Source organism: Podarcis melisellensis (genome assembly GCF_964234715.1).
Source record: "Podarcis melisellensis genome assembly, chromosome: 10".
Taxonomy (NCBI): domain Eukaryota; kingdom Metazoa; phylum Chordata; class Lepidosauria; order Squamata; family Lacertidae; genus Podarcis; species Podarcis melisellensis.
The window spans coordinates 40,471,453-40,543,541 of record NC_138542.1 but is presented as its reverse complement, the minus strand read 5'-3'; the positions used below and the strand labels follow the sequence as shown (position 1 = coordinate 40,543,541).

General features: G+C 42.4%; 1 protein-coding gene across 1 annotated transcript; it reads right to left on the bottom strand.

Annotated features, from left to right (window-relative positions):
• Positions 1 to 29,749: 29,749 nt before the first annotated feature.
• Positions 29,750 to 66,696, bottom strand: CRADD (CARD and death domain containing adaptor protein). The gene is made up of 3 exons (XM_081927564.1): positions 66,174 to 66,696; positions 63,858 to 64,156; positions 29,750 to 32,788 (listed from the first exon to the last, which is right to left on the bottom strand). Exons 2-3 carry the CDS (start codon positions 64,153 to 64,155, stop codon positions 32,487 to 32,489), a joined length of 600 nt encoding a protein of 199 aa, XP_081783690.1. The 5' UTR covers position 64,156; positions 66,174 to 66,696; the 3' UTR covers positions 29,750 to 32,486.
• Between the last annotated feature and the right edge of the window lie 5,393 nt (positions 66,697 to 72,089).

Genomic DNA, 72,089 nt, shown 5'->3' with positions numbered 1-72,089 from the left:
GCATAAATTCCTAATATCAAAACTTTTTCTCCTTGGGATTGTATTTCAATTGCCAAGATTCTCCCTTGCTCATCTTTGAACAAAAATTTCGGTGCTAGGTTCTCCTTTACGTAGATCACCAGGCCTCTCTTTTTTACTTTGTCTGAGGAAACAAATTCTTGGCCTAGTCTTTTGTTAATTAGTACTTTCCTGTGGAGCCTAGTCACGTGCGTTTCTTGCAAGCAAATTACATCCAAATTTTCCTTTTTCAAAATATGAAAAATCCTTTTTCGTTTTTCCGGGGAATTTGCGCCGTTAATATTCCAACTGTACAGCTGCAGAGACATCCTGTATCAATCTGTTGTTGCTCTCTATGGGGTGTCCTCCTTTTTATCCGGGTCCGAGGGAGATGGTATTGGTTCCAATCCAGGCTGTGGAGGAGGCCAAGGAACTGCTATTCCCTTCTGAAGATCCTCTCCGTGATCGTGCAGGAACTTCTGGTTGTCCTCTTTTGTCTTGATTCTAACCTTCTTTCCTTTGTATTTAAAAGATAGGCCTTGTGGGAACTCCCACCTATAGGGTATTCCGTTGCCCCTCAAAAGTCTAGCTAGGTCAGTATAGATGGCCCTGAGATCCAGTAATTGTTTTGGTATATCCTTATAAATCTCTGCTCTTCTATCCTGGATCTCAAGTGATTTATTAAAGTGAAGGTCAAGTATTTTGTCTCTCTCCTGTTTGGTCCTTAGGATAATCAAGCAGTCTCTTGGTCTGTCCTTCCTGGTGACACTTCCCAATCTAAATGCCGTTGTTATTTTGAAGTCTTCGTCCTCCTTTATTCCCCAGAATTTAGAAAATTCTGCTGTCAAGAAACCAGTCAAATCTTCCTTTTCAAGCTCTGGGATAGAGCGTAATCTTAAATTATTTTCCCGGTTTCTCAGTTCCACCATAGACAGGTAGGCCTGCTGGTCACTGATGTGCTTATGTAGTGGCCTTACCTCTCCTTTCAATTCATCCACTTTTTGAATTGCTTGATCAGCTTTTTCGTTTGCAGCTTCGGCCAATTTCCGATTCTCAGAAGTAGCGTCTTTTAAATTCCCAATTGCTTGTGAGTGCTGTACCACTTGTTCAGATAGCTTTGTAATGGAGGATGTGGCTAAATCAATTTTTGCTGTTTGGTCATCAACCTTCTTATTTAAAATTGCAAATTGTTGTAGCATTTCCTTCAGAAGTACATCAGATCCACCTACAGCCATATCCTCTATTGCTGGTTGTTCAGCTTCCTTTAGTTCAGCTGTTATTGAAGGTTCAGTTCCCTTCAATTCAGCTACTGTTGGAGGTTCAGTTCCCTTCAGTACAGCAGGAACTGATGATCTACGTGACTGGGAAGTCAAAGTTGTTTGCACAAGCTGGCCTTTTGCTGCTTTCGCTTTTGCAGATCTTGTTTTCGGTTGGCCACTCATTCCCCACCTGTCTATGAGTCAAGGTCAAGCTGTCCAATGTTCCATGGGAAGGACAGACCTCAATGTAGATAACCACCGCGGAGAGACAAAACAAAGTTAGTTCCCAAGAAGTTGTAAATCCCAGTCTCCACCAGAGGGAGAACAGTTAGAGGGAGTACAATTGGAGTTCAGGAGAGAAGGAAAAAAGTTATGGTCTCCATTAAAGATCCTGCAGCTAAATAGTTGACCAATAGTCCTTAAAACATTTTTTCCACCAGCAGAGCCCTTCCAAAGTTGCCAGAAATGTCACCTCCCAAGGCGCAGGATACAGTTACTTAGTTATATAGTCCAGAGTTGCCTCTATGTATCTATCTCAATTTTATAAATTGTATCCGCAAAAGACATTCTTTTCCCCTGCCGTCCCGAGGCTGGGTTTTAAACTTTAAAGTCCCCAAAGGAGAAGGTTCCACACTGTAGAGTAAATTAATTAAGAAGAAAAAAAAAACTTGCCTTTCATTTCAATCCTCAGTTCTGTCAGACGCATAATACTTCCACTTTTAAAATCCTTTTCTACTGCTTCCAGCCTGTCGGTTCCTTTGCCTTTGATCTGTAAGCTTTGCCGGGAGACGGACTTCCTCTTTTTCGTCTCCCGCTTTCAGCCGAATTTCAAAATTTATAAATCCAAAATAGAGTAACACTTACTCACGAGTAGATAATTTAGAATCCAATGGTTGAAGAAGAAAGGTCGGCGCTCATCGGCAGCAGCCGCGCGGCTTCGCTCCCGCAGAAAGAGCGATGAACTCTCAGCACCGCTTCCCCTCTGCGCTTCCGGAACCCCTTACGGGGTCCCTTCTTCGTTTCGGGGGTCGCTCCAGGTGCCCGCTGAGTCCCACGGCCACGAGCTCACTCTGCTCGTGGTTTTTCTCAATGGATCGTCGCTGAGCCGTAGCAGACGATCCTTTTCTGCGGAGCCCCTCCTTAGAGACTAAAGAGGACCGCCATTGCCATTTCGCGCCGCCTCCGGAAGTGCCTCCTGGAGCCTCTAAAGCAGCTGTGACTATCCAGATATTGATGAACTCCGACTCCCATCATCCCAGACCATTGGCCATGCAGGCTGGAGCTGATGGGACTTGGAGTCCATCAACATCTGGGGAGCCAGAGCCCTGCTCTAGGGATATTCAATATATGATGTGACATCGTCACTCTGTGAGTTCCATGTTCTTCCCCTCACTGACTGCCATGTGTGGAGGCAGGGAATCTTAACAGGAGCTGTATATTATGTCATGTGTTGAGTATTCCTAGATGTTATCAGGGAGCAGGAGATTTGAAGCTGCTGTTTTCGAGGCAGCCAATGCTTCTGCTGTACTCACAACAACATCTTTTACAGCCTAATTTCTCTTATTAAAAATCTACACATTTTCAAGCACACAAATGTCCTTCCGAGGTGAGCGTGCTGAGCATAATTAATCCTGGCCTGGTAGATGTTTTAAAATGAAGTAGCATTGTAGTATTACAGAGTCTATTGGTTGCTTTCCCTGTTACGGAAGCGTACTTTTCACATGATGTGGAAACTACTACTTGAATAAAGGATTTTAAAACATTGCTTGAGAATTTATTTATGCCTCCGTAGAAGATTGTCTTAAATCAAACTGCATGTGTATTACAGGAACACATCTTTCTGAGGTACGTATTAGCTTGAGACTTTCTGCTCTTCTTTGCTTTTTCCTTGTTTCATTTTCCCTCCGTGTGGTGAGCAGATAACATGACTCACTCACCACAAGCAGATGTTGCCACTTTTTCACATCACACCAACATTTAAGGTGGTGTGTGGCTGTATGCAAAGCTAGCCTGGTCTGCATGTGGTCGTGAATGAACCCTACATTGTCTTAGGGCAAAGAACAGGACAGGCCCTCTTCAGAATTGACAGATGCATAAACTAGCCAGTTTCCTTTTTCCATTATATATAGTATGGGGAGAAGGTAATTCCACGGAATAGCTTTTTTTAATTGAACCCCTATAATATTATTCTAGTTTTAGCCATGAATATTTCAGTGAACAGTATATGAGTAAGCAGTAATAAATTGTGCATTTGGAAATGCTGTTAGATTAGACTCTCACTTCGGATGCCTTTTACCAACACTGTATAGCAAGGTAGGGAACCTAAGGCCCAGAGACCAGGTGTGGCCCTTCAGACCTCTCTGTGTGGCCCTTCAAACACACCCTTGGCCACACCCCTCACTGGCCATGCTTCGTGACCTGAGCTCTTTTGCCTGGGTGCAACGCACTGTTGTTAGTTGGTTGTTGCTGTTGTTGTTAAATGATTATGTACCCTTTACTAGAAGGTCCCACTTATGGCTCCTACTTGCCTAGTTGGACGATAACAGAGGGGTGTGAAAACTAGTGCAAAGGGGTAATTCCATAGTGACCAGTGTAAGCTTTACCAAAAAAAAATTGTGTTTTATATAATTCTGATTAACATTAAACTGTTTGTTAACTGCCTTGTTTTCCCCTCTAAAAAAAATCAAGAAGTATGCCGCAGGTAGTTTAAATGCTGTATTTTTTATTGTGCTTTTGTAAGATGTGACCAATGCAGCAGTCTTGCAACTGTAAGAATTTATCTGCAACTCGGGCATTTTCTCCACCGGTACAAATCATTCCCTCACGCTGCAATCTGTGGCAATATATATAAAGAGCTGAAGTCTCATGGGCAAATGTCAGTCTTATGGTAATATTTGTTGGAAACTCCATTTAAAAAATGGTTTTCTAGTGTATGACCTGTGACCAACGTAATGTGAAAACTCACATGCCACCAAAGCAAGACCGTATGCAATGTCCACAAGAATTTACACTTAGCTGTGGCAACACCCTAATTATATATTTTTTTAACCCATCATCTATCATTTGCATAGAAGACAAATGTCACAGAAGTCCTCCTTTCAAAAAGGGGGATTTCATACTAATGAATATCATATTGCATCACAGGGCTAACAAATCTTCCTTTCAATTTCCCAGTTATTCTCAACAACAAAGTTGCCAACTGACAGCAATACTTCAGTGGTCGTTTCTGCCTCTGCACTTGATTTCAGTACAATCTCATTCCCCAGAGGGACATTATTCCCTATGTTTGTGGTGTTTATTTTGAATTATGTTAACATAAATTGGCACTATGTGTTCAAGGCTGCTTTCAGCCACTGACAGACAGGGTCGTACTGTTCCCTGAGGCAAGACAAGAGGCCTTCAGCTCCTGAGGTAAATTCTAGAATCTCTCGATCAGGGGTGGGAACCTCTGCTCTGGGGGGCTGATCTTGGCCTGCCAGGCCTCCCCATCTGGCCCATGGGGATGTATCTGCTTCTTTCAGCATTGACAAGGAGTGACAGTTTTCCCGCTCTCCCACAGACTTGAATGGGAAAGGGAAATAAAGTGCAACCCTAACCATGTCTCCTTAGAACTAAGTCCAATTGAATTCAATGGGGCTTACTCCCAGGTAAGTGTATTTGGAATCGCAGGTCACACCAGTTCATGCTGGAGCAATGAAGGGACTTTCTATGTGATGCACCCATGACTATACTTTGAGAGCGTCTGGATGCCCTCAAGGCACCCCATTCCCCCTGCTCCTCTGGCAGAATAGCTGTGTAAGCGGAACATTATACTGGCATGCCTGGGGCATAAGCTGTGTCCCACCAGCAAACTCGTTCTCCATTGGTGGAGGCTCCTCATCCAGCCATATGGAAAGTATAGGACAGCATCCTTTATAATACTAAATAAATAAGCAAGTAAATGGGGGGGGGGTTTAGAATTAGCCCAGGTAAGTAATAAACTACTTGGGAAATGCTATGTGTCAATGTAAACTTATTTTTACTGAATGGAGGACTGGGTGTGGTTTTTTTAAAGATATCATTTCAGAATTTAATGCAGTGGTCTCATCACATATAAACCTTTTGTACACCCAGTATGCATTGTAGGCTGCTCTGGCTTTTGGGGGGGGGAAACCTAAGAAGGAAGTCAGTTGTCATACAATTTAGATAAACAGGCTATTCTGCAGGCAGTCTATTTTCTTGAAGAGCAACCACCACTTTGAAAAGCTAAATATTCTATCAACAAAGAAGGTGACAGGTGGGCAGTCTGGGGGTTTTTCCACACTGTAATTACTGTATCCCCTTTCAACTTCAGTCCTTCCCCCCATCTCAGTTAAAATTATCAGGAAAGTTTCAGGACAATTTATGAAAGCATGTAGGGAAATATATTTCTGCTGATGTTAGGAAAGAATAGAGGGTAAACTTGTTGAAATTAATTGGTCTTAACTAAGAAAACATATCTGTGTCTTGTTCTTAAACTCAGATTCAAATAAGCATGACTGAGTCAGTTTATGATTTAAAATTGTATTATTTTTCGATTTTTGTGCTTGCCTTCAGACGATTAAATATTATTTCAGGTTCACATAGTGTAATATTCTTTTTCAAAAACAAAAACCTGAAGCCACTAGCTTCCAGTGAATGTCCTCTCTTTTCAGTTCTAAGAAGTCTATGAAATAGCTGGACCTGTTCAAAATAATGAGATTTGGCAACTTTAAGCTAGTAGAAAGCCGGACAAAGGTACACAAATTTGGGAATGTATCCATCTCACAAAGTGCTGTTCAAAAGAGCAAAGCAAGAACACTTTAAAGCTCTGTCTCGTCAGATGACTACAAGGTCCTAAAATATGTACAATGTGGTTTTGCTGTTTCTAAAATATGCTGAAAAGAGGTTCACAGACAAGCGCTTATTTAAAATGGTCTGCATAGTTTTTCCTCCTCTCCTTCCTGCTCAAAAGTGTCCAGTTTAAGCCTCCCTTTCTGTCTTACCTGGAAGACCCTGTTTTCACACTTTTAACCAAGTAAAATATAGACACGGCTCGTCTGTTCCCTTGGGAAAATAGATTTGTTCCAGGATTTGTCTTTCCAAGCCCAAAAATCAGGGTTGGCCAGTGTGATGCCCTCCAGATGTTGGATTGCAGTTTCCACCATCTCTGACCATTGGCCAAGCTGGTTGAGGCAGATGTGAGGGCACCATATTGACTACTATGGAACCAAAAATGTTTAGTGCTGTCTGTGCCAGAGCTATATTGTTACCCATAGTTAGATTTCAGTTCTATCCAGGACCAGCACTTTGTCAGGATTTTATTTGCAGCCAATGAGCACCTGCTGCAAGATGCACTTCCAAAATACCTTTGTGTCAACCTGGAACAGAATTGAGAGAGGCAGAAGAAGTAGGTCCGGGAGAGACCAGGAAGGTGGACAGAAAGGAAGGCTGGCACCCAGACCCAAGACTTCCTCAAAACACTTGTATGCCTAATTAAGATTTCTGATCTTTCATCTTCTGTTATGCACACATTTGGTGTGACAAGCATATAAAACATGTTTTCTGGACTGCGAAAAACATCTGAGTCCAGAGAGTCAGTGAGATCTCATTACAGTGGTCCTCCTAGGTGTGGAATTCTAGATAGAGCATCAATGTTAATACTCCAGACTTCATTTATAACGTATAATGAAATGGAAATTCATAATGAACTCTTCCTTTATAACCAGATTTCATCCTTCTTCCCATGGAGAACCCAAAACTCTACGTGTCCATTAGAACTACAAGATACAGTTGTACCTCAAGAGAGTTGCCAGAGGCAAGACATTGTGACCTTTTACACCTGCAGTGTATCAAACATCCCATTGCCAAAGAAGCCAATAAAACCGGTCCTACTATTAGGCCAAGTGAATTAGCTGTCATGAAATGGCAGCAAATTGTTCATCTATCTAATTTATTATTAATCTTTAGTGCCAGGGAGGAGGAGAGTCCTGTGTAGGTTTTTTTTTTTTTTGCTTCAGGTAAGAAACAAAACCCCTTTGATTAGTCTTGAGGTGCTATGGACCTTGACTTTGAGAAGTGAGAGGAAGGGTGTGCAATGGCCAAAAGAATGCCTTGAAGCTCCTTGGTCACAGCCGATGGTTGGTGGAAATGCCTTATGGTCACATATGTTATATGGTGTCACTCTGTATTTGGGCATCTAAAGGTAAAGGGACCCCTGACCATTAGGTCCAGTCGTGGCCGACTCTGGGGTTGCAGCGCTCATCTGGCTTTATTGGCCGAGGGAGCCGGCGTACAGCTTCAGGGTCATGTTATATCTTAACACTAAGTGGAAGCACTGTTTTAGCTGTTGCTGGCACTGAAACTTATAAACAAGAGTCAGAGTTCTGGTTAGAACTCTCAAATTACCTAGAAATGGTCAACATACAATTTGAACAATAGTGTGTATTCAATCACAGATGCCAAAGAAGTTGGTAGGCTTGGCAGCATCTCCCTTTGCTCAAATAACTATTGTACAAGGCTTTTCTTCTCAAATTCAAAGCAATTTCATTGCATGTTGATACCATGTTTAGAGCCTGTGTTTTAGCTTCAAAGTATAATTCAAATCAATGCAAACAAAATATTCCACCATAGGCACTAATACAGTCAAACAACCTCCAAGTAGCTTTTGCTACAGAGAGACCAATTAAAGTGTGCAAGTTTTACAGCTGACCCAAATAAATGGTTAGTATTTCACATAAATTGTATCATGGAAAGAAGTAATTTATGATGCCTTCTGCAGTTTATTTAGAGAGTAACGCCTATTACAGAAAACGAAAGATGTTACAAATTTTCAGGCCTATTTTTGTGAAGCAACACGAATACTGTCTCTATAGAAACATGAAACCCCACAGCAAAATTCCTGGAAACTGAAGATCCGACTGCATCTTAGCTTCTGGACTCAAGCCGGTGTTACACAAAATAATAAGTATACTGTTCATTAATTATACATGGTGCTTTTGCCAAGAGCGCAGTGAGAAACCCTCTGTGCCAACATGCAGTTGTTTAGTAAAATAAGTATTTTAATTACCAAATCTATGCTTCATCATAGTTTGAAGCTAATGACCTTGGATTTCTGCACAAGGACCTACTTAAGCAATTGTATACAGGACAAATAATTGAAAGTGCCCAAAGCAGCCACATAAACATCAGTGGATTAATCAAATTCGAGTGACTACAATTACGTTGGAAAAAGGAAAAAGAAAATTATGCATCAAATTCAACCAGCAAAGAATCCTCATTTTAAATATATATTGTGGCACCATGGTTTGAACTAATTTTCTGTATGGAAGCCACTCAAGCTATTGAAGTTTTCATACCATGACAATTCAGGCAGACATGTGCCTACCTCAGATTTATTTATTTTCCTATATTAATACAAGGGCAGATAAATAAGTGGGATCTGCAACAAAATCTTGCAGTATGGAGTTCTACTGTTCAGGATGCTAGTCGCCCCATTCCATTCCCCCTCAACCCACCCCAGTTTTCTGTCATCTCCTGTCTCTGCACAACAGACAGTTAGTATTCTGTGGACCAGTGGCGTAGCGTGGGGGGTGCAGGGGGGGGCCGGCCGCACCGGGCGCAACATCTGGGGGTTAGGGTTAGGGGGCGCAAATCCACAGGTTAGGGGGCGCAAATCCATTGGTTAGGGAGCGCAAATTACTTGCCTTGCCCCGGGTGCTGACAACCCACGCTACGCCACTGCTGTGGACACAGCAGTCTGTGGACATATTCAGTCCTCCTAGGGCTCTTTTGGGAGGAGGTTCTCTCTAAAGGTCACCCCTCCCACTTGCAGAATTTGTACTTCTGCAAACTTTAAGGTTCTCTTGATGCCTTCCTATTACGAATGGATTATGTCGTTCCAGCTATGTAAGGACCATTCACTGTTTTTAGTATAGAGGGAATGGCTTGGTGTGTTTTTTATATAGACTGGTGGTTTGTTTTGTAGTTTAGCCAATGAACTATTTTATAGCTGGATAATACATTCACACACAGACACATTGATTTACAAAGCAATTTCAATTCTGAATTCAGTTTTCCCATTCATCTATCTCAACATAGTTGAAATCTTGCTTCTTTTGATATTGCATATTTTATGCTGAGTTCCTTTGAATAGTATTGGCTCTAGCAAGTATACTGGAGCTGGGGTGTGTGTGTGTGTGTGTGTAGGACAACAAAATCCTCATTACACAGAGGCAGCAGACAATAACTTATAGCCCAGATTTAAAAGCCTCAGTACTGTATTTAATGGGTATTCCCTTGGCACTGGAAATCTTCCCATTATGTTTGTAATCTGGTTGTGTATTCTGATCTGGATTCATTCTCCCGTCCCCAAAGCAAGAGGAGCCCCATAGAAATCAGTAATTAAATTTTCCACAGGGAGACAAAAGTGGCCTCTGGAACAATTCAGAGAGGCTGTTGAAGGGGCAATTACATGCTAATCCTCCACCCCGATCAACAGGAAGTAATAAAAATGGGCTGAAACTATAAAGAGGAAGTGTTTAATATAAAGCACCCTGAAGGCCTTAATACAGCTTTCTCACTCCAGCCTGCATAGGTTGAAGCTGCAAGTGCATTTTATTTCAAAAACATTTGCCACATAGCAGGTCTGGAAATACACAGGAGGGGGGGAAGCACCAAGCAGCCAGTGCCATCTGGATGCTCTGTAAAAGGGAAACAAACAACCATAGAGTTGCAAGACGTCTTGCAGGCCACCTACTCCAACCTTCTGCTCAGTGCATGAAATCTATAGCTACAGCAAACCCCAACATTGGCCTGTCTGGTCCCAGCTTGGAATGAGCAAAAGATGGCAATTCCAGAAAAATATACTGTATATAACATAGAAGCAACCCCGGATGGCCAGCAGTTTCCTGGACATTGGACTCAAACAGAGAGAGCCAGTCAGCTCAAGTAGGCTAGTAGCACATGGTGAAGAGGTGCTGAATCAGGGCAGTGTCAAGGCTCTGAAGACCAGCAAGCAGGGAATGCTAGAGCCTTTGAACCAGAGAGCCGTAAGCCAGAATCCCCAGACACTGCAGTCCTGAAGCTGGAAACTATCAGGGTGCAGGGGTGGTGTCCTCACTCCCAGCATTCTCACACTCCGCTGAGCCTGCTTGCTACTACAGGGAGTGTGCCCAGTAAAAGTCAGTGCTGTAATATGGAGTTATTACAGGCAATGGCCCTGTAAGGCATTCCATTTCGCAGCGAGGAGGCGGAGTCTGCAAGGGGTAATCAGGCCCAAATGAGAACTTAACATTATGCACTTGGTGGAACAAGCTGCCTGATCCCTGGGACCTGTCCAGGGTTCTGAAGAACCTGTCTCAGAGCGACTTTGTTTCTTGATTTCATCTTCTTGCCCCTTGAAGGACTCAACCTTCCCAACACCGGACAGAGTGCTTTTGAGCATGTATAGAATGCCCTCCCTCTCAGCGGAGGGTTGTCATTCCAAATTGTCCAAACTGAGCCATCCCAGTTCATAAGAACATAAGAAAAGCCCACTGGATTAGGCGAATGACCCATTTAGTCTCATATCCTGTTCTCACAGTGGCCAACAAGATGCCTGTGGGATTCTGAAGGCATTTTATTCAGCCACCGTTCCCATATCATTTAATGCATGAAAAAGGTAAAGGTAAAGGACCCCTGGATGGTTAAGTCCAATCAAAGGCGACTATGGGGTTGCGGTGCTCACCTCGCTTTCAGGCCAAGGGAGCCGATGTTTGTCCACAGACAGCTTTCCGGGTCATGTGGCCAGCATGACTGAACTGCTTCTGGCACAACAGAACACCATGACGGAAACCAGAGCGCACGGAAACACTGTTTACCTTCCCACTGCAGCGGTACCTATTTATGTACTTGAACTGGCATGCTTTCAAACTGCTAGGTTGGCAGGAGCTGGGACAGAAAAACAGGAGCTCACCCTGTTGTGGGGATTCGAACTGCTGACCTTCCGATTGGCAACCCCAAGAAGCTCAGTGCTTTAGACCACAGTGCCACCTGCATGATTAACCAATGGGCAATGAATATGCAGGCTCATGGGAACAGAGGAACCTGTCTTCTTTGTTGAGCCAGGTCATTTGCTCATCTAGCTCAGTATTGTCTACAACAAGGGTTGGCAAACTAAGGCCTGGGGGCTGGATACAGCCCCCCGCGGCTCGTAAATCCAGCCTGCGGACCCTGCTGCCTGCTCGGTCAGTCCCTGCGCACTGCAGACACCTCGCTGCGCGGGGACTGATTTCCACGAAGCTGGCATGGCTCTGGGTGGGCAGCAATGCTGGTGCAGCTTTGGATTGGCTGCAGGAAGCTCCAGCAGCCAATCTGAAGTGCAGATGCCTCTGGGCGGGCGGCGATGCTGGCATAGCTTCGGATTGGCTGCAGGAAGCCACAGGCAGATCTGGGCAGGCAGTGATGCTGGTGTGGCTTTGGATTGGCTGCAGGAAGTTCCTGCAGCCAATCTGAAGCCTCGCCGCCCACAGTTGAGGTAAACCCGGCGCAGCCATGGGCAGGCGGCAGGTCTGGGCTGCACCATGGGCATTGTGATGGGCGTGTCGTGGGGCTTCAGCCAGAGCTTGGCATGCCTGCTGGTCCCATGCCTGGCACCTGGCCTGGTGCTGCTGCTGCTAGTGCGTTTGGCAGCCACACTGGAGCAGCTGGAGGGCGAGCTGTGCGCCGCCTGCCCAGCACTCCACTTGCGAAGCCTGCCCGCTAACCTGGCCTCCATGATGGGCCAATGAAGCAGCTGCTGCTTGTCAACAACGCCGGTGAGTGGGCAGCGCTGTGATGTGCTCATGAGCGTGTGCAGAGTGCATTCCTCCTCCAGGTCTGGAGGCAGCTGCGGGACCGGCCTGCAGGGTATTTATATTTTTCAAAATATAGTCCGGCCCCCCACAGGGTCTGAGGGACAGTGGATCAGCGCCCTGATGAAAAAGTTTGCTGACCCCAGTCTACAATGACTGGCAACAGCTCTTCAGGGTTTCCTGATGGGGATCTTTCCCAGCTCTACCTGAACCTGAAAGAGATTGAATTTGGGGCCTTCTGTATAGCACGTGTTCTGTTGCTGAGCTATACCCCCTCATCAGTGAAATATTTTCAAATTTATGTGAGGTTTTACCAAATCCAAGCCATGCAATGAATCTGGATACCTTATCGCTACTAAAGATCCTACTGATCTGTGGAGATTTTTGCATCTTTTGCATTTAACTGGAATGGAGCCCTCTTGGAGAGCATCCATGTCGAGTGGATGAAAAAGCTTTTCATCCCAAAGAGCAGCAAATTGCTTGAACTTGCTCCAAATAACACAATTTGGGAAGCCTCTCAGAATTACGAGACTCCTGTTTCAGCCAGTAGCTAATTGTACCAAATTATATCTTTATAGTAATTGGCATAGATATTGTTTTAGGAGAAACAGACAGGGAAAGAAAGAAGAGGGGAAAACCGAGCAAGATAAGTGGCCTTTGCTGTACAAACTAAGGCTGTGCACTGGATTTGACCAAGTCCTGAGCAAAATGGGGTATATTTGGAGGGCCTTGGGTGAGAAGGGTATACACAACCATGGATTGCTGCAAGTCAGGTTGGATTGGCCCAGGGCAATCTGTGATTTCAGGAGGCAGAACATCAGGGAGGAAGATCTAAAAACCTGGATAAGTACCTCCCCAAGGAGAACATTCCACAGCAAGTTACAGTTTCTGAACCCTCTTCAAAGGCAACTTGGTATTTATTGCACCACAGTATTCTAATATGGTGGTTTCCAGGGCATGGATCCCTGAGGCCAAGCAATCTCTGTCCAGGTACAGTCATCGTTGGGGTGCCAGCCTAAGCTGGTAGAAAATGCACCATGCCATGGAGAGGTGTTGCAAAGATGGATTGCTGAGCATTCTCAGACTGCAAACTTGTTTCTTCAGCCCCATCCAGAACTGGGTGAACCCTACTCATCTGAACAACTCAACCACCAAAAGAACCTCCATCTTGTCTTGACTGAGCTTCAGTTTACTGGCAAATTTCCAGATCACATAGCATTGTAAACGAGAAATCAGACAGCTCACATTTGACAAAAGCAGTAAACACGTGTTCATCTATATGACTTAATATGCATTTTGATAACTGAAATATATTCCTTTCAAAGTCTAATGCACACAGATGGTCTATTTTGCCTATAGGAAGTAGCAATCCAAAGAATAAACAGAAATGATTCAATGTTTCAAAATTGCCCATATACTTCAGTGTTATACCACCTGAGGTTTTCACTCATATTGAAAGAAATGTAAGTCCACACATAACAGCCCAATGCCTTTGTTTTGCTTTCTTCCTTGTCTAAGAAACACACAAGGTAACCTCTGGCTGACATGTTGAACACAAAGAGTTATTTTTGGACATTCCTCTCTGTACTTACGCATCCAGCAGAGGCAGTTTGAAGAATATTTGGGAAGCCAAGCAAAAGATTAAGATGTAAACTCTGATTGCTTTTGCTTTGTGTATTCAATTCATTTCACATCATGCTGACAAGACATTCAAAGAAGCAGCTCTATGCCATCCAGCAAGCACTGTGCATTATTCCCCCTTTGCACTAAGGGCTCCTTCAATGACCTGTTTATTCAGCCTTCGTTCTGATTTGCTTGCACAAAGCTTAGGTGGAGGTTAGATTTTATGTCTGGTCTTTATTGAGCATTTGTTCTGCTTGCAGAGAGGTTATTCAACAACAAGCATTCAACCTGATTTGCTTGTGGAGTGTTCATAGTCTTCCCAACAGTCATTTGTTCCTCCCATACTTTTCAATGCAACTCACCGAATGTGTGTTGTTGCTAGTTAGATCTGTTAAACAATACTGGCAGCAGTATTATAGTTTTACAGTGCAAACCCACACATGTCCCCTCAGAAGTAAGTCCCAGTGCCTTCAGCAGGGCTCACTCCTAGGGAAGTGGGCACAGCCTCATAGGCTAAGCCTTGTAATTTTTACCACCTGAGGACATTTGAGTTTGCAACTAAATTAATTCAGGATATGCAGGCCAAGTATAATGCTACTAGTCTTTTGCTTATGAAGCCATAATAGCAGCCATCTGGTAAAATACCAATAAAGAAATAATTACAGCTAAATTTATTTTATCCTTAGGGCTTTTCTAATTATAAAATATGCTAGAAGCTCAATTAAAAAACATAGCTGGCTCCTGTGGGCTGGCCTTGTGTTCCCGCACAAGGTTCTTTAACATTAGCATTTTAAGTCATCTGTGGCATAGAAATTTCCCATCAGATCTGGCTTTTGCAAGTTTGTGCAGCCCATGAGCGTAGGCAAAGAAGTTCTTCTTTTCTGAAAATAGAAACCATATTAACTCGCATCCACAATCCATGCTCAGGTTGGATATATGTGAAAATAAAACCATATATCTTAAAGACGCCGTGGTCTCCACTGACCTTTGTTCCAAGGAAACTGAACTCTGGACTAGCACTGGAACCCCTGAAATCTACTGCTGGTCAGAGATTGGAGTGGCATGTAGCAGGGGGATCACGCACAGAGACACACTGATAGGGAAGAATCAGAACTGCAGTACAGAGTGACTCTTCTGTTCTGGTATAGTATATTTCTGTGCCCCTGCCCCAACACACTGTGTGCTCACTGTATGACTCAATTGAGTGGTGCATTTAGGATAGAACGTTAGGGCAGAATGGGCAGGTTCCCCCTCACCAAATGCAGCAAGGCTGGTTACCATGTTTTGAAGTAAGTCATACACATAACCATCTAAATACAGATAGGTAGCCGTGTTGGTCTGCCATAGTCAAAACAAAAAAAATTCCTTCCAGTAGCACCTTAAAGACCAACTAAGTTAGTTCTTGGTATGAGCTTTCGTGTGCATGAGTGTGTATCTGAAGAAGTGTGCATGCACACGAAAGCTCATACCAAGAACTAACTTAGTTGGTCTTTAAGGTGCTACTGGAAGGAATTTTTTTTGTTATAACCATCTAAAGACACCCACACCCCCACACCCCCATCCATGATATCCAGAAAATTATCTAACGGCACTACCTGCTACACTTGCTCTTTAAAGACAAAGACAGCAAAATAAATAGTGGAAGTGAAGTTCTGTTGAAAGCTTGTCTAAAAATACACGGTTTTAAATTCCAGCAGTGGAACATGCCTAGAAGCACTATTGCTGTAAATAGCACAAATAATTCACTTACTGTGTGCTGACTGGAAACTGTTTTGTAAGAAATTTGATCTAACTCAGAACTAATGCCTACTATTCTTTTTCAGATCAATAAGATAATTTATTACTATGTTTATTATTATCATCACACTAAAACATGGGCATCCTTAAACAATAAAAAAAAGCTTTGCAATACAAACTGTGCACACACAAAAATGCCAGCAACATACTTGTGATACTTCTATTTCAAAAGGAACTGGTGTTCATAAAGCAAAGCAATGATGTGGATATTGTTATATTGCTCAAAACAACGTGAGCATATTGCTCAAAACAAGGTGAGCAGTGCTCAACTAGGTTTCGTTTCCTTTGGAATAAGTCACTGGAGACTAATGGTGTTTAATAATATTTGATTTAGCTATAAATATACACGTTGAACAAGCATAAGTGGAGAGCTAGCTTAAACACTCCTCCAGACAACCAGGTGAAGACAACCTCCAGGTGAAGAGGAAAAAGCCCCACCCATTTGTCCTATGGCATGGAGCATAGTCGTGTGTGGGAGCCGCCTACACACATTGATGAACAAGTGAAGCTGCCTTATAATGTGTCAGGCTATTTGAGAAGTGGAGAGAGTGTAACAATCAGGGCAGGCCTTTGTGTCACAAGTCCAGTAGCGTGGGTTGTCAGCACCCGGGGCAAGGCAAGTAATTTGTGCCCCCTAACCCGTGGATTTGCGCCCCCTAACCCTAACCCTCAGATGTTGCACCCGGTGCGGCCAGTCCCCCCTGCACCCCCCACGCTATGCCACTGGTCCAGGGTCTCATGCAGAAGAAGGAGCAGGAGACACCACAAACGCAGCAGGACTGGCTTAACACATTTTTTTGGAAGAAGTCAAGTACATATACACATTACTGTGTGTTCAGGAGGAAGGCAACACGTAAGACCATTTGAAGTGATACAGATTATTCCATCCTCCCCTCCCCAAGAGTCGAAATTTACTAAGTGCACTTCTGGTAACAATATTTTATCATGAATATATAATAGGAACTTGAATCAAGCGAGAGCCAAGGACAGAGATGGCTGCAATGTTATGATCAGGAGAGCCATTTGCACAGCACTGTCAGTAAGAGACTGCCCCAGTGTCTACTAGGTACTAGGTATTATTTGATCGGGGCTACTAGGTACTAGGTATTATTTGATCTAGGTATTATTTGATCGGGGCTGCCATTTACATGTGAAAAGCAAGATGGGAGAAAGAGGCAAAAAGATTCAAAGAGATGGAGTGTATTATAAAATAAGTCCAAAGCCTGAAGTGTTTTGCCTATTTGGTTGTTCAACATGCTGCTCTTCTGTTCCATATGCAATCTGAAAACCACCACTTTTACCACTCATCCAGGCAGCTGCTTGTGAAATATTTCAAGGACTGTGTATGATCATAGAGTTGGAAGGGGCCGTGAGGGTCATCTAGTCCCTGCAATGCAGGAATCTCAGCCAGAGCATCGATAACAGATGGCCATCCATGATGGTATAATTGTTCTGGAAGTCAGGTGTAGTTTTTATTAAAACTCATATTTTGGCTTTTTTTTAAAAAGTCGAATGAAAAATTCAGGTGTAGAAAATGAATAATTGCTGTGACAAACTCCTATCCAGCTATCATTTGTCTGTAACAGGAGCCAGATTTTCTATCAAAAGACCACTGTTAAAAATACTCACCAACTCCATATAGTCTGTTGTCTGTCGGTGTAAAATTATTTTGATAAATGAAATCCGAAACGCTCTGGGAAATGGAAAGCTCACAACCCTACCCTTCTCAGGAACTATTCAAACGTTCTGCTTTCCAAATATCTGAGTATCTTCCTCCAACTTTAGAATGCTTACTGGGAAGTAATATTATATGAAAAACATGTCCACGTGACTTTTCAATTATTCAATTAAGACTGGAATAAGTCTTCGTTGGAGATCGTGGGCTTGCATCCCTTGCTAAGCTTGAGAGCCAGCAAACAAATCATTTTTATTTAATGTGCCCTTATTTCATTCATTCACGGAATGAAGTCCAACAAAGTCCCCCCTTTTTTTTGGCTTACCCTTATCCAGGTGCCGGCGCCCAACCAGAGCTGCAGGGTTCATGCTGTAGGCTGTAGATGCCACCTGTCTAAGCAGACATCCTAAGAACCTGCAGCAGAAAAGCTAGGAGTCAACAAAAGGTGTCAAACCCCTAGTTCAAATCTGATCAGCTTGACATATCTATTAAGTTCTTTTTTGTGTCCGTTGTATCAGTTTTCAGATTCCCAGGTAGTGGTTTTTTTTTTTTTTATGGGCAAGAAGCTCAAAAGCACAATGAAAAATCCCACAAGGACTTTCCTGTTTACGTCAGCTGAATATGTTTGTAAAGCTGCCATCCTCTCCAAAAGTCTACAAAACCCACAAGCACACCAAAGCACCCACCAAATCTGCAGGTGTCTACATTTGCCAACTACATTATTTTTCTGAAGAGAAACCAAATCAATAAAAAATCAATATGGATGGAGTAGGAAGATGATAGTGAACTGAGGAGGAGCTGATAGTGAGCTGTCGGGGCATTTATCTGCCATCTACTGCCAAATAAATGTCTGCTGTCCAATGTCAGCAATTAATTGGTTTCTAATTACTTCCACCAAGTTTAGTTTCCCCAGATGGTAAGGTTTTACATTTGTTCTCAGCCCAGACCACACAATGATATCAACAGTGGTACTAAATCGTAGTGAGGAGTTTAACAGAACCTGATGTTTGTATCCAATGCATTGATCATTTGCAACCCTGCTGACTGAACCTCTCTTAACATTTCATATTTAAAACTCTGTTTTCAAGTGTCTGAGTTGTTGTGAGTGTGTATGATTGTATTTGCAAGTACTGTATGTGAATGTGCACATTTGGGCATGATGCAGCCATCTGTTTAGCAAGTTTTCTGTTTAGTCTTTATTGTTCTGCTTGATTTCTATATTGTGTGTGTGTGGTGTTCTGCTCTAAGCAGCTCTAAGAATTCCACTGAAAGGCAACCTAGACTCAGTTACCTCAAAATCATTTGCATTGAACTCAGCTGAATAGACATGTATTAGATTGCACTGCAAAAATAGTTTAAAATCTACTACCTTTTCTATATATAGCCAAATGCTAAAATACACTACTTCTCTAAATTCATTTAGAATGAGAGAGCAGCACCCTCGTCCTCCAGACCTTGGTAAAGGAAACGTTCCTTTCTTTTGTCCTATCTCCATGACAAACCCCCCTCGATAATAAACAATAAATAATTGCAGCGCAGCAAATATACATGGAAGTATGAAATTTCTGAATCCTGAAACAGCAGCTATGAAAGGCAGACTTCTCTCCATCTAAGTATAGTGCTCAATCCAGTCCAGGATTTCTGTACATCTCTGTTGGCCTGAAGCCATTTTTCTTGAGTGCATTGCCAAGAAAGCAGTTGAGAAGCTTGGCAGGGCTATTCCTGGAAATGTTCAATAGGTCATCTTCTGGAAAAGAGTGTTGACTGATAGAGCTGAACAGATCTTGTTCCTTGTTCTGCACAATATGCACAACCTTCAGTACAGCTCATTTCCTTAGATTCTGCCATATCACAACCTCAAACAAATGACGACCAGCAGAATTTGGCCTGTGCCAATCCGCGTTTCTTAAGTCCTATTTCCTTTCTGGCTGCAGAACTACGACTGCATTGCTGCCATCAATACTCAGACATTTAGGTGAATAATACCTCATAGAGCAGATCATAAACACATCAATCTGCAATTAGGTTCTATCAACAATGTTAAGGTTAGTTGCTAGAGTGTAAATCACTGTGAAGAAAGAAAGAAAGAAAGAAAGAAAGAAAGAAAGAAAGAAAGAAAGAAAGAACTGCAAGCACTCATAAACGATAATACTTCAGAGCAACAATGATGATTCAGTTTATTAACCAGTGGCAGGTTCTCTGTTCCTTCCCATGTGGAATGGATGTGTCACTGTCTCCACCGCTCCCAAAGGACTGTAAATGTTATGTTCGGGCATATACTTCTGACATTCTTCACACTGACTCTGAAGGAGATAGATATATAGATAGATGATAGATATAGATGATAGATAGATAGATAGATAGATGATAGATAGATAGATAGATAGATAGATAGATAGATGATAGATAGATAGATAGATAGATAGATAGATAGATAGATAGATAGAGATAGATAGATGATAGATAAGATATAGATGCCATTTCTCAGAAACCACGAGAGGATTTTTTTCTGCCATTAAAGACAACAGCTTGTATATCAGAATGAATAAGTAGATAAATAAGCTTTGTATCTTAGTTGGTCACATCTGTGAGACAGATTACTTTTCATGCATAGGATTGCACTCTGAGTGATGGCTTGCATTTGCGGCACAGTAACACCATCGTCATTATTTTAACATTTGCATAGCACCTTCAAATGTTCAGAGTGTTTCACGTAGATTATCTTCTTGTATTCCTTACAACCACTAGCATTATTATAAGTCAGAATTATTATATCCCGTGTTACATCCAGCAGGAATGTCTCTTATGCAAGCAGCACTAAATGACATGGGAATTATCAAAGAGCTGAAGAAACAAAACAAAACAGCTTTCCATGCTCTTTCTGCATCCAGATTTACAGGAGAAATGCCTTCTGCAGAAATTAACTCTCCATGCATACCAAATAATACTTTTGACTAAATGTTTTGATTTTACAAAAGAGTCTTCTAAAGAGTGAAGATAAAAAAGCAATAGTGATTTAAAAAATAATAATCAGTGGCATCAGTTGCAGCTGATGCTTATTGGACCTGGTGGGGTGGAAGTCAGGGAGACCAACAGAAGGTGGAGCCAGAGCCAACTAATTCTAGTTTCCCTCTGCTGAGTTCTACCAGGGCAATACAAGGAGGCAGCTGACAGCAGCTCAACCCCCTGGACTGGTGAAAGTAGGCATCTACTCTAATGGACCTATCTCCACTGAGTGCGGTTGATCAAGCTTGGATAGCTCATTTGGTTAGAGGGTGGTGCTGATGATGCCAAGGTTGCAGGTTTGATCCTCATAAAGGACAACTCTATATTCCTGCATTGCAGGGGGTTGGACTAGATCCTCAGGGTCCCTTCCAATTCTATGATTCTATGATAGAATACATTAATTACAGATTTAAAAAATGGTACCCCAGGGGTCACATGGGTAAAACTCTGTATTTGTTAGCATGGGTCAAGAGTACCCTGCTTACTAAGACCTATGTGTGGTTTTATGATGTGAGCTCAATAGGAACTTTAGGGGTAATTGATGGGGGGAATGTTGTTAGGATATTGATGTTCCGTTCCACCTAAACAGATGTGTGGACCTGCTGTATGTCACATGTCAGTTTACATTCCAGCACAGCTTGCTGGGAACTTTCGTTTGTGTATTGTTTTTGCTTTGTTCTTTCTGCTGCTTGGACACTAAGGGGAGCAGACATGTTTTTTCTTTGTCCTGATGCTGAATAAAATGCTTGTAAATATGCTTACATATGCCTCTGTCTACTCTTACATTGCAAAGGGTTCTTACCTCTGCTGGATTGTGTGCTCAGTCTCTAAAGGTTTCTGAGGCTTGAGTCACAGTTTTGATGCTGTTACGAGAACCGGAGTTTGCCCGGCTGCCAGCCGGTGGGCTGCAGCCGGCTGGGGGCTGCCAATTGCCCCCGTCTCCCAGGACGCATCCCATGGAGGAACATCCCTGTGGGCTGTGGTACTGACCCTCCATGGCTGTTATTATTACAGGTACGGGGGAGAGGCATGTTAAATGCATTCATGTATTAAACAGCACATGTGCTCTGCTCCTAAGAGACTCAACTGGCTCTTTGTTAAGTTAGGTGTATTTATAACTCACCCTTCATTTCAATGGATTCCAAGGGGCAAGGCTGCATCATTATAAAATTCAACCAGAACAGCCAAATCCTTCAAACAGGATAAACAGTAAACAATTAGCGCAGTGAAAACAACAACAGGGGACTGACAAACTATTACAAACTGTGGGAAGCTTGGTTGTGGAGCAGCTGTGGCAGGGTTTAACTTGCTGCCCACTTTCTCCTTGTCTTCTGCAATGACTGGTCATACAGCTGAGTTGCTGTGGGCAAATATGTTACACTGCTGATGTAGCTGTGTCTCTACCTGCCCCACACCTGACATCTCTTGTGACTTCAGGTATGGGGGCAGGTAGGCATAGTTCAGAGAAAACAACCTCATGGGCCAAACTGAGACTAGTGCAGGAACAAAACTGCATGGACTGGAGGTTCTCCACCCTTTTAAATCAAGGTCTGATTTAAAAGCCAAGTACTTGCAATGGTTTTCCCAGTACCAGTACCCCAGTACCCAATATGGAAGTGAGAGCAGGACCATAAAGAAGGCTGATCGCTGAAGAATTGATGCTTTTGAATTATGGTGCTGGAGGAGACTCTTGAGAGTCCCATGGACTGCAAGAATATCAAACCTATCCATTCTGAAGGAAATCAGCCCTGACTGCTCACTGGAAGGACAGATCATGAAGCTGAGGCTCCAATACTTTGGCCACCTCATGAGAAGAGAAGACTCCCTGGAAAAGACCCTGCTGGTGGGAAAGATTGAGGGCACAAAGAGAAGGGGACGACAGAGGACGAGATGGTTGGACAGTGTTCTCGAAGCTACCAACTTGAGTTTGACCAAACTGCGGGAGGCAGTGGAAGACAGGAGTGCCTGGCGTGCTCTGGTCCATGGGGTCCTGAAGAGTCAGACACAACTAAATGACTAAACAACAATAACACCACTTTACAATGGCTTTGATCATAATCATATTTTCTCCCTTTGTTGTCCCTTTACTGACAAAATGTAAACGGTAAGCACCTTAGGGCAAGGATTTGTATTGTTACTTATGTTAAAAGTATAATTTAGACTGGGAGAATAACGAACAGCAAGGAGAAAATTTGCAGCAGACACTAACACCGTTGCTACTATCAGCATTGACGTGGTTGGGTATATGCTGGTTGTGACTTGTGAAAATTTGTTGCTGTTTTGCAGTTGACCAGAATAAAGTTGAATATACAAGGCTGGGTTAATAATTCCTTTAACGTTTCCTCCCTTTCCTTTCCTTCTTAGCATCACCTGATGTTTAACCACCAGTGTTGGTGCATTACATACTGCAGCAGCTGGCATCTTGAAGCAGTTTGGAAAGAGCCTTCTTATGTAGGCTTTATCTGCATCTCCGTTTGGTTTGTGCAGCTGGTGGGTGAGATTCCAGTGCTTGTTGCATGCAGTGCCCAAAGAAACAAACACTGACGCACACAGTGCACCAAAATATTCAGGCAATGGCCTGACATTCTAAGAATACAAACAAGAGGGAACAGATGCCTGAGACTGCCAGCACAGTTGCTTCCCTGTTATACGCAATGACATTTTATGAGGAAGTTATCAAAACAGTACTGAGAAAATGAAAAGCGAATGTTAATTTAAGAGAAGACTTGTTTAAATTCTTTCGGTGTTCTGTTTGTACTCTATAGACTTGGCCACCTCTTGAGATATTGTCACCAAACTTGGCCCAAGGATTCTGGAGGTGGGAGGTAGTGGGTTTCATCCATGTTGCTTCAGAGACCATATTGCTGATAGCTCCCAACTTACAGCTCAGTTGGTAGAGCATGAGGCCATTAATCTTAGGATCATGGGTTTGGAGGCTTGACTAGATGGTCCTTGTGGTCCCTCCCAGCTCTATGATTCTATTATTCTACCCTGGCAGTGTAAAAAAAAAGGAAAGGAAAGGAGGTTATATGTTACCATAATAAAGAAGCATAGCGCCAGCCATATATTTGTTTATTGAAATATTTATATTCCTCACTTTGTACCACCAATGGGACCCCAACACACAGAAAATCCCAGCACAGAGAAAAAGGATGTTGAATCAGCATGACAAATTATATTTGAAACAGGTTTGTGGGTAGAGAGAAAACGAAAGAGCTACACTCATCGTTTCTGTAACTTTCAGTCACTAAGGCTGGTTTGCCACAAAAAGAAGAAATAATTATGCTATATCTTGAAAGGGAAAATAAACCAGAAATGTAACAGATATGCTGTGGTAACATTATGCAACCCAGAGATGAACCGACTGTGTTTCCTGTGCTTCCCCTCATTTAAGAGCAAAAGCCTAAAAGCAATGTTTAAAAGGATTTTTGAAATGTTCATCGTGGTATGGGAGAGACGGAGCATTATAAAGGGTCTTGTGCAATTTGACAACTCTAAAAAGGTAAAGGACGCCTGACAGTTAAATCCAGTCATACATAAAGTCTTGTTAAACTTTGAGATGCAAAGAGAAGCATTTTAGGGTTTAGACAAATGCACCTTACCAATGGAGGACATTCCATAAGTGGGGGAATTTTACCAAGAAGATCCTGTTATGTGCGAACCAGATCACTGTGAAGAATACACACCTATATTTTTGCTAGAAGAGAGCTTAATGGACCCAGATGGACACCTTCCAAAAATAGGAAAGAGAAGGACCCACTTGTTGTTATATGCGGATGACGTGGCCATCATCTCACGTTCCAGACCGGGTTTGAAATATCTGCTGAGGAAGTTTTCTGATTACTGTTTTGGAAATGGTTTATCCATTACCGTATCTTTTGCTCTATAGGACACTTTTTCCCTCCTAAAATGCAAGGGAAAATGTGTGTGCGTCCTATGGAGCGAATGCAGGGGGGAGGCAGGCGGGAAAAGCCCCCAAGAGCCGCACACAAGCTCCGTGTGTTCTTGCGGGCTTTTCCCCAGGAGGGAGAAGGGACTGACTAGCCGCATCAGTCCCTTCTCCCACCTCGTAGAAAAGCCCACAGGAGTCAGGCACCCTTTAAAGAGCGCACGGCTTCTGCGGGCTTTTGCAAGAGGTGAGGGAATTCCCCCACCTCCCAGAGAAGCCAGGAGAAGCCGCCCAGCCCTTTTAAAGAGCGTGCGGCTTCTGCAAAAGCAGGGAGAAGGTCTGGGAGGCCTGTCCGCTGCTCCCAGAGCTGGGTGGGGGAATCATATTTTTTCCCTTGATTTCCCCCTCTGAAAACTAGGTGCGCCCTATGGTCAGGTGTGCCCTATGGAGCGTAAAATACGGTAATTATGAAAAATCTAAAATTTTAGTATTCAAAAGAAGCTTCTCCCAGTCTAAATGGGTGCTGGATGGACATAACCTTGAACAGATTAAATACCTCAGTTATCTAGGGCTCACATTCCATCATATAGGATCTTGGAAGCACCACTGGCAAAGCTCCCTTCAAAAGGCGGAGATCACAAAGCTAGCCATACTCAGATTCTTTTTCACAAAGGGCGGCAAATATGTTCCAGCAGCCTTAAGGGTTTTCAACGCAAAATCCGTTTCCCAACTCCTGTACGCTCCAAATGTCTGGCATAATGGGGACCTGCCTAAGCTAGATGGCTTTCAAGCAAAATTTCTACAATCTCTGCTGCAGGTACCCAACTGTGTCCCCAACTCCATACTTCTGTTAGAAGCTGGTGAATGCCCAATTTCAACTAAAGCATGGTGGGCTGCCCTAGAACATTGGCTCAGGATTTCAATATTTGATCTAGGGAAGTGTTTGTACCAACACCTGACCAATGAGGAGTTTGTCAGCAAAACCATGGCTAGAAAAGCCACCTCTATTGGTCTGCACCCCCCCAACTTTATTACCTAGGTTATGAAGGTGCCCTAAAGACACTAAAGCAAACATTATGGGATAATACACACAGTGACTTGCGATCTCGATCACACGCAGTCTGTAGTCTGCTGGCAGTAGGAGTACAATATGGGCACGTCTTTAAGTTAACACCTTTCATTAAAAACCTGACAGTAACAAATTATCGAAAGTTATTCACCAAAGCGAGACTAAACGTCTTTCCTTCTGCAGTGTTGGATGGCAGGTTGAGAGGAGTTCCCTACCAGGACAGACTCTGCTCGTGTGCTCAAGACATCGATTCTATATAACATATTTTGCTGCACTGTGCAAAATATGAGCAAGCCAGGGCTGAACTGATATTACGCTTGTTGGTACCTTTCCCAGAAAAATCAGAGGTTCACTATGTCAGGTTCCTATTGGAAGACCGGACAAATGCTAGAACATTAGCAGTGGCAAAGTTTTTATCGGTGGTTGCAAGAACCAATGATCCCTATCTTTAAGTTTGAACAAAATGTTTGTTTAACCTGGAGGTAGGCTGTCTGAATTGTGCGTTGCTTTGTAATGATTTGTTGGGTCTATGGACCGTAATAAAGATTGACTGATTGATTGATTGATTGATTGACTGATTTTTGCACACCTACCAGTACTCTACCTGAGCAAGTTTTTTGTTTGCTGTTTGAATTGGTGCTGCCCTCTTGGCTTGTGAGTATATAAGTGTGCAATTCTATGCATGTCTATCCAGAAGAGCAGCCGCCGAATTCCATGAGACTTACTCTCAGGACTGTATGACCCGATTCACCTTTTTAAAATTAGACTATCCAGGAATGTCCTGGCAAGTCTCATTTCAACTGAAAATGTCTCTCAAAGTTCTAAACTTCCTCCCAGAACAATTCTTCCAAGGGAGACTAGTCTTGTGCTTCAAGAAACCAGGTTATAATGGACCCATGGGTACGAAACCTGACTCTGCTCAAGCGTAATTAACATGCAAATCATGAAAGCAGGGTGCTTTAGCAACTGTTGCTAGAGTTACAGAGTTTGCTGCATCCATATCGTCCTGGTTTCCTTTTAGCATAATCCTTTCAACTCTGATGAGAGAACAGTAGCAGAAGAGTGTTGTAAAGCCTGAGAGCAGTTATTTACAGGCTGCTCTAAACAGTGGAAGACAGAAGTGCCTGGCATACTCTGGTCCATGGGGTCACAAACAGTCGGACACGACTAAATGACTAAACAACAACTAAACAGGTTGTGAGTCCGTTAAGTCCTGGGCAAGGAAGGGTGTCAAACCTGCATGCCTGTCAGAATTGGAAATCGTGTTATTTGTACCTTTTTTCTTTTCTGTTTTTTTTTAATCCTTCTGTTCCTTTTCTTTCATGCCAGAAGAAAACTATTTTTTCCAATGATCCAGAAATCCTCTGACTGTGTTCAAAGCCCATGTGATTTTTTTTTATAACGTATTTTCTATTAAAGATTTACAAAAGTATGTGCAATGACTCTTTTTTAAGCTACATTTTCTACAGATCAGTTTCATTTGTTGAGACATTAGTGTTACCTTAGGAAGAAAGGGGGGAAAGAGGTGGAGGGGGGCATGGTGGTTGGGGTTGGAGGGCAATGCTTCTGTTCTACTTAGTGTATGTGTGGGGTTTTGTGTCAGCGTCGCTTGTGCGGGTTCTCTTTACTATTTGCTTATATTCCTTTGGTGGTGAGAGAGGTTGGGGTTGGCCTAGGGTGTTTGTTTGTGATTGGCTGTAGTGAACTGTTTTCATGAGTGAGTGGGGTGGGTGTTTTTGATTTGTATGCTGCTGGTGGATTCTTGTCGTCTTGTTGGGCTGTGCATGTGATAAAGGGGAGCCATAGTGGGGTGAAGGCGTCTTCTATTTGTCCCCTTATCAGTTTCAGTTTATTGGTTAGTTTTTCTAATAAGGCTGTTTCCCATACTATTTGATACCATTGGTCCATGCTTACTCCTGACAGGTCTCTCCAGTGTCTGGCTATGATATTTCTGGCTGCTGAGAGTAGGTGGGTTATGAGCTCTTCATGATGTGAGTGGGCATTACTCTCTTGGAAGTTGTTTAGTAGGGCCAGTTCTGGGGTGACTTGCTTAGTTATTTTGCATATTTCTTGTATGATTGTTGTCCAGAATAGTTGGATTTGGGGGCATTCCCACCACATGTGGAAGTATGTGCCTGTGGAGATAACCCTCTCCAAGATTTTGGTGAGATTCCTGGGCGGATAAGCACTAGTTTCCTGTGAATTTAACTGTGGAAACCCTCAGTGTAGTAGTTAATGCAAGTTGTTTCTTCTACTGCTAAGGAAAATTGCTTAGAGGGATGGCTGAGCTGTGGCTTCTGCAGATGTTGTTGGCCAGCTCCCACCAACCCCAGCCACCATGGCCAACAGCAAGAGTCAATGGGACTTGGGGACCAGCAATATCTGGAGGGCCACAGATTAGCCACCCCAATTTAGAGCAGTGTTGAAAGGAAGGCTGGAGAAACTTTTTCCTATGAAGCTGACCTACACAGGGTCAACTGAGGGGCCACAGCCAATGGTGGATGGGGCCAGATCAGAGGGTAGGCACATATTTTCTGTGCCACCCTAGCCCTGCACTCTCTGTCCTGTGCACATATATATGAAGTGGAAGTGTTTCCCAAAAGGTTAGTCCAGTACACTGGTCTCAGTCCCCAGTTGTAAGGTAAGCTAGTATTTTCTTCATAGTACCAAGGGGGGGGGGGAGCCCAGGCTGAGAGATAGTGGCTTGACAAGGCCATTCTAGAGCTCAGCTGAGATTCAAACTCCACTGGTAATTCACACTTTACCACTATACAGTCATACCTCAGGTTACAGATGCTTCGGGTTGCGCGATTTCGGGTTGCGCACCACGCTGAACCCGGAAGTACCGGAATGGGTTACTTCCAGGTTTCGGTGCTTGCACATGCACAGAAGTGCTAAATCGCGCTTTGCGCATGCGCAGAAACGTCGAAGCGCAACTTGTGCATGCGCAGACACAGGTGCTGCAGGTTGCAAACGAGCTTCCCACATGGATCACATTCACAACCCAAGTGTCCACTGTATTACATCATTTCTTTGGTACTTACAGAATAGCACCCCTACCAGATTACACTTCATTTGTTGACAGCTCAAATATACATTCCCATGGTGTTCAAACAAGATTGACAGATGAGAAACAAGACCCCAAGGCCAAACTGGCTTACTGATTACACATTTGGGAAGCAGATACTCTTACATAATTATCATCATGATAAAATTAAAATTTGACTGGAGCATAAATTACTTCAAGTGGTGCTGCGTTGCTTTATAGAGAATCAAAAATAAATACTTGATGGTGTGTTTCTTGGAACTGTGGGCAGAAAATTGGGCTGACAGACATAACCCACAGAGTCAACTTTATGGCTGCAAAATATTTCTGACTGAAAATATTTAGTCAAACGTTTTTTGCAGCATTATTTTTTTTAATCTACAGAAAATGTTTAGGCATTTCTATGGAAATCTAGCATTTCCAATCTAAAATATATTTTTTATTGCTGAATTTATTTATCACAATAGAAAGCCTGTGATGTAGGGGAAGAACACTTTCCAATTCTTCAGTTTTTCACAGAAAACTTTCCATTTCTTAAGTTTATTAGCAACACTGAATGGCGACCAACTGCAAATAAAGTATTGGACAAGCTTAGCAGTTTCTGTAGCTTTGTTTAGTAGAGACAGACAAAGCAAGCATGCAAAATTAGATCACACCCTAGGAGAGGGGTAGGAAACCTCTGGCCCATGGCCAATATGGGCCCATCAGGGGGTCCAGTTTGGCCTGCAAGGCCATTCCCTCCAAATGATGCCCAACTGCCAATCAGCTGGTGTCACTGGTGACATCAACTGAAGAACAAAACCTTCTTGGAAAACTTACCTCATGCTGATCCATTCAACCTCTGAAAAGGATTAGCATGGGACAGGCTTTCCAAAAAAAGACCAGGTCTGCTTTCCTTGCTGCATGTACAGCAAACCTGAAAGCAGACCTGGTTTTCCTCTTCATTGTTATATGACAGAATAGGGTGCCTAAAGCTGCTGGTGTCTGTTTTAGGCTTCCGCTCTGAGAGAGGCTGCTCCATCACACTGCAATGAAGAAACATGTGCTTGCCTCACTGCTCGGTCCCCATTCCTCTGCCCACAGATGGGAGAGCGGGGACTGACTCAAAGCAGGTTTCTCCCACCCTTTCAAAGATTGCTCTAGCAGTGATCTTTAAAATGGTGGGAGAAACTGCTGCTGAGAGAACGTACAGTCCTCACTCTCCCCTGCTTAAATGCTATAACAGGGACTGAAAGGGATTTTGATAGGTGGGGCAACCCACCTGTCAGGTCATGTGGCGTTATTTGATTGCCATGTGGGTTGCTCCACCCACCTGTCAAAATTGGCCTACAAGGTGAAGCCAAGTAAAGATCTGCCCTCCAGAGCCACAAAGGTTCTCCACTGCTGGCTCTAGGACATTAGAACATTTTCCAGTAAATCTCCTCCATCTGTGTATGGAACTGAATTACCGTATTCACTCGAATCTAATGTGCCATCAAATCTAATGTGCACCCTAATTTTCACAACGGAATTGGGCCAAAAAAGGTAGGTGTTCATAACTTTCGCATGAATACAGAACATAGCAACATTCATTTCATTTATTTAATATACCTCTCTTCATCTGTAGATCTCAGGGCAATTCACAATATAAAAACACAAAGAACATGTTAAAAACAAGACCAAGAAACCACAAACCAAAACCCGCTCCCCCCCTCCCACAAACACATTATACACGAACTGGGCACTTAGAATTTGAGAAACTACCTTCAACCATACAGAGAAACACCCACATGAGCACTAATCAGGTACCAGACTAAAACCATTATTTTCAACCATGCCTTTTAATGGATATTTTGAGCCTCAACAAGTCCAAAACATTTCAAAAATATTGGCCATTCTATATTGCTGCTCTCTTTATAAATGTATTACAGTGGACCCTTCGGATACAAACTTAATATATCCTGGGGGTCCATGTTGTTGTTGTTGTTTAGTTGTTTAGTCGTGTCCGACTCTTCATGACCCCATGGACCAGAGCACGCCAGGCACTCTTGTCTTCCACTGCCTCCTGCAGTTTGGTCAGACTCATGTTTGTAGCTTCGAGAACACTGTCCAACCATCTCGTCCTCTGTCGTCCCCTTCTTTCAGGGTCCGTACGTATCCCGAAAAGTCCATATCTGGAGGCACTGCTTCTGTGCACACACGTGCAGCGAAACCTGGAAGTATACACTTCTGGGTTTGCAGCGCTCATAACTAGAAATTACGTTACTTGAAGGTAACGTAACCCGAGGTACCACTGTAGTAGGATTTTAGTATTTCATTTTAAGCTTTTGTAGATATTAAAGCAGAAAAGTGGTCCATAAAACTGAATGAAATGAATGGAATGAAACAGCTCTCCAACACAGTCACCTGAGAAGCAACAATTCCATTTGCCCTTCCTACTGCATGGCCCTTTCAAGTTGGAGAGCTGTTTCATTCCATTCAGTTTTATGGACCACTAAATGTAAATGGCTGTGTCTTAGGACAGAGACTTGATATCTACTCACAACTTGCCACAGAGTGTTGTTACAGGGATATAACTCAGATTCTATTATACTGACAATATGAATCAACAGGAAGCTGTCTTCTTGACTGGATGGAACTAAATTCTATTCCAGAAGAAGCTGTGTGACTGCTTCCAAAACAGAGCTCTCTTTGCCTGTGTTAATCTTCACAGGGTTTAAAGTGACCTTCAGCAAGTGTGAGTGGATATCAAGTCTCTGTCCTAAGACACGGCTATTTACATTTAGCACACCCCTAGAACCTGCTAGCACTTCAAGCAGGTTTTCCCATTGATGATCTAGCTCAGACACTAGGACATTTCTCCTCACGTCTCACAAGTTCAGCTTACTTATCTGAAGACAACCAAGGATGGGGCATTAGAGGCATGCTGTCAAATCCTGCTCTCTCTGAGGTATAGTTTCCCCCTCCTTTATAGCCCTCCTTGAGTTCAAAAGTGAAGTTCTTAAGTGGCAAGGCTTCTGTACTTGTATACCACTTCAGACCTTCATCCTTACGGGAGACAGCAATAAAAAAGGGGGAAGGCATTACGTTGGAAGGCAAAATGTGCCCCTACTCTCTTTCCTCATGTGATTGTATTTACATCAGTAAATTGAATGCCTGAAAAAGGCTAAGTAATGTATACAATGGTACCTCGGTTTTCAAACGTAATCCATTCCGGAAAACTGTTCAAGTTCTGAAACGTTCGAAAACGGAAAACTCAATAGCCGACAGCTAGGCCCCAGGATCTTGCACTCAGCGGAAGACGCGTGGAATGTTCAACTTCTGCGGCGTGTTCGAAAACCGAAGCATTTACAGTGTTTGAAAACTGAAATGTTTGTTAACAGAGACGTTCGAAAACCAAGGTACTACTGTAGTAGCTTTGGCACATAAGCTCCTACAGGTGGATGCTTATTTCTGTTAGTCCTTCTACTTTCTAAACAAAAGGTTGACAGCTGCAGTTGTTATTACAGTGGTACCTCTAGTTAAGAACGTAATTCGTTCCAGAGGTCCGTTCTTAACCTGAAACTGTTCTTAACCTGAGGTACCACTTTAGCTAATGGGGCCTCCTGCTGCTGCCGCGCCGCCAGAGCACGATTTCTGTTCTCATCTTGAAGTTCTTAACCCGAGGTACTATTTCTGGGTTAGCGGAGTGTGAAACCTGAAGCGTCCGTAACCTGAGGTACCACTGTACAATGGTTGCAGCCGCTGGGTGTCAGGTGTGGGGAAGAGGAGCCTCCAGGACGTCACTGACAGGAGATGTGAGACTGGAAACAGGGCAGGAAGTGCTTCGACTTGGCACTACACAGGTGCATGACAGCTCACTGGTTTGGGAGCACTTCATGAAGCGCTGCCTCTGGCTGCTGCCTCTGGCTGCTGCCTCTGTCACTTTGCATTTCCTAATGCAAGGATGGGAACTTGTGGCTCTCAATAATAATAATAATAATAATAATAATAATAATAATAATAATAATTTATTTATACCCTGCCCATCTGGCTGGGTTTCCCACACATAGGTTGCTGGACTAAATCATCCCTGACCACTGACCACTGCAGCTGATGAAAATAGAGCAAAGGCTATAGGAGCTCCTCTACCCCAATTGCTGTTCAATGGCAGCAGCTTCTTCCTACCTGTAGTGCTACCTCATGAGTGGCTACTTCAACTGCATGATATCCATTTCAAAAGGGACTGAAGCACGCCAAATATTTTCCAGTTCTGTGAACATGTTGGATTCAATTTCATACAGAGGGGGCTTTTGAGCCTCCAGTTACACTAGGGGGTCACTGGAACATCTGCTGGATCACAGAAGAATCCACTTCTCCTGACTTCAAACCAGCACACAGGCTCTCCACGGTAGCTTTGTTCCCAAAACGCTGCCTCCATAAAATGAATGCGCTCACAATCTGTGACTGGATATTGTAGGAGTGATTGACTTTACAGCGATAAATGTCATTTTGCGTCAATCCCAGGGACAATACGATGCACTCCCATTCAGGTCCAAGTCTCCTAGCAAGCTTGTTGATCTGCTGATCTGTTGGTGGACTCTTCAAAGCGTCTCGAGGAATTCCAGGTATCTCATCATCTAGAATAAAAGAAAATGTACATCGCTATGAAAAATTGTTACCACTTTTAATGCCACATTGTGACTGGGGAACAATCAGCTAGTAACCAACAATCATTAGATAGGCATCATAAATAAATCTCATTCAGTAATAGAGTCAAAATATCTGCACTTCAGGAGTCCATGGGTCCAAAATAGAGTCCAGTAAGTTTCCCCACAACCCAAAGTTTCCAAAATATACAAATGTACCAGTGCTGATGAATACCGAAAGAAGCACATAGCAATTTCACATTTTCAACTGCTACTGAATTGAGCCTGTAGAGAAGTAGCGTTTGAGAGATGTGGTTAGCTTGATCCATCTATATTGTGCAGGTTAGGTCCACTGGACATGTGTGGTGACAAAGAAAGGTAAAAGTTCCAAAGTAGAGGAATATCCAAGTTTGTTTAAAGAGGGTGAACTAAGAACCAACTGAAGTTCCATTGCTACTACTACACCTGAACCTAGAAGCAGTAATCCTTCTCAAAGCTCAGAATGTAAGTGTTAGTATTGGCTTCCTTTTCCAGTTATAGGACTGGTCCTTCGCTTCTGTTGCCTTGGAAATTGTATCAAAATGGGTGATAAACACCATTCAATGGGCACTAATTATAATGGTAGGATATGAATGTGGGAAGGAGGGAAACGGGCAGCTCCTTACAAAACAGCCTTATTCTGAAAGATATTTCAGAACTCCAGGATCATGCGGGCAACCCCACATCAAAGCAGCACAATAGTAATAATAAAAATACAACTCCTACGTCATTGTTAAAACAGATCTTTTGTCAAAAACATAGCATTCTGTGGGATTCAGTCTTCTATTTTTAAAAAAAGACTTTTTAATGGGCTTTATAAACAGGGATCATAGGAATAATAAGTGATATAAATAATACTGATTCTCATGCCATTTGTACATCACAAAAGTAGCATAATAAATCTGCAGAAATATCTATGACATATATTCATTATTAGTGGTCCATGTACCAGTTCTTGGTTCATGGAGTGGTTTAAATAATAACAATAACAAAGGGGAAACAGGATAGAACATAGTTAACATATAACATTCAACATCACATAGCTAAACCACCTAATCATGAGTCCTTATGGTTGTGCTTAGATTAATTATGAGTAATAGTCATTTTTTCCCTTTTATATTACCAGTGAAACAATATAAAGTGTTGGTAGATTTACAAATGTGGGAAAGGGGTTGAAAGCGAAGATAGTAATTTATGTTTATATCAACCAGATTGAGCCAAATGCTGGTGGTGGAGCTTCTTCATTTTCTGGAATACAGTTGTACCTTGGATCCCGGACGCCTTAATACTCAGATGTTTTGGCTCCTGAACACTGCAAACCTGGGAATGTTCTGGTTTGCGAATGTTCTTTGGAACCTGAACATCCAATGGGGCTTCCGCGGCTTCTGAACATTTTGGAAGTTGAACAGATTCCATTTGAATGCCAAGGTATGACTGTACTGGCAAATGTTATAAAATTTAATCACAGCGGGGTAAAGTAATCTTTCTTTATCTTTCCACCTATCAACTGTAGCTTATTTGTTAATGTCTGAAGGAGAGCTGTTTCCTAAACTGTTCTGTCTATCATTGTGCCAGAAAGGTCTTTCCATTGTACAGTTATATTACGTCTCGCTGCTTGTAATAAATTGCTTATTAATTATTTATTATGTAAATCAAGATTGTTGCATTGAAATATATTTAATAAAGCTAACTCTGGTTTGACTTCCAATTGTTGTTTTGTTATTTTATTCATTTCTTGGAATACTGAATTCCAGAAAGGCTGGAGACCAGTCTGCCCCAGTTTGGATGACAACTCTCACCATCCCTGACCACTGGCTATGTAGTGCATAATTAATATAGAATTTGTTCCCACAAGTTGAGGTGCTGGTTTCTATCCTACATGTCTTTTTAAAAAGATCAGCACCACTCTACGTGCATCTTGCTATTAATGGTATGAGATACAATGTCTACTCAAGAGGAATTGTGGCTTTTTCAGAGGCACGTGGCTACAGATGCAAACAAGATGATGGATTAGGTAGATCTTTTTGGTCCAATTCGGATTGTCTTAAAAGTCTAACATGTACACATTTCAAAAGAATAAGCTCTTGCTTCAAAGGTGAACATACTGGATGTTAAAAATAAGTGTTCTACTTTTTTGCAATAGTAAATAGCCCATTATTGCTGGCTGCTTCCTTTTGAACTAGATGACATCATGCAAAAATCTCAACATCTCTTTGTGGTGGATATAACAGATAAGACCCTTGCCACAAGCAATATTTCACTATCACATGCAGAAGTAAGTGTGTGTGTGTGTGTGTGTGTGTGTGTGTGTGTGAGAGAGAGAGAGAGAGAGAGAGAGAGAGAGAGAGAGAGAGAGAGAGAGATGGAGGAATAATAATCACAACTATCTTAAAGCAGTTTATCCTTACTCCCTTCAAGATACCATCAGAATAGCAATTTAGCATTTTGCTAGTGTTCTTTAAGTAGTCAATCATTACTATAACTGAGAAAACCAAACAATTTAGTTTTCCATGCTAAGTATTGTATAGCTAAGCTCTTTTCATTTTTACTTGACTGGAAATATAATGAAGCTGTCAGGCAGACAAAAGAAAATCTATATAGGAAGGGAACACAATACTGTAGAAGGCCTGAGAGGTGTGATATTACGTCCAATTCAGAAACTACAGCTTCTTGTACTGGTTGCAATCATCACATTGTATGAAGCAGGCATTACTACACAGCTGTTCAGTGAAGTCACTCCCCAAACCCCTGTGTGCTCTACCAAAGCCTTCTCCAACCTGTTTCCCTCCAGATGTTTTACATTACAACTCCCATGAGACCCAGCTGGCATAAATAAGAGTACTTGGCTTGGACCATGGCGTTCTGGATTCAGATGGGTGGCTTTGGCTATGACACCTTCGAGCCAGAGGCAAAGATCCTAAAGCACTCTGCTGATGCAAGAAAGAGGTCGTTCTACATACAGGGGTTATCATCATCAGACAGATGAGAAATGGTTGTATGAATTCTCTTCCTGCTACAGCTGCAAATTTGAGAGGTTGTTTTTTGGGTTCTAACCTCATTGACACCCAAAACCTGGTGCACACTTCGTGGCAACGGTGAGACATCCTACCATGGCGAAATAAACAAACTAAAGCACTGAAGGTTCAGTTGACTAGGCCTTCTAGCCTGAGAAAAGAGATAAAGTAGAAGTACTTGCGGCAGAAGTGAGAGCTGGACCATAAAGAAGGCTGATCGCCGATGAATTGCTGCTTTTGAATTATGGTGCTAGAGGAGACTCATGAGAGTCTCACGGACTGCAAGAAGATCAAACCTATCCATTCTTAAGGCAATCAGCCCCGAGTGCTCACTGGAAGGACAGATCCTGAAGCTGAGACTCCAATACTTTGGCCACCTCATGAGAAGAGAAGACTCAAAGAATCATAGAATTGGAAGAGACCACAAGGGCCATCGAGTCCAACCCCCTGCCAAGCAGGAAACACCATCAGAGCACTCCTGACATATGGTTGTCAAGCCTCTGCTTAAAGACCCCCAAAGAAGGAGACTCCACCACACTCCTTGGCAGCAAATTCCACTGTTGAACAGCTCTTACTGTCAGGAAGTTCTTCCTAATGTTTAGGTGGAATCTTCTTTCTTGTAGTTTGGATCCATTGTTCCGTGTCCGCTTCTCTGGAGCAGCAGAAAACAACCTTTCTCCCTCCTCTATGTGACATCCTTTTATATATTTGAACATGGCTATCATATCACCCCTTAACCTCCTCTTCTCCAGGCTAAACATGCCCAGCTCCCTTAGCCGTTCCTCATAAGGCATCGTTTCCAGGCCTTTGACCATTTTGGTTGCCCTCCTCTGGACACGTTCCAGTTTGTCAGTGTCCTTCTTGAACTGTGGTGCCCAGAACTGGACACAGTACTCCAGGTGAGGTCTGACCAGAGCAGAATACAGTGGCACTATTACTTCCCTTGATAGACTCCCTGGAAAAGACCCTGATGTTGGGAAAGATGGAGGGCACAAGGAGAAGGGGACGACAGAGGACGAGATGGTTGGACAGTGTTCTCGAAGCTACCAACGTGAGTTTGACCAAACTGCGGGAGGCAGTGGAAGATAGGAGTGCCTGGCGTGCTCTGGTCCATGGGGTCACGAAGAGTCGGATATGACTAAACGACTAAACAACAACAACACTTGCGGCAGAATAAACACTAGTAGTGGCTAGTAGGTGTGCCAGTGGTGGCCATCTGACCTTCTGCGTTGCTGCTGCACATTGGGATGGAGAGGGGATTGGCTCCACTGTTGCATTTGCACCATGTCATCTTCACCATCTCCTCAGTGCTTCCCCTTCTCCATCTCAGTCTGTTGCAGTGACACAGGCAACAGGAGGTCAGAGGTGTGTGCTTCCAACCCACCACACTGCCTGCTATTGGCAAACAGTGCCCAGCTATACCCAGCTCTACCGTTCAGACAAGCAGTAGCTTGGCATGGAAGTAGCAGTGGATGTGCCCTGTTAGAAACTGGCATATTTTAATAGAGAAGTGGTTTTTTTCAGAGGGCTGAATGATGGGAAATATGTGATCTTAAGGAGCTCCAAAATGTTTGTCCTGCGTTAAGGAATATTGATGGGAACAGAGGTGAGAGAGAGAAGAAACAGTGCGATAAATTTAGTTAAGCTATTTCTGATTGGGGGAAATGTTTTTGCCCATCTCTCAACATTTTCTTCTAGTTCCCTGTTTGTGATCAAGACAGGATTTCCATGCACAGCGGACATACGCGAATAAGCAGGTCACTGCAGAGGTTATGCTTGTACTGAAGCAACGATTTGTTAATGGAGCACAGCGGGAAGGTCTCCAGTGATTCCTAAAAGGCCATATGTTCCTCGAAGCACTGCAGCTATAGCAACCGCTCGCCACTTGCTTTGTTTCCAGGAAAGCACTGTTCAGCGCTGGTTTTGCTCAAGCCTTTTTATTAGATTATAACCTCCTCCAGATAGGAATTCCACACTTTGCTACGGCATCACCGTGGCTGCTTCTTCTACAGTTCCATATGGCAAATGCCACTTTAAAATTGCGGGAACTAGGCAAACAAAGTGTTTTGTGATTTGTTCAGGAACAATGAAGATAATAATACAAGGGCAATTAATTTAGAAAAATGTTACGTGGAGATGTGTAAAAAATACAAGGCATATTTCAAGAGTGGTAAGGACACGTATCTAATCATACTGTACGTAACAAATGGATTTTGGCTTTAAAAGAGGATTAGACAAATCAGTGGTGAATAAGGCTATCCGTGGCTACTAGCCACCAAATTAAACAGCTTTAAAATGGAATTAGAGGAGGATAAGTCTACTAGTCATCATAGCTATATGCTACCTCTAGGAACAAAGGCAGTATGTATTTGAATACCAGTTGCTGAGAATTTCAGGTGGGTAGTATGTTGTTGCTCTCAGGTCCTGCTTTTGAGCATCCCAAAGGCAGCTAGCTGGCCAGTGTGAGAATAGGATGCTGGACCCTCGGCCTGGTTCAGCAGGCTCTTTTTATGTTCTATGTTATATATATATTCAGTAAAGTGAGATATGAGAGAGAGAGAGAGAGAGAGAGAGAGAGAGAGAGAGAGAGAGAGGTACCTTGGTTCTCAAACGCCTTGGTACTCAAACAACTTGGAACCCAAACACTGCAAACCTGGAAGTAAGTGTTCTGGTTTGCGAACTTTTTCCAGAAGCTGAATGTGCTCCGTTTTGAGTGTTATGCTTCTGATTTGAGTGCTACGCTGAGGTCTGTCTGTTTTTGCTATTTATTTTGTGTTTTTGTTTTTGCGGCTCTTTTTTGCGTGTGACTGTGTGGAACCCAGCTCAGCTACAGATTGATTGATTGATTGTGTGACTGCAGTATATTGTTTATTGCTTTCATTTTATGGATCAATGGTCAAGTTAGATAGTAACATTCATGTTAAATTGCTGTTTTAGGGGTTGTTTTTAAAAGTCTGGAACAGATTAATCCACTTTGCATTGCTTTCTATGTGAAAGAGCGCCTTGGTTTTGGAACGCTTTGGTTTTGGAACTGACTTCTGGAACGGATTAAGTTTGAGAACCAAGGTACCACTGTATCTATAATTTTACACTGCAATGCCTTAAGAGAGAGGTAAACAAAAGATTGTTCCATGGTCATGTCCACAGTCCCAACAGAAATAATAACTAATGCAAATAAAATAATTATTTTCACATTTGCTAAAGTCTACTTAATTCTATTTTTATAACACAACTGTATGGTCACTGATGCAGTTTTTTCTCTATCAAAGGAGATAAAATCCTCCAAGGGAGGAGAGAATTCAACAGCACGCAAGTCCGACATGCAATGGATATATGTAGCCGTGAAAGGTTAAATGCATTCATCTCCCTCAGCAAGAAATTCAAAATCACCCACTGAATTAAGTGATAAATCTGCCCTGAATGCTAGAGTGGCTGCCGCTGGGAGTGTGAAATGCTAAAACTGCAAAATCATCTTTGTAACAAACGCAGACAGGAAGAGCAGGGGGTCCAGAGGGGTCCTCACAAGGGATGCTTTAGGAGTTGATCACATAATACGACTTACAAGAGTAAGTGCCGGTATATACCGACTGGTAAATGTGGCAAGGAGCATCATTTTTTAAGTCACCCACGTTACAGTTTTAATACAAAGAACAGGTTACATTTTGTGCCCCCAAGTCAACCCCATGAGAAATTACGGCCGTAAACAACAGCTGAAAGATTAGGACATGAGGTGATTTAATGCTAGGTGCCCTTGGCAGCACAAACAAAGGCACAAGGCCGAAATCTGTGTAACACACTGGTAAAGATTCACAGATTCATACTGAAATAGCCTTTAAAACAACTATTCTCCAATTTGTCCTCTTTGAAACAGATGCTCATTTCATCAAGCCAACACAGGTAAAAACAGTCACGTTTTCAGTACAATTTGAATATTTCAACAGCCACAACAGGAAACACATAACCAAAGGCGCTGATTCACTCGACTTCATGGAAACCAAGAACTCCTAAAAGAACAGGGATGGTAGATGCTTTCCTATTTATCTAACTAGAGAGTTTTTCAAGCAGAGGGATAAGGCAAGAAGTTGAAAATAGTATATTAGCGGGGACATGGCTGCGCAGAGCTCCTGAGGACGGCTAGCACCAACAGCGGTACCTGGTTAGTCCCTGTGCTGGGGGGAATGACTGGGGGGAATCAGGGGTGTCCAGCATGACAACCGAGGAGGCCACGCAGGGCCTCCAGCCCCCCACAACCACTTCAATCCTGCTGGGACCGAGAGCACCCCACTGACAACCTAGCGGAGCTCCTGGGCCCGGAGGCCTCCAGAGCCAGACACAAAAAACAAGGAAAACAGGAGGCAAGACAGAGCCACCCCCACCCTCAGCCGAGCACCAACTTACCACCACTGCTGCTGCAACCACTGCCACCACCATTGCCAAGGAAGAGAGGTAGGAGGGTACCGGGAGGGCCAGGAACACCACAAGGAATCACTCAGCCTAGCCCAGGCCCAACCCCGAGCCTACCTTCCTGGCGGCTAGTGCAAAGAGCAAGCCGGGGCCCCAGAGGAACCGCACACCAGAGACCAGCCTGGGGAAAAACAAATGCAGCGCAGGGCCTCCCCTGCTGGAATTTATTTATTTATATTATTATATTATTATTATCATTTTCTTTGAAGAACTGTAATGGCATCCATGCAAGAGGCCTGAACCACTGAAGACCGTTGGACCCGACATCCAGGTCCCGTGGGCCCCACAGTGAAATTAAAGCTGCCTGTGAGTCAAAATTACCATCTCCACTCTAGAAAAGGAAAACCAGATGCAACTAAAACAAATAGAGCAACTCCAAGAGGAAAACACATGTCTGAAAAATAAATTAGCTGATATGGATAGGTGCCAAGAAAGAGAAAGCATGGAAGCAAGAATTAAACTAGCAGACCCTGAAGATCACAGTAGACACTGCAATATCCTCCTCCGCAACTTTTCCGAGAAAATGGAGGACAAAAACCTGGCCAATCTCATCGTATGCTGGCTAAAAACCACAATTCCAAGCCTGAAACTCAAAGTAGATGATCTGGAAAGGGCACACAGAGCTCTTAGACCCATGAGACATAATCATGTGCTCCGCCTGCTACAAGTTGAAAGAAAAAATATGGAACAACCTCAGAAACTCAACCAACCTCCGATATGGAGAAAACCCCATCCTGGCCTTTCAGGATTTATCTCAGGAGACCCTTAACCGAAGAAAAAACCTACGCCCATGTATCCAACGTCTTCAAGAAGCCTTGGGACCCTAAATGCAGCCATTTTACTTCCCCCTTTGTGTAGGAAGGCAAACAAACCGAGAAGTCTTCAGTTAACCATAGTTTTCTGTTACATCAAGGTTTCCAAACAAGCCACATTATGAAACCATGCTTTGAAGCTGTTCTGAAGTTGTTAACCATAGCTCCACGGTTTATAAATAAGGAGAAATTAAGTTTAACTGGTTTGTTTCGTGGTTTTTGCGAAGGGAGGAACAAAGTGGCTGACTGTGGGGTCATAAGGCTTGTTCAAATATTGGCTTAATAAACTGAAATATGGTCTTTATGGTAAACAGTAGAGCTCTCATGGTAATCTCACTCCTTTTTCTCTCTTCGCAAAGCCTGTCAAGTATCATCTATAGGATGCTTGCAAAACAATCAACTAGACTGGGCAAAATTCTCATTACGGCAATTTCTAAAGAAGAAAATTTGCACAGGCAGCAACACAACAACTGAGGTCATGGATCTGGGATTTCTGCTACAGCTGTTTGCTCTTACAATCATAAAAATAATTGCCATTTACGAGAGGCGGTTATATAATGCAGTTAAGCTCAGAGATTACAGTAAAACAGTTACAGTTATTTTTAGTTCCAATTACAACCAACGCTGCTTTGTTACAGAAAAACACTCATCAGAACATCTAGCTTAGCATACATCTAGTTCAGCTTTCCAATCCATGAGTGGCAAGGCAGATGTCCCTGGGAGGCTCATCAGCAGGGCATATATGCAGATATCCCTCCACTACAACATGTTCCAAATATCTGTCAAACTGGCTGTTGCCTGGATAAGTTTGCAATGGGGCCAAGGCCAAGGGTCGGCTCTTGCAAAGACCCACCCTTCAGCTGGGGGACCCTGGAGACCTAAGAAGTCATGTCAATGGGAACAAGGAGAAGCAACCTCTGCTTATCTCACTCCCTCCATGCTAATACAGGCTGGGCTCAGAGGAATAGACCGAGTGAAGGGGCAGTGGCTATAGAGTGGTGCCTCTGCTTATGAACTTGTTTAGTTCCGGAAGTCCGTTCTTAAGCTGAAACCGTTTGTATCCTGAGGTGCTCTTTCACTAATGGGGCCTCCCGCTGCGTGTGCGTCTCTGGAGCATGATTTCCGTTTGCAACCTGGGGCAAACTTTGTAACCAGGAGCAGCTACTTGCAGGTTAGTGGAGCTCGTAACCTGAAGCGTTTGTAACCAGAAGCGTTCGTAACCAGAAGTACCACTGTAGTAGAAAGGTTAGTGGACCTACTTAGGGAGGAATGATGCTCAGAGCCAGTGTGGCATACTGGTTAGTGTGTTCGACAAGGATCTGAGAAACCAGGGTTCAAATCTCCACTCAGCCATGCAAGACACGGGGTGACCTCGGGCCAGTCACCATTTCTCAGCCTAACCTCACATTCACAGGATATAAAGAGGAGGGGGGAAACCCACGTATGATACCTTAATCTAGTTGGAGGAAAGGTGGGATAGAATAATACAGTGGTACCTTGGGTTAAGAACTTAATTTGTTCTGGAGGTCCGTTCTGAACCTGAAACTGTTCTTAACCAGAGGTACCACTTTAGCTAATGGGGCCTCCCACTGCCGCCATGCCACCCGCCCCCCCCCCCCACGATTTTTTTTTCTCATCCTGAAGCAAAGTTCTTAACCAGAGGTACTATTTCTGCGTTAGCAGAGTCTGTAACCTGAAGCGTCTGTAACCCAATAAAAAATTTAAAAATAAAGTAGCAAGCCCAAAGAACAGCCAAAACCTGGAGCTAGCACTGAAAGGAACCTCTGTCTTTCTTTCAGAACTGAAATCAAGTCAGTGTAAAACCATCTAACCACGCTCAGCACACCTGGCCCCTGAAACGAAAGTTCAGTTGAAAGATGACCCCACTCTCACAGCTAAGTATATTTCTAGTCATTTGGAGCTTCTCGGTCAAGACAAGTTCAATTACTTTTGCTGTTTCCTTCCCTTTTAATCTACTTGGCTGATAGATTTCTGTTCTACCTTTCACTCCAAAAGGATGTTTAGGGAATAAACACACGAGACTTACCTGGGAGCTATAGACTGCTTACTAATCATGGGTTTTCAACTTGAGCCTATATTGTAGTGATTTGCAAACAGTTGATGTGGACACTCCGATGGGCCTGCAGATAGGGATCTTGTGAAATATTCTGCCAGGGTACGGAAGGGTGGGTGCTGGTAAGAATGCCACAAGATCAAAGTGGGATTCACTTCCAGGTCAAGGGTAAAAAAACCATCAAAAATCAAAAGGCGAGTCCTGAAAAGAGACATAAATTAAACTCCAAAGGCCAGGCAACATAAGAGAGTAAATAAATACAATGATTTCCCTGAATTCATGCAGCATAGCAAAGGGGGGGTTAATGTGTCACGGGAGTATTGTAGCAATTCCTTGACCATGCAGGACCCCCTCCAAAAATGTTTACTGGTTCTAGAATCTTTGTATGCTTATTCTGTAGGCAGATACAGTGGTACCTTGGTTCTCAAATGCTGAAAACCCGTAAATAAGTGTTCTGGTTTTCAAACGATTTTTGGAAGCTGAACATCTGATATGACTGTTGGCTATTGTTTCCGGGGCACCTGCACCAATCAGAATCAGCCCCTAGGTTTTCGAACATTTCAGAAGTCAAATGGGCTTCTGGAATGGATTAAATTTGGTGCTTTTGTTTTTGCTATTTATTTTGCATTTTTGTTTTTGAGGCTTTTTTTGGTTAATTTTTTTTTGTGACTACGTGGAACCCAGTTCAGCTACTGACTGATTGTGTGACTGCGAAAATGGATAAAAGCCCCCCAATGACTATCATCAGTGCAGGTAAGAAAAAAAATTACCGTAATTTATATTTTTATCACCTACAATACAGTCTTATTTATTTTACAGTACAGTACATTGATTATTGCTTTCATTTTATGGATCAACGGTCTTGTTAGATAGTAAAATTCATGTTAAATGGCTGTTTTAGGGGTTGTTTTTAGAAGTCTGGAACAGATTAATCCATTTGCATTACTTTCTATGGGTAAGCATGCCTTGGTTTTAGAACGTTTTGGTTTTGGAACGGACTTCCAGCACGGATTAAGTTTGAGAACCAAGGTACCGCTGTACAGTGATAAACCTTTGAGGTCAGTACCAGCCTTGTTACAAAACTGAATCCTAGGAGTAACTAAAGTAGTAACTAAAAACAGAGGCTGATTGAGAGGACAAAGCGGTTTATAAAAAGATAAATCAATGAAATCAAGAAAAAATAGAATTGCAACCCTACTCTAAAACATACAAAAGTTAAAATATCAAAACAGATTTATATTACCTCAGCTTTCTAAGTATCTGGGTAGGCTTGTCTAAACAGGAATGCTTTTAAGCAGGCGCTGAAAAGTGTATAAGTGATGTCGCCTGCTTGTTCTCAAGCGGCAGGGAGTTCCACAGTGCAGGGGCTGCCACATGAAATGATTGAGTTCTTACAAATAGGGAACAGGTGTTGTGTGGCACCTGTAGTTGTGCCAGTTCCACCGACCAAATCAGTTGAGTGGGCACATATGAAGGGAGCTAATCTTGTAGGTAAACTGGTCCCGGTGCAATTAAGAGGTCTTAATGGACATAGCAACACGAGAGAAGGATTCAAGAAAAATCCATTTTACTCTATACCAGGGGCTGGCAACCTTCTAGGGGGGCAATGGGCACATTTAGAATTTTGATGGGCGCCAGTCAGAAAATGGCAACACAAAGTGGCTGCCACACATAAAAGGGCAAAAAAAAAAAAAACACAGACAGGAACAAAAATGCTATGGGGATTGTGGATTTTTGAGGAAAGACTTTCTGACGGCTGCACTGGTGCCTCAGGACCCCCCTCCCCCCAGTTAATCTCGTTTATGCATTTTAGGTACCCAGAGGCTGTGGCAAACATTGATACTGAGAGGACAGTTCAGCATCCTTGAAAATCTTTGGGGGGGTTTTTTTTGTTTTTGTTTTCAAAAAACAAACAACTTTCTTTCAAACTGATCCTTGCAATCCCAGAGGCCATGTTCCATTTCAGGATATCTGGCTTGTCAACTGTTTTGTTTATGCAGTGCTGGTGTATCGGGTTCATATCCTCCCACCCACCCATCACATGAAAACGGGTTCCTGCTATGAAAATACTCTCATGGAGCTCTGGCTCTCAAGCAAAACAATACTAGGGAATGCAAACCACAATCCAAAACAAACCTACTGTAAACCTAGTATAGTATTGACCACTTATAAATAATTAACCAGCACATGGATGGGGTTCCCACAGGGACTCAAAACACAAGCATGAAAAGAAACTGCAGGTCCACAAAGCGAATAAGAGATGTTTAAGAAACTCTCGACTCCACAGCTGATACACCCTGACCACACAAATGAGATAAATTATGGCCTATAAATGCAAGCTTTTCAAGACAGAAATACGACTCCATTACACAGAGACAGGTGTATGAACAGTGAGGTGTTTTATCAGTTGCTGGTGAAGAACCCATTGTGATGTATGGGGGAGCAATTGCCACATCATAGGTACCTCAGAGAGAATACTAAGGAAAGGAAGAAAAATAGATACACAAGTCCTTCATGGGCCTCCTGTAGTTGCTTCCTTCTACAGAAAAGCCTTAAGTTTACACACTTGCCCAGCGTGTGTCACTGTCCAATAGGAGAGAAGAAGCTACATGCAGGTGTGTTAAGGAGCAGAAGCATGCTTGTGGAAGAGAAGGGGCACGGCGTTATTTACCGTATTTTTTGCTCTATAAGACTCACTTTTTCCCTCCTAAAAAGCAAGGGGAAATGTGTGTGCGTCTTATGGAGTGAATGCAGGCTGCGCAGCTATCCCAGAAGCCAGAACAGCAGGAGGGATTGCTGCTTTCACTGCATAGCGATCCCTCTTGCTGTTCTGGCTTCTGAGATTCAGATTTTTCCCCCCTTGTTTTTCTCCTCCAAAAACAAGGTGCGTCTTGTGGTCTGGTGTGTCTTATAGAGCGAAAAATACAGTAAATCATTGTTAGAATTATCAATGCCCTGCTGTATGGGGTGCAAGTGTACACATTATAAAAATAAGACTTATTTCAATTTGCTGCAAATACAGTACAGTAATACCTCTGCGAATGTTGGCCTTGTCTAGCGTCCATTCTGGCGGATGTCAGTGGCAAACCCGGAAGTACAGAAATGGGTTACTTCCGGGTTTGCCACTCGTGCATGTGCAAAAGTGCTAAATCGCGCAGAAGCACAAACCGCTCCACGCGCATGCGCAGATGTGGCACTTTGCCCTGCATCATTTTCAGCTAGTGGCCGGGGCTCCAGAACGGATCCCGGCCGCAAAATGAGGTACAACTGTACATGACAGTGGCACAACATAAGCAACAAAAATATATACATTGGTAAAACACAAAGTAGCAATGTACTTTGTCCAATTTACTGCCACTGGCTAAAGAGGTAGAAAGAGCAATCGTGTAGGAAAGGCGATATAGAAAAAGAAATGCAAGGGTGTCTAGCAGCTTTAGGATACCAATTAAGTCCCTCCACTGCCTCGAAGACCATGCTGTTCTTAATAAGCTTCAAATTGGCTGTGCTGAGTGCATGATCTCCTCCAACACATGTTGTACTATAAAACTGCTGGTGAAAGCCTGGAGCTCCTGAATAATGCAAAAATGAAAATAAAAGTCTGCACTACATGACCTAAGACTACGTTCCTCATCATCAGCAATTTGGTACTGTTGTAAGCTAATTCACAGAAACACAGCCTGTATTCCACAGGATGTTCCATAGGAAAGGAAGGGTTTTGCAAAGCAAAGTAAGAAACACTTGAGAGAAGTTTGGTACAGCTATTATACCAAACAAGAGCTGTTCTAGCAACCAGTACCAAGATGTTTTATATTATTTTGTGCCTGAACTTTGTAGAGTTTGTGTTGACCAATAAAATGAAGGCTATTGTCCTGCACACTACTTACAAGTAAGCTCTTTTAAATTCAGAGGAACTTCCTGCTGAATAAATGTGTACAGGATTGGGCTGCAAACACAAATAAGCAAGATTTCATGCGCCTTAGGAAACTTAATACAACTACTATAGTTATACAACCACTATAGTTACAACTATTAAGCAGTTTCTTCAGACAAGTTGGGGCAGGCTTAACAAATGCATGTCTGTCAAGCAGCAAATCATTTTCTTGCTCCACTTTCATGTCAGTTTAACAGATTTTATGTAATATGGGACTTATAGTACTAAAAACAAATGCAACACTCTAAATAATACAAATAATACTAAAAACGGAGTGTACAAATTTTACTGACAAAACATCCAAAGAAAATTTTAATAAAGGAAAAAGCTAATCAGAAAAATAATCTATAAGCAGAGAAACCTCCTGGTTGAGACTTTAAAGTTACTGGCCTTCACGGATTATTGATTTTTACTATTAATTCTTTCTGTTTGAAATACTGTATTTTACAGCTGTTTTAACACAGCAATAATTCACCACAGAGGATCGAAGACTGCACATTTCCAAGACCAAACTAAATTTTGACCAATATACATATAAACCTATAGTGATTCACGTTGTCTTACAATGCATAATCTCTGGAGACCATTATCAGACATAAAACTGATTTGTGCTAGTTCTACAAGCAGCTTTTTAATGCAACTTACTTTTATTCATTTTTCATATACCAAACAATGCAACACAACACATAATTATTGAAATGGGGAGTGCATCGCACAGTTCTCCTGAAGTAGTTGCACTCATCATATCTATCTTTGAAAAGTGTCCTCCCAAAGGCGTCCATGAGGACCCAGAGGTCCGTACCAGTATTCCTTAGTTGCTGCTTATGTAATAAAACTTGATAAAACAGCATAGAATTTGCCCATGTCTTGGATTTTCCTACAGCCTTGGAGTTGGTTAGTCAACTTGCCTTAAGAGCTGTTGATATCAAACTGCCGTAAGGTCAGTATCCAAAGTTCTTCTGAATTTGGCTATAGTGCACCTTGTCAAAGTTATCAGATAAGTTATTAGTTCTTTTGGCCCAAATCCCAATGATCAGAATCAAAAAACAGAGAGAAGGGCAAATTTTGGATTTGGAAGAATAACCTGCCAAAATTGTTGAACTAAAGGGCAATTTCATAGCACCAAACCGTGGCTTAATATTATTTGCAAACCAAATACCAACCAGAACAAAGGAAGTTCCACTCACCACTGTCCATAATTAAAGTAGGTGATAGCAAGATCTGCAAAGCAGGGCAATCGATTGGCAGCAGAAAGAGAGGAGGAGGAGGAGGAGGGTGTGGGTGAGTTTATTAGTGTGTTAATACTACACTCCACTTTATAGCCTGAGATCAGATTCAAGGTGTCACCGAAAGCTTCACATCTGTCTAGATTTTAATTTGTTTAAGAAATTCCAGATAACTCTCACAATGCCAGGATCACAATCTTTTTCTAAGTAGTTTTATTTCGCCTTTATCCAAAGCTTGCCTTTATCAAGTCACTCTTACAAAGCAAGTGGGGGGTAGGGGAGCAAGAAGGACTATATACACATAAGAGGGTTGTTTGGTGGGTTTGTTTGAGTTTTGAAAAGCAGATTATTTCAAGCATGAGACTTTGAGTCGTCTGTGGCAAATCTAAGTGCTTCACAGTTATGCAGCACTCTGGATTTCCTAGAGATGAGATTCTGAGAAAGAGGAGGGGGTGGAGGGAGCTCTAGCATTAAAAACACAAGGGTTTTGTAAACCAAACAGGAGAGCTTGGAAAGCCTTGCCCTTTTACAGTTTCCTGCCTTCTTGGAAATCTCTCACTGTTGAACACATTGGATTACGTGAGCAGTTCAGTGGCTGCAGAAGAATTTTATTTTTCATTAAACAAGCATGAAGGTGTTCTTTTTAAAATCCGTGTTTACCGTGATTCTGAAAGCCTGTATTTGCCCACCCTCCAATATTTGACAGTTAGAAAAATGGCTGGAATAAGGAAGACATAAGGGATAGCTGCATATTCTTGCATTGCAGGGGATTAGACTAGGTGAATTCTCAGGGTCAGCTTCCAATTCTATGATTCTATGTTAATATGTTATGAGGTTCGATAGTAAACATGGCAGAGGATATTTATGGAGCACCACTTTGCAAAACAAAGCAAAAAAACAACAACAACAACCCATTGGTTTCTGCTACTGAGAGGCTTGCAATCTAAAATGTAAATAGTACGGATGGAACAGAAATGAAAGAAGCATGCCTATCAGGAGAGAAATATGAACAAGACTCAATTACACAGGTTTTGGCTTTGGATTGCTGACACACAGCCAAAGATGTTTTGAAACAGTACTTCAAAAGATCATTATCTCTATAATTAAAACCCATATTTCTCTACATTTAGCAATTTATTTATTTTTTACATTTTTGCTGCCTTGCTCCTTCACCTCTAAATACTAAAAGATTCAACATTTTCAAATAAAGCATTTCACTAGAACTCTTAGTAAGACAGTATTTTGCTGTCAGACAGGAACCACTACAGTAGGGTATTTACATTCAGTATATAGCACCATCCATGGCAGAGGTATAACTTTAGTGTGGTGCTTGTGTGCCAAAGATCACTGTTTTGAACTATGCTACCTGCACTGATCCTCACAGTCCCTGGTTTGTCATTCCAACTACCTAGATCAGTGTGGAGGTTGTTACTGTCTGATGTAGTTTTGAGGTGTGCCTGACATCCCAAAAAGCCTCAACCTAGAAACAAAGAAATAAATAGGAACTTGTTCTTAATTAAACCAGCTCAAGGATGACAGCAAGAACCACACGCACACACCCTAACAAGAATTTTGCCATTGACTTCCATGAGTCCTGGACTGCCTCCAAATCTTTCACTTGTTCTTACATGCAACTGTTCCAAAAAGGGAGAGAGGAACTTCACCATTCCTGATGACATCAAGATTTCTTAGAAAATGCAAAACAGAAAATTCTTAGTAGGGAAACATGTTGCACCTTTCCTGGAATTTTATCTTTACTGAAAACCTTTGAAGCTGTTCTTCATTAAGACAGCTCCTGCCCCCTTGAACTTGAGAGCTTTATACTTAACTAACTCTTCAATACAAGGAAATGCTTTGTGACAACTGCAAGGCTTTATGCTAAAACTGATTGCACATTAACAAAACTGCCTCTTCAAGGCTACGCTGCTACCATTTGAGTTGATCGCAAGAGCAAAATTGCAGAAGTCTTCATTGATACTAATTAACTAACAGTTACAGTAGAAATAGAACAACAGCCCAAACTTACACACACTTTCTTAGAAATGATCCCACTTTGTTCAGTGGGTCTTGCTCTCTCTAGTAAGCACACCTAGCATAACAGTCTTCCTTGCCGGTAGACAATGCCTTGCTTAAGGTTAGGATGACTTGCCCTTTAATAACTGCATACCTGTATTCCCCACGGCAAATTTTAGTGGGAGTTGTTCACGTGACCTTGCCTATCGTAGGAATGGCTAACCATTTCTGGGCTGAGGAATTCGCCATTGGCTTGGGCATCTACCCTGGAGAGCTACATGCTAGCAGTTTGGGGAGGGGCGCCCTATACTTGCAAGCACACAGTCTCCCTCCTTAGCTGATCTCGGAGAGCTTATCACCCCCTCCCCACCCATCAAATTATGAATCTGTTGACTGGAGACACTTTGGGTTGCATCCCCATCAGGGCACTGGACTGGCAGCTCAATCAATACTTTAATTTCTTTTTGTCGCCACCACCATCGAATGAGGTTTTGGAGGCTAGACAAACTGGCTTTTTGGGGTCCTCCATTTTTCTGAAAAAGCCTATGGGAAGCCCACAAGCAAGACCATAGCACAACAGAACTCACCACTCCTGCAGTTTCCAGAAACTGGAAGCATCACTGCCTCCGACAGTGGTAGGAGAACATAGCCATCAGAGGACATAGCCTCTTGTGGGAGTGAGTTCTGTAGTTTAACAATGTGCTGTGGGAAGAAGTACTTTCTTTTATCTGCCTTGAATCTAGTGTTATGAGAGGGAGGGAGGGAGAAAAGTCTATTTCTATCCACTTTCTACAGAAAATTCACAATTTTGCCTCTAACTTGCCTTTTCTCTAAACAAAAAAATCCACAACAGTTGTAATCTTCCTTCATAGGGGAGCTGATCCATCCTCTTGGTCATTTTTGTTGCCCTTTTCTGAATCACTGTGTTACATCCTTTTTTAGCTAAGATGACCAGAGTCAGAAAGGCAACAGCCATTTCACTATCTTAGACACAACCAGGGAATAATTTAATTGGAAATCCATAATGAAAGGCACTCCTAGCTTCATAATGTAAAATACATTCCAGAAAGGTTAGGTATTAAGCCATGCCTTATGTTTATGTTCTGGAAGCAATTCAAAGAAACATGCAGAGCAAATGCATTCTTTAAAAATTCAGCACAGAAAAAACAAAAGAGGAGAAACCTTGTACCGCCTCAAAACATTATTTTAAGCAATGCTGAAATTGAAGTCTAGAATCAAAACACAACTCCCATCAGTTGTGACAGCACAATTGCTCCCACGAAGGAGTTAGTTTTGGTTTATGGAAGTTTCCAGTATTAATGGCTCTCTTTTTCAGGAGGATGGCACTAAAGAACTCAGAGGAATATCTAAAACATCAAATATTTGATATAGTTAATCTGCCAATTGCGTTGCAATTGCGCTTTGGGAAGTAAGGGTTTATTCATACTTCCTCTTGTCTTTCTGTTTTCCTATTCATGGAAAAACACTCTTTAGCACTCAATCGGAGCCAACAACAATTTGGGTTTCCCTTGGCTTGCCATTTGTTCCAATCTATCTCTAAAGAGTGGGTTTTCCTTGGAAAGGAGCAGGGCAAGGGGGAATCCGCTCAGACCTGTGCCTAGAAAGCCCAGGTCAAGCAGAAAACCATTCAGACTGTGCTTCTGGACACGGCACAAGCAGAAGTATGGATAAGCCTCAAGTCTCCAAGCTCTTCACTCACTACCTCTCTCCTTTTAAGCTATTTTGAAGAATGTTCTTTGTGACAGAGAAAAAGTTGTGCCAGACTAGTGAGGGGGCAGGTTATTCTCGGAAGAAGACGTCCCTGCACATTGTCACTTGGATGAAAGCGATGATATATTAATTTGCAGTATCAAAAGAACTGAGGAAGAATAAAAATGATGTGATACAAAAGATGTGGCATATGTTCTTCTGTCTAAGCATGCATATAAATGAAGGCATTTTCTCACCTCAGGAACCTAACAAAAACTTGCCTTACTTTTAACACAAGTGAAATATGATTTGGTGTGGAGCTGGTGCCAGTTGTTGGGCTTCAATATGTTATGATGAGAGCACAAACTGGGCAATTATCAAATCCTTAAGCGAGCTTTTGCCACAGGATGCCTCAGGCCAGAGACAACTTCCACTTGATTTGGAGTATATAGGGATTAAAAAGATTATGTCTAGCTACAGTGAAGTACTCTAAATTTCAAATAGTTTTTTGCACAATGTTATGCTTTACTTATGAGATATATAAGACTTTAAAGACACAATAAATTGTAATCAAAAGCAGAAATTTAACAATGAAAATAAAGTGCTGTGAAGAAAGAAACCTCTGCAAAACTGAAGCCAAATTTCATCAAACAGAGGAATATAACGCTTCAATCTAGAGAGGCAAGGTTGCTATTTAAATGAAATACTGCAACAAGACTGTATGCCTACATTGCAAAACATGAAGAACTCAACTATTCACAGTTAATAGCAATATATGAAGCTATAAACCATAACAGTACAGTTCTGTGATTCAGCATGAAAGGGTTTTATTTCCCTAGAAACGCTATGGATTAAACCACAGAGCCTAGGACTTGCTGATCAGAAGGTCGGTGGTTAGAATCCCCATGACGGGGTAAGCTCCCGTTACTCGGTCCCAGCTCCTGCCCACCTGGCAGTTTGAAAGCATGTCAAAGTGCAAGTAGATAAATAGGTACCACTCTGGCGGGAAGGTAAAAGATGTTTCCGTGCACTGCTCTGGTTTGCCAGAAGCGGCTTAGTCATGCTGGCCACATGACCCGGAAGCTGTACTCCGGCTCCCTCAGCCAGTAAAGCGAGATGAGCGCCACAACCCCAGAGCCGGTCACGACTGGTGTTTACTGATGTTTGACCTCTGGAGCTTTCGCTTCCAAAATTCACAAGTATTAAAAGCACGAAAATTGTTTAAGGCTAGCAGTCCTTTAGCACTTTGCAGCACAGCAGAGGAAGGTCTCAGGGTGCTGAGAAGGCAAGGTGTGTTTCCTGTCTTCACTCTTTCCTTAACTTCCTTCCCTCTTCGTTCCCACCACCCCATCTGAGCTGCCCCACAAATTCCAGGCTGCCTGAGTTATGAAAAAGAGCACTCTTCTGAGAGGACAGGGATATACATCGACTTTTTGCTGCTTGTTAATTCAGATCTGTGACATATTTTACACTTAATCTACAAGGCAAATTTTCATAACTGTTGCTATTATTCAGAAAGATCAGAAGACTGACAGCACAAGGGGAAACATGAATCCTCTATTTATCAAGAGGAAAGTAAAGGCAGCTGTAAAATAAATATTGCCTCACAGTTTCATATGTACAGTTTCAGGCACAGCCCTTTCCGAGTTAAACAAAAAACAATTCAAACTTCATACTGGCACAGTGGGTGCCACACAAACTAGGACTTTTTCCTGTAGGCATGTATGCTGAGACATTATGAGGACATTTGAGATATGGGGAAAGGGAAAGAGAGAGAGAGAGATGCATAATGCTCCAGAATGAAGAATAAGCTTTGAAGTACGAAGCAACCATTCATTTTAATATTGTACTTAACACATTGTTTGCTCTAAATAAGTCATGTGGCCCTTGAGGTTTGTTTGGACTACAGCTCCCATCATCTCTGGCCATTGGCCACCCTGGCTTAAGATGATGGGAGTGGGAGTTGCTCATTCTTTATCAAAACCCATGTTGTATCATAGTTCTTGCAGTAATATTCAAACTTTGCAGCAGAGGCAACAACTTGTGTCAAAGATTTAGGGGGCCTGTGTGATGCACGACATGTGTGTGATGTCATGCGCATGACATCACATCTTCAGGAGGAGGCCGAGCCTAGAGCCAAGCACGGCACAGTTGCTCCTCTCCCACAATGGGCCTCCTTCCATGGCAGGAGGAGGAGGAGCCGGCCCCCTCACAAAAGATATTGGGGAGGGGGAAACAGCTTGGCCCCCATGAGCTGGCCCCCTTGCTCTGCAGTTCTATAGATTGCCACCTGCACAAACAATCCAAGGAGTGATCATTATTTTAGTGGCACCCATGAAGGGACTTCCAGTTCGGAAGGCTCACCACAAGATTCCTTGCATCACCATGGAGAATCGCATGCAGCCACATGCAACCTATGAACTGCACCCCAGCATTGCAAATAACTTAGATGCACCTCTCAGAATTTGAGGTGCAGCCGCCTGGTATTTACTTCTGGCATTTATATACCACTCCTTCAATAAAGTTCATCAGCTGGTAGAGATGAGCCAACAGGTAGTAGAAAAATAGCCAAGAAATAAATACTGGTCACAATGAAGGAAAGTATTCAGACACATGAAAGTCAAACCAGACAGTTATAGTCTAGCATTGCTGGCATTAGGGAAAGGCTAAATAATAGAAGCAGTGATGGGAAGGAAATCCACTGGGTCACTTTGACTTGTTGAATAATTTAGTACCAAGAACTTGTCTGTAAGCTACATAGTAATAAAAAAACCCTTGAAATCTATGTCAAAACTTTCCAGTTTCATCTGCTGCTTTAATAATTCTATTGGAACAGGTGCCTGCCATAAATGGATTTCTTTTTCTTGGAAGTGAGGGATATTATCTGTGTGCTGCAGATTCAACTGCTCTATGGATGAATCTGAGGAAAGAACAAGAACAAGGAACTAGATCCTTTCCATTCTCTGCTGTCCATCCCAAAAGGATCAGAGATGATTGTATGAGTAAATCAGATTTGGGTATGAGCTTATTACCTCATGTCCAACCATAGCAGTGAAAAACGAATAAGAAATTAAGGGAACGGAAATGGCAACATTAAGAAAACATGCTTTAATAGAAAGATACACGTTATACCGTCTATTCTGAGATATAGATATCCAATGTGGAGGAGGTAGAAAAGGAAACAAACATGTACTAAATAATGTTTTGAGCAAAGGTTCCCAAATAAGATAAAATATCTTATTAACAGAAATAGAAACTCACATTTGTGTTTGCAATCAACTGGCCAACAACAACAAAACTTCAGATTAAAACTTGAGGAACTGAGCCAACATCTAGTAACTCCAACAACTATAGCAGCATTTCTACGTCATCAGTGATCCAGGAAGGCCACTCAGATCAGAGTTCAGGGCTAGTGGAGGCACGTTGCGTGTGATGGTTTATGCTTGTTATTAGGAAATATACTCCCCTCATTACACTCACTCTGTTATAAACACCACCACCCACTACTCCTCCCCTGTGTTCGTAGATACCATTAGCTCTTTCCTTTTATTTGGCTTAACAGCCGGATAACTCATCTCTTATGCTGCTGGCTGTATAAACTGAAAAGCAAATACGAATACAGCTGCTGGTTCTACAACTGTAAACAGACACTCTTCTGATAGCCTCAGAGGCTAAGAATCACCTCCATATGACCAAACCAGGAAGCATGCTTTGAGAGCAGGAATGGGGAACCTGTGGCACTGCGGATGGTACTAGACCACAAATCTCGACTCCAAGCACTTATCCCGCCCCTGCCCCACCAAAAAAGCACCACTTTCTGGAGAAAGCCACCCAAGAAGGAGAAGAAGCATTGCAAGCTGGGACAGGATCAAAAAAGCTAAAGGAAAATCAACAGAGTCACACTCCCCTGACTTTCTCCTGACACAATCCATTGTGCAGGGCACTCTCTTGAGGACTGCTCAGGAAGCAGAGATTTGCCACTGGTCTAAAATTATTGAGATCTTCCATATCTGGAGAAGCCTGATAGAATCCTTAACTCTGTATGTACTTAAATCACCCCTGAACTCAAGAGAACTTAACCGTATTTTTAACTTTGGTTGGGAAATAGTTCAAAGAAAACGTGCTTTTAATTATTTCTGATCATTTTCATGCATGGCAACCCTACGCATGTCTAGTTGGAAGCAAGTCTTATTTGTTCACTGTGATCCTTTTAAATGCACATAGGACTGCTGTCTTAGAATCACAATCTAATTATACGCCACTGGCAAAAGCAAAAAAATAAAATATGAAGTGGGAAACAAATGTACATTCACAGTTACTAAACTTCCAATTCTTATTTTGGTAACTTTAATTTAATAGAAATCCCAGTCCCCCCCCCCCCAAAAAAGGAAAATGCATAAAGAGAACTTTTGAAAATGATAAACTAGGGCAAACTGATGGGAGGAATATTTACATATAAATAAATATCGCAAACGCCACAATACTTTTATTCACAAATAACAAATAGGCAGGAAAGCTGCATCCTAACTTCACTACTAACTGCAACAAAGGATTCACAAGACTGAATGCTCATCAGTTAACATCCACATTCCCCAAAAACCTTTTGTGTCAGAAAGGAGGATGGGTTAGAACCTTTCACCAATGTCGAGATTCCTATGTACAGGGACTATGTGCTATTCTCAGCAACTAACTTTTATCTATATAAATGGGGTTTAGAGGTGGAACTCAGAAAGGAGAAAAGGAAAAGATTCTGGAAAGAAGTTAACTAAGAAAGCAATCCTAGAAGACCCAATTCCATAGCACACATTTTCTGCATTATAGAAACACACATCATGTAACATTCTGCTGTTCCTAGAAAGAACTCCACTTTCCTGCCAACAACCAGGGCTTTTCCTGATAATCATAAATATTATGCAGAGGCTTTTAGACGGTTATATTTCTTTGTCATGATTGCCCATACTGGAAATATTCTCTAAGGAAGTAATCCTGCTGTGAGGTTGATTAGTATTTGGCACAAAATATTGTTATTCACAAGGTAAATACATCTATGATGACATAAACAGGATTGAAATAGTTTTGGGGCCTTCTCATCCAACCCTAGAGATAATTTTGTTGTAATCAAAATCCTACTGTGTAGCACGGCACAAACGCAGGTAGTCTGAAATCGAGATCTACACAGCTATCCCACTTCCTTTTGCTACTTCTTGTTTGAACAATCACACATACCTTAAAAAAGGGGGGGGGGGAGAAATCTCCTTTACAATTGCTCATATGAACATGGGACCGCCTGATCTCACAAACATCAGCTTAAAGCCAAGTACTTTAACTGCATTTAATTTCAAACCAGCAAAGTTAGACTCATAGAACTGTACAGCTGGAAGCAACACAAAATGTCATCTAATCCAAACCCCCTGTAATGAAGGAATCACAGCTAAAAAAAACCCCTGACAGGTGTCCAACAAACCTCTGTTTAAAAACCTCCAATAAAGGAGAGTCCACCACTTTCCGAGCTACTCCATTCCACTGTCAAATAGTTATAACTAACAGAGAGTTCTTCCTAATGTTTAGTCGGAAACTCACTGCTTGTGACTGGAATCCATTGGTTCAGGTCCTAGCCGCTAGAACTACAGAAAACCAGCTTGCTCCATCACCCATGTGACAGCCCATCTGATATCTGAAGATGGCTATCATCTCACCTCTCCGTCTTTGCTCCGAATTCTTGGGACTGTAATCGAACTAAGCTGGTTTTTAATGCAGTTGTATGAAACGGTTTGTAGATTACAAGTTATAGAAACAATATACATATTATTTTGTAACATTATGTCTTTTATAGCCTGATAAAGTAGAGCACAATTACAGTCATACCTCAGAAGTCGAACGGAATCCTTTCTGGAAGTCCACTTCTGAAACGTTAGGAAACCAAGGCGCAGTTTCTGATTGGTTTCAGATTGTGCAGGCGCACCGGAAAAAAATACGGAAGCCGTGCTAGATGTTCGGCTTCCAAAAGGATGTTAAAAAATTGGAACACTCATTTCCGATTTTTGATTGTTCGAGAGCCGAAATGTTTGACTCCCAAGGCATTCGGGAGCCAAGGTACGACTGTACTTATGTAATACAATTTACATGTGGTTGTTCTTAAAAAATGCCTTGATCCTATAGCTACATACGTGGGTCTTGCAAATTTATACCTTGCTCTTCATCAGAAAATGATCCCTGGTCACTACATAACATACAAACATATACAATTATTGGTATACAGTGGTACCTCGGGTTAAGTACTTAATTCGTTCCAGAGGTCTGTTCTTAACCTGAAACTGTTCTTAACCTGAAGCACCACTTTAGCTAATGTGGCCGCACCGCCGGAGCACAATTTCCGTTCTCATCATGAAGCAAAGTTCTTAACCCGAGGTACTATTTCTGGGTTATCGGAGTCTGTAACCTGAAGCATATGTAACCTGAAGCATATGTAACCCGAGGTACCACTGTATAAGAAAATAAAATAAAATTACAATGGTACCTCGGGTTAAGTACTTAATTCATTCCGGAGGTCCGTTCTTAACCTGAAACTGTTCTTAACCTGAAGCACCACTTTAGCTAATGGGACCTCCTGCTGCCGCATATGTAACCTGAGGTACCACTGTACAAATCATGTCACACTGTTGAATAAAACAATCCCATATCTGTCCCACTTCAACAAACAGGCCCAACAACATTTGAGAATCCCTCATAGAATCTGATTATACTAACTCTATGCAAGGCACAAAATCAGAATCTTTCCTTCCTTTTCAAACTTTTGGGATGGAATCATGTTCTGCATACAGCATTTCTCTCTTGCTGTAAACAGCACACAGCAGTCTGCTCGAGTTTTTCCAGGAATATAATTAAAATAGAAAACACTGCGTACGTGCATTTGTTGACTGTTCAGAACCTCAAAAGAAGGCTGCAACACCCAACCGAGTCAGACCTTTCATTAAATGCAAAAATACATTAAGAAACCAAGATAGCCAAACCATATGTTCTAATAGGTGGCTTTGGAGGGGAACTACACAAGTAGTTGTTAGTAGTACTAACAGCCACTATAGCAAAACTGAACCCCAACTGGGGAGGCATACCTCTGAATACCAATTGCTGGGGAACAACTGAGATCAGGGGTGCCAACTTGAATAGAATATTGTGGTGGCCTAGGTACGCCCCGCCGTGCATAATCAATCACATGACGCAGTGCGCACACACCATTTGAATGGGAATGCCCATCAACTCTGTGGGGGCCCAGCCCCCTCAAATATTTTATTGTGGGGGCCGAAGCCCCCACAGCCCCTAGGAGTTGGCTCCCATGACTGCGATAGAAAGCTATTGCTTCCAAATCCTACATATAGGAACAGGCCCTGCTAACTCTACCAGTATACTTAAAACTACAAGATTAGCAATCCACAAAGAGTTGCCCAAGCTTTGTTACTAACTGAAGCTAACAAGCAGATTGCACATTGCAGTCCAGAAAAGGTGGGGTTATTAGCTAAATAGCCTGGGGAGGTCATCCAAGTCAAATAAATAATCAAAAGGTACGTTATAACAGGAATGCTGTCTGTGGAACATGAATGATTTGAATCTAGACAAGAACTTTCAGATACATGAAGACTCAGGTAAGGAGCGTTCCATAGTACTTTACAAAATTCGCACTGTAATTTTATAAACAGATTTAAGTTAAAAACTATTTTATATTTGAAATTATACCATGTACCTTACTTTCTAAGGTTTCTGTACTCAGGAAGTATTATTTCTTAATTATTATAAAAATAAAAAACGGAAGTGAAGAGTTGAGCTTCACCAGAAGCTTGCACAACAACTGCTAAATGCATATTACACCATGAAAGCTTGATGCGGGGAGAGAGAAAAAGGACGCTGGACGGTTGATAAGCAGCCTCCCCATCTGCTTTTTTCCAGTTCTGCCCTTTGAGAGTGATGCTTGGGGCATGCTCTTCCGCCTTGTGGAGACTTCAATGTGTAGTTCCTCAAGATTCTGCATCTACATGAAACCACTATGTGGGATTACCCAGAATTTTGGAGTACATTGTTAGCAATATGCTGATGACACACAGCTCTAGTTCTGCTTTCCATCAGCAGGTGTGGTAGTGGATGAGCTTTGCATGTAGCAGAGCAAAGAGCACAGAGAACACATGGGGGCCCCCTCCATGATGGAATTTAAGGCGGCTGGGAAAACAGATGTCCAGGAAGGAGATTTAGGTGGAAGCAGAGGGGCTGCCATGAGTATAAGATTTGGTTGGGCGGCAGTGTGCATCATCTTTGTGTGACATCATGCATTGGACATGGGTCGGGAGTATGTGATGCCATACATGTGACACACGTGTGAAGTTGCATCATTGGGAGGAGGCCAAAAAGGGAGCCCAGCGTGGCGCGGTTCAATGGCTGACTCCTGCCGAGCTCAAGAGAGGAATCCACACTGCACTGGGCTCCCTGCGCATTGCACATTTGACATCAGTAAAAAAAGATGAAACATTTTTAAATGTACACATCTTTTGATGAGCTTCTTTTCCACCTTGGTGAAACAATCTCTTTAATATACATAGGGGTTACCAGAGGCCAGATTAAACTGTGTTGGTAATAAATTCCCACTCTATGCTGCCAGCTGGCTAACCCTGGGTTACAACAGGGATTGTACAAATCATTAGAAGTAGATTAGTTACTGAATAACGTATTTAACTTTCTGTCCACAAACACAAGGTGTCCCACGTAGTGGAAAAAGAAAATAATATAAACAAACCAGGCTTTTCCTACTCTTCCCAAAAAAATTGTACAACTGTGCAAGAATAACACAGGCATGGGCACTAATTATGGCTATGGGACCAGGAAGAGGCTGTGGGATTGTAGTATTATTTGCCCCAGCCTATTCACAACCTTCCATTCCCAACTCTTAGCAAGGCCTGAGAACTGACCAACATCAATACAGACCAGAAAACACTCCAAACCTAGCTGAAAACTTTGTTAGCCATACTTTACAATTATGAAGAGTCACGTCAACAGAGACAGAGGAGAAAGAAATTATTCTAAGTGAAATAATCAAATTATTATTTATTATTATTATTATTATTAAAAATGTTCCCATAAGCATCACTTGAAAGTAATTCAAGGTTACAATCTCCGTAACCTCAAGGATTGTGTAACAGAAACTTGTTAAAGATTGTCATCCTTGTTCATAAATCTATCCCAAAAATATGGAGTATTGATTTAACATCCATGCTAGAAAACTGTCAGTGGAGCTGGCCAAAGACATTTTGCCACTTGCCCCCTCCACCACCACAATTCCACCGAAACAAGACAAATGGACTGACCCCTAAATCTTATTTCAATGCTGTTGACGGGACACTGTCCTCTATCAAAAAAGGCCTTCCTGAATTCTTACTGAAATGTAACTATCCTCCTTAAAACAACATAAACATTTATGCACATATAAGTTGCCCTTTCTCCTTCAACAGGGATGATCGAAAACATAGTAACCATGAACATCCAAGCTCATCAACCCACAGTAATAGTACTAGGGTGATGAGTCTGAGACCATTGGATCCCTTAGCCCAAGACAAAACCTAAAGTGAAGAGATCCCAAGACTCTAAGCCAAGGGCATCTTCAAGGATGTGTGTGTATGTATATAAATCAGATAATAAGAGATGAGCAGTTGTCTGAAAATTACCACTTATGTAAGCAAAACTTCAGAACCCTTTCCCCATGTCTCATTCTTCCTCTGCAAAAAGGAATACAACATATCTGATGTAAACCCACATATTCCAAGTTTAGCAACCCATCACTGTACAATCTCGTCTCTATTATACAGTGCTATCCTATTGTTGTCCCTTTCCATTCTCCCTTTATTTTACTGTATGAGAATTAGTCATCTTTCAGGAGGAAAAGTTTATAATTACTCTCATTCATACAGATGCCTTTTCGTTTGCAAGCAAATAGAGACAATAATTCAACTGTAAAATCAGTTCCACTGTAGTTTGGTGTAGCTGTGAGAGGACTAGACTCAGGGGCGTAGGAAGGGGTGGGGGTGCGGCCCACCCTGGGTGTCATCCATGAGGGGGGTGACAAAATGGCACATCACGGGGTGGGGGCAGCACTTACCGCGGGGCCTGGCCTGCAGTGTGCCCGAGCCACACGTCTCTCCTGGGAGTGAAGCAGTGGCTCGGGTCCCCATGGGCAGGTGGACTCCGTGGGCAGCTTGCCGTGCTGCGCCACTCCCCTGGGCACTGCGGTGCCCCCCGGTGCGCGGATTGCCGTGGCGCCCCTGTGGGTGGCTCGCCTCGCCCCCGCCACTCCGGGTACCAGAGCAGCTAGCTACACCCCTGGCTAGACTAAGACCAAGGTTCAAATCCCCACTCAGCCATGAGGTTCACGGAGCCAATCCCTGTCTCTATCTCATGGGGCTGTTGTGAGGATAAAATGGGATGGGGCAGGACCATTTTGAGTTCCTAGAAGGAAAGGTGTGATAGAAATGTAATACATCATCTAGAATGACAATGTACACAAGTCTGCCTTAAATCTCTTTTTAGCCTCATTTGTCTAGAGCAATGTTTCCCAAACTTACAATAATCATGTACCCTTTTTGAGTGTTTATTCTTACTGGTGTACCCTGACCACCAAATTATCTTCTGAGAAGGGCTCAGACAAAGATAATTTGTTGGTCGGAGTACACCAGTAAGAATAAACTCTCAATAGGGGTACATGATTATGATCCTATTTTATGTAGCAGATACCATACACCCTTTGAAATCCTTTTGTGCAACCCCAGGGGTATGTATACCACACTTTGGGAAATACTGATCTAAAGGGTATAGTATATCCTCCCCTACCTCAATATTTTTAAACATACATTTGTCTTGCTGTCTTCAGAAGTTACCACTGTAATGCCAATAGCTTCTAGGCCCATTTGCATTACTGGAGCTGCTTGGCTGCCATTTCCTCAAAGCTTCACCCCACAACTCTTGCAACATAAGAAAATGCATAGACTAGGCTGAAGGCAAGATTATCCTCTATGCCCTGAGTTGCCTAACTGGGGTGGCCGTTACTTAGAGAGCACTCAAGTTATCAGTACAGCACATACAATTTCCTATAAGGTAAAAATGAACCCTTTAAATAGATAGTGGGTTTTACACACACACCAGTCTGGACATCTGTTTTGAAGAAAGTTGACTACTCAGAACTCTAGACTTTGGATCACATTTTGCAACAGCTAACTCCACATCACAAACAAATTACTTAGGCTGACAACAGCCTAGATCTCACCAAGGGGATGAAGAGCTCACATGGCTGAATATTTATTTTTATAAGAGGACTTCTTGTCCAGTCTTTCAACTGTAGCTCACAAAAAAATAAGTCAGAAAAGCAAAAACACACTGCAACACAATAAAAAGTCCAGTTAAGATTTTAAAAATTAGAATATGACAACAAAACAACAGTGTAGAAAATAACCAGCTAACAGACTTATTACAGTCCTACATGCATTTATCTGGAAGCACGTCCTGTTGAACTCAAGCGGACTTACTTTCAATGTAGAGACATGTAGGATTGCAGTGCCAAATGGAAAGAGAAGGCAGAGCTCCTGTGCTCTTTGCATGGCAAGCTGCACTTACTGAAAGTCCCTCTCCTGCACATCTATTAAAGGTGCAGGAACCCAGTCCACTCCTTCCAACTGTAAATTCTACTGTTGCAGCTCTTTGATCAAAGGAAGAATGAACCCAATATAGTAATAGTTTTGAAATCTTACCATCAAGTGCCACTAGCATAACTTCATTGCGCTTTGCCTCAAGCTTGTCTCTCACCCATGGAAACTCCTGTAAGGAATCTAGAAAAGTCTCAAAAGCCTTGGGCCCTCTTGTAGGTAAGATGTCAAGGAGCAACATGGTTTTCCTGTGGTTGGTGACTTGGGACCTTATTTCTTGCACGTGGCTTTCTGTCAGGATGCCTTCTTGGTAAAGGTACTGAATGACAAGGCCCTCCACCAGCAGTTCTGCACAAAGCTCCAGGCGTAACGAGCGCAGAACCTGCTTGTCCCTGGCATCCATCCTGCAGGAAAATAAATAGAGAGAACTTAAATGCTATATATGTTGCACCTGTGGGGACTGCAACACCCACCAATGTTCTTTATCCTTCCAAATATTTCTTTTTTTCAGAAATGCTTTTCAAGGTAGGGGCAGGTTTTTGGGTGCTAGATTATTACTATTATTTGCCTCTGTTATACTTACAGGGATTATGTAGGGGTTTTATTGGGGGGGGTGCCTTCTGAGCACTGCAAGTTTTTATTTTGTGAAGTGGACTCCACCCCAGGTCCTTTGATTTCCAAATGCATCTTTTATGCCCAGACAGGGTTGGACCTATTTCATAGCTGTCAACTTTTCCCTTTTCTTGTGAGGAATCCTATTTGAAATAAGGGAATTTCCCTTTAAAAAAGGGAAAAGTTGACAGCTATGTTATTTTTTAAAAGCCTGAGAGTACTTTAGCTGGATCTGTTTCAGTAAATGAAGAGTACAAGGTGTTTTGGAAGTATGTGAGCATCAAATTGATGAAAGGCTGCATCTTTTGTTGATTTAGGTTATCAGGGCATCTTGCACGAAGCAGACAATCAGACATACTCACATTTAGGACTGGTTCCCATCCAAAGATAACCGACACTTTAACATAGGGTGGACACTCCCTTTGGTACAGTAGCCTATCTCCAATTTCTTAAAAAAGAAAAGAGAATCGCATCCACATTGTCACATGGGGCTGCCTTCAAAAAGCGGTGCAAAAGGTGTCAGCAAGAGTTTTGACTGGGGTTGGGGTTTGTTCGGTTTTAGACCATGTGACTTTACAGATGGCCCAGCCTCACCAGTTTCTGGTTTGTCTCAAGGGAAAATTCAGCGCACAAGTAATCAGCTTTATAACCCTTACGATTTAGGACTAGGGTACTTGGAACACTTTCTCCCCATTTGATTCTGTCACCCAAAATCTTCAGCAAATGCTTGCTATATATTCTATCAGCAGCAAAGGCTCAGTTGGTTGGGTACACAGGCCACAGCCTTTTCCACTGTGGCATCAAAAATTTGGAATTCTCTGCTGTAGGTCAGCTCCATCATCAATGATGCTTTGACACATTGTGAAAACTGTCCTAATTTAACATGCTTCTGGTCAACAGAGCTGATTTTTATCCCTGCTTATTATCATTTTTCTTATGCTTTATTTATATTAGCATATATACTATTGCCTGCTGTTAACAGCCTTGTGGCATTAACAGCTTTGGAGGTATGTCCAGTTTGAGTCAGAAGAGGTCAGAGAAAAGCATTTGAATCAACATCTCCCAGGGCAGCTTTCAAACAACAACTAAAATCAACCAGTAAAACAATATTTTTTTAAAAAAACCTGTTCAAAGCTGCAATCCAGGAAGATACAGCAGCAACATTAAGACAGAGAAAAAAGTATTAAAGACCTAGGAAAAATTACAGGTGTCTCATCTTCTGTTTATATTCTACATTTCTTCCTGTTAAGAAAGTATGTACAGGGTTCCCTGACAGGAACCTGCAAACCTTGATTTCCTTAATTTCAGCCAAGTACATTCACACCATGCCCTAGGGTCCAATCTAGAAAGAAAGAATCTGTTGGTTTGTTTTTTCTTAGATACCTGCCAGAGTGTAGCAGAATCGTTGTAGTAAAGCTCTTGGAGGCAGCAATCTCTTATCATACCCGCTTTAACTAAATAAGAGCAGGGCAGGTGACAATAGATTGTTCATTGCTCTTAAGGTTTCAGGATTCACCATATTTTCTAGATACAAAATACCACAACTGCAACACAAACTGTAGAACCAAAAATAAAGATCTATTCACAGTGGGGAGCCATACCTACATGTCTATGACTGGTTTTTAATTAAACCCCTCCAAAAAGAAAAAAGCGAAGAAATGTCCGGAAGCGTGTAAAGGAATACGTAAAGACGAAACGAAACGAGGGCAGAAGCTCGCAGGAGAAGCTTTGCAGAAAAAGCCGAGAGAATTTGTATAGTCGGACCACCTGAGAGAGGAAGCGATGTATGTTTTCGGTGAAAATACTTACAAATTTAAGCGCAGGGATTATTGATCATCAAGCTTAGGCATTCCCAGCTCGCTCTTCAAGCACTAACTTTCTTGAGAGAGAAATATCCAAACAGGAAGTGCTGTCCGCCCATGTTTCTTAAGGGCAAAACATAAAACGGAGGATAAAATGCATCGTCTGGAGACGGAAGTTCCTGGTTACTTTTGACGCCATTTCCCTAAACGTGACAGTTTCCAGTAGGAAATAATGGCTCATGTCAAAGCTTTTTGCATAAACTGTGACTGAGCAGCAGCAGAAGCGTGTTCTCTCCCCGTCCTCGGCCAGCTGAGGGGAAGAAGGAGGTGGAAGCGCAGGCAGGAGTTCGCAGTTCTTCAAACTGGGTTTTTATTTCGTGTGAGAGCGGGGTGCAGTGAGGAGTCATTTCAGGGTTTTATTTACAAACACACAAACACAAGATTTGCAGAAAGATTCCACGCTCGCTCAGCCCGCTGTTCATATGGCACGTTTGAGGTGGAAGCGCGTCTAAGGCTGAGCACACAGTCGTGTTGTTATCAACACACTTCATGTTTGTGAGTGAAAGAAACGCACCCTGGATCATGAATCTCCACAGAGCAGATGCGGACTGAGACCAGTAGTCACAGCTGTCAGCTTCTCAAAATTAGCTGGTGAAACGCAGCCTTTGTGGTTTGCAACCCTCCTGCAATGTGGTCCAGTGGTTTTATCACCACTCTGCAGCCCAATGAAAGTGGCTCGCAGCAACTCTGTACTTGGCTTACTCCAAGTATTGTGGTCCGGAGCTGAAACTGAGGCTGAAAAGAGCGTAGGCTGTGATGTAGTGATGTTATTGCCTCGTTGTGTTTGGAGGCAAGGCGTCCTCATAATCCACCTGGTATTATCAGATGCAGGCTTGGAACAAACAAGTCACGGCAATTCTGTCAACTTCTTAGGGTTATATTGGTGAAATGCAATGTCACAATCGACATCACAGTATGGATACTTGTTCAAAAGACTGGGAGTAGTAGTAAATGTACTTCTTTCCATTATTATGTTTTTAGATATGTTGGAAGCCATCTGGAGTGGTTGGGCCAATCCAGTCAGATGGGTGGAGTAATAATAATAATAATAATAATATTCCAGAAGAAAGCTTGTACAGTGGTACTGGTTGTCAAACGGCTTGGCTCCGGAACAAATCCGCTCCCGAACATCGCAGTGTTCCAGTTTGCAAACGTTTTTTGGAAGCCGAACATCTGACGCAGCTTCCACTTGAGTGCAGGAAGCTCCTGCAGCCAATCGGAATCCGTGCCTTTTCAAACTGTTCCAGGAGTCAAACGGACTCCCAGAACAGATTAAGTTCAACAACCAAGCTACCACTGTATAGGGTAGGAATGGGAAACATGTGTCCCTCTGTATTACACTGACTCCACCTTCGCTTTCCATTGGCCATGCTGAAGAGGGCTGCTGGGACCTTATCCTGTCCCCGCCTTAAGGTGTGATCTGATTGTTGGGTCTTTCAAAACCATGGGCACTATGCTTTGCAGGCATAAATGCTTTCTGGGCTTCTACCAGCTTTCTTCTAAATCTACACCTGGTGTCATAAACGATGTCAGGTTTAGGGCTGTGGGGCATGGCTTGGCCAAAATGGGGAGGCCTGGAGGACCTAATTAGGCATGCAGTTTGGCTGTTCTCCACCCTTCTAGCCTTGCTTTCAAGCTCTTTAAAAAAGAAGTTATTATGAAGCTCCTGCTGCAAATATCATCTAACCTTTCACCATCTCCAGTAACTCTGTAGAGGCTTTAGAAAGGGAAAGTGCCTTTTTGAGTATGGTGTGGTTTTTGTAAGCATTTATATCTTTTTTAAAAAATGTCTGTTTTCATTGGGAATACATTTTTAATCAGTCAAAACTGACTCATCTAACCACTTAATCAACTGAACACAGTGGTCCCAATGACAATTAATATTAAATGCACACTGAAGGCAATGGAAGGACCTGAAGTAGCCATTGAAAACAATGTGGATGAACCAGAATCTGTCCAGCTTACATAACATGTGTATCACCATACCAGCAATCTCTAACCTGCCAGTTTCTGGTTCTCAAAAATAGGTCAAAAAAATTATTAACATCTCTCCCTCACCATTTACTTCACCCTTCTATTTGAAATTGTTGTATTTAATAAATGACAGATCTGTGACTCACAGTACGTTGAACGCTATTAAATGCAATTTCTTTTCATAATGGATGTCAGTGTTTGCTTCCGTGCTTAATGTACCAAGTGTCAAAAATGTCAAATGTTGCCTGCATGTGAGTCATAGCAGGTACAGTATTACTTGCTCTACCTGATCATACTTACTTGCTCTGTTTGAACTAGTTTATCTAAGAACTGTACCAAGGCTTGGAACAAAACTACTGTCTTTCCATTATACGTAGATCACTATATATGTCCACCTTCCTGCATATGTTTTGCTCTCTTCTAAAAGAACCCCACAAAACCACTTATTTCAAGCCTAATTATTGTTGGTGTGTGGTGCCTGTGACAGTTGTTCTGGTTTGCAAAGGTTGCAACCTCTTAAACCCACAGTGCTTCCAACGCATTTTGAACACTGCAGAAATGATCAAAAATGTTTTCATGCTATAGAATTCCTAATTTTGTATTATCTAATAGCAGATCCACACAATACATTTAAAGTGCATTCAGAGCATGTGATTTCCCCCAAAGAATCATGGGAACTGTAGTTTCCCCCCTCAGAGCTGCAGTTTTCCCAGGCTTCTTTGAGGAGAAGTCATGTGCTTTAAATGTGTGTTGGTGTGGATCAAGTCAGTGTTTTCTTCAACACCCTTTGGTGCCAAGCCACCTCATTTAAACCTGAGATTTGCCTTTCATGCCAACCCCCGTTTAAGGACTCAGCGTTTGTTGGCCACCTATCATTCTTAAAAACTCTCAAGTTGTATGCTGAAATATGATTTAAAACAAATATGTAGTAGTTACTGGGAAACAAAGGATCTGGTGAGTTAAATAATGGCTCCCAAGACTCCTCATGGAAATCCATTTATTGTTTCCAAAAAAAAATAATTGGGAGCCGAGTCCCCTGAGGTTTTTAGCCAAAAGTAGTTACCATGTTCTCATTTGACCAGGCTTGGGTGAATATTGTGAACAGGGTAGGTAGATGTCAGCACAAACAGCTTTGATTCCAAACCAAATACATTGTACTTCTTCATAACATCTGAATGACCCAGAGCTTGATAGCCTGCCAGGAAGGAAGTACATAATGTTCACCACAGCTGTTCAGAAATGGGGTGACCAACTGACAATACAGGATTTTCATAAACTGGTGGAGAAAGGAACGAAATTAGACATCACATCAAATTCTGATTTAGCCATTGACTTCCTAAGCAGTTTAGGACTCAGTGAATCTCTAAGCTTCAGATCAGTGTGTATGATACGGTAGTTTTGATAAAGAAAATCGTACACAAAAAGTGTATACATGTTAAAATAAATATCCATTTTTAAAAAGTTCGTTAAACATGCTTTAAGAACCACCTGTATTACTTCAATATATGTACATGAACAAGCTGATCAGTGCTGTTTTTATATAGCAGGTAACAAAATAGGATTTCTCTTGGATAAGTCTTATGACCTTGGGAAAATAAACTTTTGATTCCAAACACATTGTGTTGGAATAAATTCTACAATTGTATATTGCATACTTGGGATTGGAGCACAGGATTTGCCAGCCAAAACTGGAGACAAAGTAATAACGTATTCTCAAAATGCTGTTATCTTTTGAACACGGATGACTAATGCCAGAGAATGAACGCCAATGTCTTCAAATTCCACTAAAAATAGCAAGAGGTTCGACACATCAAATAAATAAATAAATTGCATGGTTAATTTAAGACGGGAATGTGGAATCTTTTTTCAGCCTGACGGCTGCATTGCTTTCTGGGCAATCATCTGGGACCACATGCCAAAAGTGGGCAGGCACAGAGTCAAAAGTGAATGGAGCAAAAAGAAATGTCAAATTTCTCTTGGTACAGCAGGCTACTTCCTATATATAGTTATGAGTTTTGGGGTGCCAGATTCCCCTAAATTTTTGGACCCAGTAAGTGCTAGAATTTAATCAAGCCAGACATTGAATACCTGGATTCAGCAAGGCGGTTAACGGCATAAAGCTAGAGTCAGAGCACAATGGTTTATTTCTGTCTGAATCCATGGCTGTGGCTTTGGGAGAAGCAACCTCTTTGGGGTGTTGATTCTGTGAACCCCTTCATCATAGGCTCAGGATGTATACACGTGTAAATAAGCCATCTATCCTAAAGACACCACAGTCCCCGCTGTGCTTCATTTCCAAAAGGAAACATGAAACCCAGGGAATCCCTAGAATCTTACACCCCTCAGAAATTGGTGTGGTGCAACAATATGCTTTCACACACCTCTCACTACCTTCTACACAGTCAAGCAAAAGGCATTATCAGAACTTAAGGACACATTCCAAGCGGGCAAAAACACTTGATGCAAATTGGGCCAGGGAGAGCTGTGGCCTTGAGGTCCAGACATAGAGGCCTGCAGCGCCACAATTGGTCCCTGGACACCCGCTTCCCCATCCCTGGTTTAAGAAACAGTAAAATGTTTAATTTTATAAAATAAGGAAGTATGCGGGACCTATTACATGAGTCAAAATGTGTTGCTGCCCTTCTTTTAAGAAAACAAAACCAAATAAACTTGTGCCACCAAATTTAATCTGTTAGGGCTAAGTTGGTTTTCAGTTGGCTATTGAGCAGCAGTTTGGACGCAAAAAATATGAAATGTCTCTGAATTTGTTCATTAGAAACATATCTAACTTGCCTAGTCTCTTATAGCTGTCTCTTGTGCCTCTTATGGGTAAGGTGAAAGCTAGTTTCCTCCCTTCTCTTTGCTAAGCCGAACCAGCAACAACAAAAAAAAAAAACATACGTAGATATGGTTTGGAGTTACCAATGCTAAAAGAATGGAAGCCCTCCTATCCCAGTTTGTGAGAAGGAACAGTGAGACAGATGTTTTGTTGTGAATCGTAGCATGGTCCTTCTGCTTCTCTTCTAGGTTCCTTTCATCTGCTTGGGAGTAGGAGCAGGGTTGATGTGGGGCCTGTGGCTGTAAGGTGCTGCTTCCATTGCTGCTGGCTTCAAGGCAGAGTGAGAAGGGATCCAGATGTTGGGACTCCAAGAAGCATCTGGAGAGCCACAGGAACCACACTCTGCTTAGGACAGTGAAGTCACTGAGCACGCCCATGCAGGCTTCTTCCCACCAACCAGTGCACTTATTCTGAACACACAAGACAGCACGGGGGCAATGTGTGACGTGTGTGTAAAAGAACGGGGGGGGGGATGACTTATAGCCAATGTTTCCAATAAACTGAGTGCTTACACATCATCACACGTGCTTATGACAGAAGCGTTTTCCCAAAATATGCAAATCAGGCTGATAGATGTATCTGCATAGCTCTAAAGGCACAAACCTTTTTTTAAAAAAAACATCAACCCTCCAACTCAAAAGTCAAGTTTTGGGTTTTTTTAAAGGTTGAAACAAAAATTACATGCTCAACCTTTTCCAATTTTAGTAGTCGCACTTCTTTTTAAACTGATAATTCTTTGTCTAGATTAGGGGTATTTAACCTGTGAACCACTAGGTGCTGTTGTACTATAATTCCCATCATCCCTCACTATTGACTATGCAAGCTGGCACTGATGAGAGTCCAATAACAGCTAGAGCGCTACGACTTTCTCACTTGAGTCTAGACCCTTCTTATGTACTCTTTTTCACATATCCAAGAACCAGGTTACATTAGCAAAACTTCTTGCACTAACAAATGGTACTGGCGCACTCTACAAATGCATTTTTGTCGGCATCAATCATCAGGCTTTAACATTTGCCAGCTCCATTAAGGCCCCCCACCAAGAGCCAG

Bases quoted from the DNA above. Each gene is read 5' to 3' on its own strand.
- CRADD (XM_081927564.1), bottom strand. From the start codon at position 64,155: ATGGATGCCAGGGACAAGCAGGTTCTGCGCTCGTTACGCCTGGAGCTT. The intron at 32,789-63,857 runs GTAAGATTTCAA...CTTTTATTCTAG, and splicing joins TATGCTAGTGGCACTTGATG to ATGATGAGATACCTGGAATT.